This window comes from Cervus elaphus, chromosome 23, assembly GCF_910594005.1.
Source record: "Cervus elaphus chromosome 23, mCerEla1.1, whole genome shotgun sequence".
NCBI lineage: Eukaryota > Metazoa > Chordata > Mammalia > Artiodactyla > Cervidae > Cervus > Cervus elaphus.
The window spans coordinates 5508314-5580402 of record NC_057837.1 but is presented as its reverse complement, the minus strand read 5'-3'; positions in this window follow the sequence as shown (position 1 = coordinate 5580402).

Below are 72089 nucleotides of genomic sequence, written 5' to 3'. Positions count from 1 at the left end.
GCTCCTGATCACACACTTTGCTGCTTCCTCTCACCTTCTTATCTTTTATTTATTTACTTATTTTGAGAATAGAGGTAATTTTATTTATATTTTTTGAAATTTTATTTCTTCTAACACAAAACATTTTGTATTGAGGTATAGCCAATTAACAATGTTGTGAGTCCCTTTACTATTCAACCAAAACTTCTTACCTTTTAAAACAGATTATTTTCCAACATCAAGCTGAGGGATCTTTCCATTCCTCATATAAATGCAAGCAAGTCTTTCTCATTGTCGACTTCAAGAATAGTCACAACCTAAAAGTTGAGAGTTATGCTTTATTTGGTGGGAATTTTTAGAACTTCAAGCCTGGGAGGTAGCATCTCACAAAATCCTGAGAAAACTGTTCCAAAGAGACAGGGGGCAGCGACAGATTATACAGATGTTTACAGCAAATGGCAGGTAGTCCCAAACCTCAAAAAATTAAAGGAAAATCAGATGTCAAGTTGAGGTATTTAGAGCTTTTCCATATATGGGAAGATGCAAGAGTCTGGGCTCATGGAAATCATTCCTTTGACATACATCTCAGCTAAAGTCATGCACACTTATCTCACCTGAACTTTACTATATAATCTTCGAGACCTTTGCCCCTTCCCTCCCTCTCCTTCTCCTCTTTTGCCTTCCATGGAGTCATTCTTTCCAACTTCCTATGAGGGCTCCTCCTGTTCACCCGCCAGTTAATTAAATTTTTGTGTCCATTTTAGACCTAGTTTTGTCTCATTTTGGGTTAGGCTGAAGTATACAAAATGATGCTCTTCGCAACCACAAGTAGATAAATATAGGTCAATCATACAGTTTAAGCTAATGCCCTATCCCAGTGACATGTTAACCATACCACCCTGGCTTTAGCTCTTTCCTGTGCATATGCTTGCTACGCAGACCAGTTGCCAAAATATTGCAATATTTCCTGCCAATTGGTTCGTTGCCCACTGCCCTCCACCACAAGTGCCCTCCCACTAACCAGACTGCCCTGCCTCTTTCCTGAGACTCCTGATACCTCCCAATGATCCAATAACTAAAAGGAAAATGCTTGGCCTAACAGGGGACCCTGAGATTTTGCTTTAAGGCTATGGCAACAATCTGTCCTGATTGGATGGTGTCCATGTTGTACTGATTGTGGAATATTTTCATGTACCCCTATGTATTCATGATTTCCAAATATATCCATCCATTGGTAAGAAATTATCTTGTCTTAGCCTCAGACCCATATTGCCACCTGACTCTCCCAACTTTGACATCAAATGGACACATCAGAGCCAACACGACCAAGACGGAATGTCAAATCTCCCATTCGAGACAGACTTTAATTTTGGTGACCCCAATAAACTAAAAATCTCCAGCACCCATGCCCTAGTGTAGACCCCTCTCACACTGACTCTGGGTTGGGCCATGGACTTGCCTTGGTCAGTGGGATGCTATCAAATAGGGTGGAAGCAGAAGCTTAAGAAGTGCTTGTCCTCTTAGAAGACTCCCGGGCGGCACCTGGCAAGCTCTAAAGAAGCTCAGACTAGATTTTGGGTAATGAGGGCAGGTAGTGGGAGAGGCCATGGGGGCACTAAGGCCCCCGATGTTACTGAGAATTCCCCTGCATCCTGTCCAAATGTGTCACCTACAGAATCCTGAGATGTAACATTGCTGCTGTTTTAAGCTTCTGCATTCTTAGACAGGGTTCCCCAGACAAACAGAACCACCAACAGGATGCATGTGTATGTATAAAGTAATTTTTTCCTTACTTATTTACTAGTTCACTGTAAAAAATTAGCTCATGCAATGATGGAAACTGAAAAGCCCCAAGATTTACAAGGTGAGTCAGCCAGCGGCAGACACAGGAAAGGTGGTGGGTAGTTCCAGTCTGAGTCCAATGGCCAGAAAACCAGGAGTTCTACAGGGTAGTTCTAGTCCAAGGGCCAAGAAACTCAAGACTCAGAAAGATCAATGTTTCCATGTCAGTCTGAAGGTAAGAAAATGCCCAAGTCCAGTTTCAAGGTGGTTAGACAGAAGGAATTCCCTCTAACTCAGGGAAAGGCAGACTTTTTGTGCTACCCAGGCTTTCAGCTGAAAGGATGAAGTCAACACACATGAGGGAGGAAGTTTACTTTACTCAGGCTACCAATAAAATGTTAGTTTATCCAAAAACACCCTCACAGAAACACTCAGAAAAGCATTTGACTGAATACCTAGGCACACCCTGACTCAGTTCAGTTCATTTCACTCAGTCATGTTCAGCTCATTGTGAACCCATGGACCACAGCACGCCAGGCCTCCCTGTCCATCACCAACTCCCAGAGTTTACTCAAACTCATGTCCATTGAGTCGGTGATGCCATCCAACCATCTCATCCTCTGTCATCCACTTCTCCTGCCTTCAATCTTTCCCAGCATCTGGGTCTTTTCCAATGAGTCAGCTTTACACATCAGGTGGCCAAAGGATTGGAGGTTCAGCTTCAACATCAGTCCTTCCAATGAATGTTCAGGACTGATCTCCTTTAGGATGGACTGGTTGGATCTCCTTGCAGTCCAAGGGACTCTCAAGAGTCTTCTCCAACACCACACTTCAAAAGCATCAATTCTTCGGCACTCAGCTTTCCTTATAGTCCAACTCTTACATCCATACATGACTACTGGAGAAACCATAGCCTTAACTAGAAGGACATTTGTTGGCAAAGTAATGTCTCTGCTTTTTAATACGTTGTCTAGGTTGGTCATTACTTTCCTTCCAAGGAGTAAGCGTCTTTTAACTTCATGGCTGCAATCACCATCTGCAGTGATTTTGGAGCCCCCCAAAATAAAGTATGTCACTGTTTCCATTGTTTCCCCATCTATTTGCCCTGAAATGATATGACCGGATGCCATGATCTCAGTTTTCTGAATGTTAAGTTTTAAGCCAACTTATTCACTCACCTCTTTCACTTTCATCAAGAGATTCTTTAGTTCTTCTTCACTTTCTGCCATAAGGGTGTTGTCATCTGCATAGCTGAGGTTATTGATATTTCTCCCAGCAAGCTTGATTCCAGCTTGTGTTTCATCCAGCCCAGAATTTCTCATGATGTACTCTGCATATAAGTTAAATAAGCTGGGTGACATATACAAACTTGATATACTCCTGTCCCAATTTGGAACCAGTCTGTTGTTCCATGGCCAGTTCTAACTGTTGCTTCCTGACTTGCCTACATATTTCTCAAGAGGCAGGTTAGGTGGGCTAGTATTCCCATCTCTTTAAGAATTTTCCACAGTTTGTTGTGGTCCACATACTCAAAGGCTTTGGCATAGTCAATAAAGCAGAACTAGACATTTATCTGGAAGTCTCTTGCTTTTTCAATGATCCAACAGATGTTGGCAATTTGATCTCTGGTTCCCCTGCCTTTTCTAAATCCAGCTTGAACATCTGGAAGTTCATGGCTCACATACTGTTGAAGCCTGGCTTGGAGAATTTTGAGCATTACATTACTAGCTTGTGAGATGAGTGCAATTGTGTGGTAGTTTGAGCATTCTTTAGCATTGCCTTTCTTTGGGATTAGAATGAAAACTGACCTTTTCCAATCCTGTGGCCACTGCTGAGTTTTCCAAATTTGCTGGCATATTGAGTGTAGCACTTTCACAGCATCATCTCTTAGGATTTGAAATAGGTCAACTGGAATTGTATCACCTCCACTAGCTTTGCTCCTAGTGAGGCTTCCTAAGGCCCATTTGACTTAGCATTCAAGGGTGTCTGGCTCTAGGTGAGTGATCACATCATCGTGATTATCTGAGTCATGAAGATCTTTCTGTATAGTTCTTCTGTGTATTCTTGCCACCTCTTCTTAATATCTTCTGCTTCTGTTAGGTCCATACCGTTTCTGTCCTTTATTGTACCCATCTTTGCACAAAATGTTTATTTGGTTTCTCTCATTTTCTTGAAGAGATCTCTAGACTTTCCCATTCTATTGTTTCCCTCTATTTCTTTGCATTGATCACTGAGGAAGGCTTTCTCATCTCTCCTTGCTATTCTTTGGAACTTTGCATTCAAATGAGTATATCCTTTCTTTTCTCCTTTGCCTTTCACTTCTCTTCTATTCACAGCTATTTGTAAGGCCTAGTCAGACAACCACTTTGCCTTTTTGCATTTCTTTTCCTTGGGGATGGTCTTGATCCCTGCCTCTTGTACAACGTCACAAACCTCCATTCATAGTTCTTCAGGCACTCTCTCTGTCAGATCTAATCCCTTTAATCTATTTGTCACTTCCACTGTATAATTGTAAGGTTATACCTAAATGGTCTAATGGTTTTTACTACTTTCTTCAATTTAAGTCTGAATTTGGCAATAAGGAGTTCATGGTCTGTGCCACAGTCTGCTCCCGGTCTTGTTTTTGCTGACTGTGTAGAATTTCTCCATTGTTGGCTGCAAAGAATAAAATCAATCTGATTTCTGTATTGACCATTTGATGATGTCCATGTGTATAGTCTTCTCTTGTGTTGTTGGAAGAGGATCTTTGCTATGAGCAGTGCATTCTCTTGGCAAAACTCTAGTAGCCTTTGCCTTGCTTCATTCTGTACTCCAAGGCCAAATTTGCTTGTTACTCCAGGTGTTTCTTGACTCCCCACTTTTGCATTCCAGTCTCCTATAATGAAAAGGACAGCTTTTTGGGGTCTTAGTGCTAGAAGGTCTTGTAGGTCTTCATAGAACCATTCAGCTTCAGCTTCTTCAGCATTACTGGTCAGGACATAGACTTGGATTACCATGATACTGAATGGTTTGCCTTGATAACAAATATACTCACTCAAGTTGGTGCATAAAATTAACTATCACAACTTCTAATCTTTGAGTGGTTTGTTGGGCCTCAATAGATGACAGAAAAGCTGGTCCTCCTTCCCTGATATGATACAGGACTTATCTATATAATATAGACTCAAATAAACTCCTTATACTGTATGACCCACTTTAAGAAATGACATTACCATTAAGGGAAAGAATCCAAAAGCTAGGCTTATTTTAGAATAATATTTTCCCTCATTTACACTTGATTATTAATATGTGATCATTCTACCTCATCAATTTCACAAGGCTCTTTAAACTCACCGCCACAGCCCTTGGTAGCACAAAAGTGGCACATACATGGGACTATTCTGTCTCTGCTCCCTTCAAGGGCAAATCCATCAAGCCTCGGTGTTCAGCTCGCCCAGGAAAGTGGCCACATAATTCCCTTCAACATTCCACTGCAGGCATGTAAATCGGTCACATGGTGTGTAGCTTGTTTGCTATCCCTGTTCTAGACCCTCCTGATTTATCACCTGTATTAAAGCAAAAGCCATTTTGCAGGTTACACTAACCTCTCCTCCCACTACCCAAATCAATTTATCTTCTGCCTTTTAGAAAGATTTCCAAATTCATCTTCCTAACATGCATTTGAAGTTGTCTGGGTTGCCAACTGTGCTCACCCCAGAGCTCCCAGGTTTTCGGGTGTGTTAGATTGTTTGCAAAGATGGCTCCACTTCTCTGCACTTCCCAAATCCACGTCCCTTGTGACGTGATGTTTCAGCTCCTCCCATCAAGAAATAAAGTCTGTTTCTCCATCTGTGAATCTTAGGGGCCTGGTGACTTCCTCGGAACAGGAGAGGTGATGTGGTGGAGATTCTCAACCTTGGCCTCATGAGTTTTTTTGCATGTGCCCTCCCTTGGATCCCTGCCACTGGCCTGGGAGTGAACCTGGGCTAGCCTGCTGTGGAGGAAATAACATGGAATGGAGCCACATCCTCCAGCTAAGCAACCCCAGACATGTCAAAGAGCATAGCCAAGTCAGCTAAGCCACCTGACTACTCACAGCTGAGCAGAAGTAGATCGTTAGAGCAATAGTCCCCAATCATTTTGGTACCAGGGACCAGGTTTAATAGAAGAAAAGCTTTCCACGGACCAGGGGTAGGGGGATTGTTTCAGGATGATTCAAACACATCACATTTATTGTGCACTTTATTTCTAATTATTACATCAACTCTACCTTAGATCATCAGCCATTGGATCCTGGAGGTTGGGGAGCCCTGTTATAGAGTGAGCCACAGCCACTCATGTGACCCAAAGACTGGTGAGATTTTGTGGATTATTCTTATACAGCATCTCATGGCCATAGATCATTGATTCAAGATGTATATGAAGGACCTGTGAAGCAAGTCCATCACAGCCCTATTTGCATGATAAAACAGAAACTATGGTAAGGGAACTCATCCAACTTCATCAAAGAACCAACTATAAGAGCCAGCAAACCTGTTGGTGGCTATCGAAGGAGAAGCTTTATTAACAAGCCTACAAGAACACAAGGGGGCACCCGCCAAGCCAATGATGCTGGTGCTAGTACTTGCATCATGAGTTGGAGACAAAGCCTGCATCAGCACTGCAGTGTCTGCAGAATCTTCAAAGGCCATGTGGCAGCGTCAGAGGCCTCAGCAGCTGACATCCCTGCAGGGAACTGAAGCAGGCAAAACGGCAGACACCCCGTGGTAGCTCAGAGGACTGTGACTGTGAGAACATTGCAGACAAGGCTGGGAGACTGTCAGCAAAGAAAGAAGGCACCTGGAAAGGTCCTGCCAAAGAAAGAATGCTTTGAGATGATGTTTTTGACTCTATCTTACTCCACCACCTGGTGTGGACTTGAAAATAATGATTTATAAAAGTCAGAAATTGTTCAATAATTCTCCTTTGCTCTCTCAAAAAAAAAAAAAAAACTGGTTAACACTGAAGGACAAGTTCATTCATCTCTCGCCTCATATGGATACAAGACAATGCACTCACACACAAAATGCCCACCTGCATCCTCTCTACCTCCCCCTTACTCTCCCACACCTCTCAGAGCACGCGGTTTTTCATTCCCTGCCACGGCAACTGGAGAAGTGAATTTCTTTCTGAAAGATCATCTCATAAGCCTCATAGTTCCCCTCCTTCTGGGACACAGGATTTTATGCAAAGAGTAGAATCTAAAGCTTCTACTACAGCTTCAAGCTACAGTATAAGCAGGGGTATGGTGTTCCCTTCCCTTTAACAGCAGCAAAAATTAAACTTTTTGCTGCAAAAAGAAAAAATGGCCATAAATTCATTGGACTTCTCAGGAGGCGCTAGTGGTAAAGAACCCACCTGCCAATGCAGGAGACATAAGAGTCTGAGGTTCAATCCTTGGGTAAGGAAAGATCCCCTGGAAGAGGGCATGGCAACCCACTCCAGTATTCCTGCCTGGAGAATCCCGAGGACAGAGGAGCCTGGAAGCCTGTGGTTCACAAGGTCACAAGGAGCTGGACATGACTGAAGTGACTTAGTGCGCGTGCGTGCACACACACACACACACACACGCACACACACACACACACACACACACAGAGATGCACAAATTCACTGCAGACCCTACCATTAAAAGAGAAGTCTGTTTCTTCCCTCCTTGAAGCTGGGCTTGGTCATGTGACTTGTTTTGGCCAACAGGACATTAGCAAATGCCATGCAAAACAAATAGCAGGTTGAAGGAGCCCAAGCCAGCCTGCCAGAGAAGCCATGTTGGGGAAAACCAAAGCACCCAACTTTCAGTCCACCACCCTCCAGATACGTGAGTGAGGTCATCCTTACCCACCCAGTTGTCAGGGTCAGTTGCCACATGAATGAAGCTTAGGCAAGAAAGGCTGAAGAATGGCCCAATCTAGCCCAGTTCAAACTGCCAACACACAAAATTGTGAGCAAATAAATGACTGTTGGCATAAGCCACTAAGTTTTGGAACAGCTTATTTATGCAACAAACACTAATGGACACACCACTAAAAATAAGGTATCTAATGTCAGAGGTGAATGGTGAAGTGGGGAGCCATTACATCTCCTCATATAAGATGAGCTTCCCAAACCACAGAAAATCATAAAGGGGATAGGGTGGGAGGATTTATTTCTGTCTCTGTCATCAGAATCTTATTTTTTAAAAGCCTACAGGGAAAGGAAGATAAAACAAACAACAACAAAAAATACAAAGTGAAATCAAAATAATAGCTCCTCTCAAATCTTAGAAAATGAAACAGGTGTATTTTTCTGCAGAGTAGTTCTGCTTATGTAAATGATGTGGCTGGCCATGGTTTTTTTCCTCCTCTTTGGTTTAAAAAAAAAAATCAGAATCAAGTTTAAGTCCTACTTCTAAGAAATGACTAGGACTTCCCAGAATTCAATGTACTGGTCATTTACTTATTTGGGTGTGGGGCTTATTTTCCACACATGGTACTAACTTTTATTCCTATTCCACCTCATTTTCACCTTTTTCCAGAAAATATTTGCCTTTAAAACATTCCAAATGCCTTTTGAATGAAGACTTGACATATGTAACATTTACTTATTGAATTATTTCTATTTTGAATCAGAGGCACACCTTAAATTGAGGTGACCACAACATCCATTCTTTGTTTTCTCCTTCTACTTTTTCCCACGAGGTGATGGAACAAGTCATGGGAACGGAGGAGGAAGTGGGAAATAGAGGTGGTAAAACATTTTGCAATTTTCCAAGTGCTAGATGTAATCTAAGAGATGTGCATTTTCCATTGAAATAGTTTTCTCCATAACAGTGCACACTCTTATTAGAACCGTATTTTTGCTGACAGAGCCCAGAGTTGCTTCACTCAGCATCCTGCATGTAAGAGAATGCATGCGCGCGCACGCGCGCGCGCGCGCACACACACACACACACACACACCACATTCATCACTGTGCTTTGATTTGTCCAGTCTCTTATTTATTTATTTTTTCGAGATCGATGGCCTTCCTTGTGGCTATCAACATTTCCAAATGATTCTGGGACTGACTGCACTTGTGCAAAGTTATTTGAATTTTGCTCTGTATCTTTATTCAGGCACATTGCTTTGAATACATTCATTTGAGTATTGGAGTCAAAAGGCTATTGTTTTGTTTTTTTTTTCTGTAATGTGAGTAAAGAAATTAATAGGATTTAGGGATTAACTTGAATGTCTTCTTTTATGTGACCTAGATAATACAGTGTCTTATTATGACTGCATTCCTGACAATAAAGTATACAGTGTTTTCCAATGAGTTAAAACAATAGCTATATAAATAAAAAACATATTACTCATGTCTGTTGTGTATCTAGTCGTCCATTATTAATATTAATCATCTTTGTTTTCTTCCAGGGAGCTTAAAGTCCCATGTATTTTACAATCAAAACTGTCAAGAATTATAACACTACTCTGTGTGATCTCTATAAAATGAGATATAAATGCCAATCAAAGGGGCCATTGGTTGCTTCATTTATATTCAACGTGCTTCTGCCCATAAATTACATTAATAGTTTGTATTCTCCTTACCTTGTCTCAGACGGAGCTCAAGGCATGTTTGACCCTTTCATTCTTATAACCTTTGCTTGGGGAGAAAGCCACCCTGGCAGGCCCTGGGCTCCCCTTTGCCTCGTACACACCCAACAAGGAAAACAGGGTCCTCTCTGCCTCTTTCCTGTACATTCCCAGATTCCAGATCCTGATTCAAGAGGGAGTGATAGGGACCCTGTGTGACTCTGGGGACACATCTAGGTCACCACCACAATCCTCTCCACCAAATCAGAGCTATTTATTTATTGCTTCCCTTTTCTTTGGCAGAGAAGAAAAATTGATAAACACAATGTCCATTGAAATGTCATCATCAACCCATCTCTGAGCGGACTCCTTTTGAACTCCTGGAATAATATACCAGATGACGGAGTCCAGGGTATTCCAGTCTAATACCAACTTGTATTCTTTAGTGAATACTATTTGAGTGAAATTATTTGAATCAGTTCTAATGAGGTGGATGAAACTGGAGCCTATTATACATAGTGAAGTAAGCCAGAAAGAAAAACATCAATATAGTATTCAGTTCAGTTCAGTTCAGTCGCTCAGTTGTGTCCGACTCTCTGCAACCCCATGAACCACAGCACGCCAGGCCTTCCTGTCCAACTCCCGGAGTCTACCCAAACCCATGTCCATCGAGTTAGTGATGCCATCCAACCATCTCAACCTCTGTATTTCCCTTCTCCTCCTGCCCTCAATCTTTCCCAGCATCAGGGTCTTTTCAAATGAGTCAGCTCTTCACATCAGGTGGCCAAAGTATTGGAGTTTCAGCTTCAACATCAGTCCTATCAATGAACACTCAGGACTGATCTCCTTTAGGATGGACTGGCTGGATCTCCTTGCACTCCAAGGGACTCTCAAGAGTCTTCTCCAACACCACAGTTCAAAAGCATCAATTCTTTGGCACTAAGCTTTCTTCCCAGTCCAGCTCTCACATCCATACATGACCACTGGAAAAACCATAGCCTTGACTAGACGGACCTTTGTTGGCAAAGTAATGTCTCTGCTTTTTAATATGCTGTCTAGGTTGGTCATAACTTTCCTTCCAAGGAGTAAGCGCCTTTTAACTTCATGGCTGCAATCACCATCTGCAGTGATTTTGGAGCCCAGAAAAATAAAGTCAGCCATTGTTTCCACTGTCTCCCCATCTATTCCCCATGAAGTGATGGGACCAGATGCCATGATCTTAGTTTTCCGAATGTTGAGCTTTAAGCCAACTTTTTCACTGTCCTCTTTCACCTTCATCAAGAGGCTCTTTAGTTCTTCTTCACTTTCTGCCATAAGGGTGGTGTCATCTGCATATCTGAGGTTATTGCTATTTCTCCCAGCAATCTTGATTCCAGCTTGTGCTTACTAATGCATATATATGGAATTTAGAAAGATAGTAACGATAACCCGATATGCAAGACAGCAAAAGAGACACGGAAGTATAGAACAGTCTTTTGGACTCTATGGGAGAAGGCAAGGGTGGGATGGTTTGAGAGAATGGCATTGAAACATGTATATTATCATATGTGAAACAGATTGCCAGTCCAAGTTTGATGCATGAGACAAGTGCTCGGGGCTGGTGCACTGGGACGACCCTGAGGGATGGGATGGGGAGGAAGGTGGGAGGGGGGTTCAGGATGGGGAACACATGTACACCCGTGGCGAATTCACGTCAATGTATGGCAAAACCAATATAATATTGTAAAGTAATTAGCCCCCAATTAAAATAAATAAATTTATATATAAAAAAGAATATACTCAACTTAGAGCATCCTTTACTAATTCATTTTGAAACGTCACTACTCTAAGTACCTCCAGAGAATGCACTAACAAGCACAAGGCAGTGAAACAAGAGAGGTCATTCCTCAAAGACAGCAAAAGTGCCCAACTGACTGCCTGATCATACATGAAGTAAGTGTCTTCTTGCTTTTTTCCCATTTCCTAAGACATCTATTTTCTGAATTGTGAACACTGAACCACGTTGGGGGAAAGCCACCTTCCACCCGACCCTGTAGGTCAATCCCTACAGATGACAAACGACAGAGGGAAGATCAGGCCAACACTCAGAGGCTCACTGTCAGAGCCCTATCGATTCTCCTGGGCATACTCCTCCATTTCTCCTCTTTCTCTTCTGATAACTTCCTGGCTCTAATTGGAGGCAGGAGCAGCACTGTTAGTACAGAATTTAATATCAATACTGGCTGGCACTGTTCCTTTGTAGATGAGAAGAGGGGAGTAAATGACTATGTATGAAGGCTGCTGGTTTATTGTTGATTTTTTCAAATTGAGAAATACCATATTTATTTAATTTGTTCACTAATTAAATTATCATAAAGTGTCTATATTCCTGGCACTGCACTCGAGACCAAAGAAAATGAGAAGAAATAATTACTACTGCCTTGTCTTACATTTTATGAGGGTAGTTGCTCACTAATTTACTCAAACAAATATTTACTGAGTCCACACTATGTGCCAGGCGCTCTTCCAGTTTGGGAAAAAGAGCAATGAATAAAACAGACAGAAACCCTTCCTTTAATGGAAGTTTAAAATGTAAGGAGAGGAACAGTACAAAACAGAATACATAAGTAAAACATACATACAGTACGTAAATGGTGTTGTGTTCTGTTGAGAAAAAGAAAGCAGGGGATGGATTAGGACATGGGTTTTCATTGGCATAGGGCTCTCAGGGAAGACCATGCATTGGAGAAAATATTCGCGTCAAGCACCCAAGTTGCTGATGAAGTGAGGCATTGCTCATCCAGGGGAAGAGCATTATATTAATAAACAGAAAGCAAACGCCAAGCGCTGAGACTGAACACGTCTGGCGTGGTGCAGGAACAGCCCAGACTTGGTGGTCCTCAGTAAGGCAGGGACACCACCAAGCCTCTGAGGATGCAGGGCTGGCCATTTGTCCGGAGGGGCCACGATTAGGGATGTATATGACCCCACAGTCATCCGGGATGAACCACTCTGCCACCATGTTTTCAAATTCTTTCACGTTAAACTCAATAAACCCCCACTTCTTCAAAATGTGCCGTGATAGTCCCCTCCCGCAGGACCTTCCAGAGCCTGCCATTTCTGTCCTCTGTTAAGAGTCTGTGTCTCCTCCCCTTGAACCTGAATGAGCTTTTGTGATTGCCCTGACTTGTAGCTTACGGCTTGTCTGATAGAAGTGATGCTAGGTAACTTCCAGGCTTGGGCATAAAAGCCAGAACAGCTTCTGCTGGGCTCTCTTTCTTGGATGCTGGAAACAATTCCAGCCACCATGCTGTGAGGAAGCCCGGCCACCGGAAGCCCTGCCACCGGAAGCTGAGCGTCCAGCAGACAGCACGGCCGGATGAGGAGCGGAAGCAGCTGCTCCAGACCCAGGGCTGAGCCCCTCTCCTGACGCTGTGAACAGCAGCGCTGAACCTTCTCCAAGGACCCCAGAGCGAACTGCAGGGCTGTGAGCAAAATGAATGATTGCTGTTACTTTCAACCATTCTGTTTGGGGGTAGTCAGGGGGCTGGGTGATCAAAACAAGTGAAGTAGGCAGTGGATTAGTATGCAGTTAGGGGAGGGAATGGGCCAGTCTTTGGGGGCTTTATACACACCACGGCAAATTCTTTGCCTTTCACTCTAATGGCAACGCCACCAGGCTGACACACAGATGCTGGTCACTGTCTCTGTCCTCGATGTCATCAAGAAGACAACATCCAGTGGGTACACTGCTCCTTGCCTCAGATGGAGAGTCTTTCCAAGAAAAGGAGCCTTCCTTTTGCAGGCAATATTTTGCACTCACAGTGACAAACTCACTCAGAGATGGATCTGACCTTCTCGTTTCCTGTCACAAAATTGCAATAGTTGCCTCTATGGTAAGCACCAACCCTCCGTGTCACTGGGAGACTTCAACCTCAAAACCCATTTATGTTTTAGCCAACTTAGACCCATAGGTGTCCAAATGGACTGAGACAAAGGGTGCTTCCCACTGTGGCTTCTGGAGGTTGTTCTCCCTCTGGCTCAATAAGCCTCTCCGTAGGCTGACTTTGGGGGACTGCAGCATGGCCCACGTGGCATGGAGACATTTGCTTCATCATGTGGGAGGGCAGGTAAGTGCAGTCCCAGCAACAAAGTATTTTTCAATGCTGAAAGGCTCATAAAGATGAACACTGAAAGAAACCATCCTTCTTTTAAAAAACTGAAGTATAATTTATTTACAGTATTGTGTTAGTTTCATAAAAGAATCCATCCTTGCTGACATCTTTGACAAGTTAATGCACCCATGTGAGGTGCAGTATGTGCTGTCTTTGGGTCTGACTTTACAAGTTTTCTCAGTTTGGTAAGTTTGTAAAATTGACCAGCCTCCCCAAAATGGGGCAGGTGAAACCCCGGGATGATGCAGCCACAATGAGTCTGGAGGCAGAGTTCCTACTGTTCCTGAGTCACACAGGGGCTAGGATCCTGGCTGGCCCAGCCTGAGAAAATGCTGAGGATTCTTTATTGAGGTCCAGAATGAGCAAACATAAACTCTCTTCTACTGAGTTGTAGAGTTTGAGGCAACTGCTAAGAGTGTTCAATTTCCACAAATTACTTTCTGTTCCTGGGCAGATTCAAAGGGAACATTCGGGTAGGTGGATGAGCAACAAAATTCAACAAAAACACCCTTAAGATTAGGCTAGTCAGGAAGAAATAACTTCTGTTCTTGTCATTTTATTTTGTGTTAACCAGTTCATCCAATGGTAGCTTGTGAGATGCTGAATAGTATTTTGGATAAATGCCTTAGAGAGTTGCCTTGAGCACCTTAATATTCTCAACCACACTGACATGAAGGAAGGTTGTGCTGCCTCTGAAAGGCATGCCAGACAATTAGAAGAACGATGACACGTATTTCAGCTTGGGATTTGTTCCCATAAATTTGAGGTCATATCATTTCATCAGAGGGATGTTAAAGCCTTTCTTAAGACAATCATTCAAAGAAAGTGAGAACTAGAGGGTCCCTTCCAGATGTCCTCCTCATTTCACAGGTGAGAATCCTGAGTCCCAGAACAGATATATGCCTTAGTTAGGGTCCTTAGCTGTTTGGAGGTCAATACTCATACAGTTTAAGTCCTAGGGTTTGGGCCCTTTAACATTACTGCAGTTGCTGATAGCAGAAGCCAGTTACCCCAACATCATGCAGCATCAGCACCTGGTATACAAAAGGCAACACATAATGGTGCCCTCCCCACTTAAGGCTGTGAGATCTTTGATGGCAGAGTTAGGTCTTGTTTATGCTCAACTCCCCAGTGCCTTCCCACAGTAGGGGATCATTTGTAATAGAAAAGTGGACAGACATTGGATTCCTGACACACTCAAAATGTTAATTTTTTTGTTGTTTCTTATTGCTGGAATACCAATTTATTAGTATTTATTGACTGCCCATTCTTCCTCATTCATTCAGTAGATGTGGTTGAGCATCTTCTCTCTACTCAGTGAGGTGGATACAGGAATGAGCAAAGCAGATGGAACCCCTGGTCTTGTGGAGTTGACACTCCTATGACTGTGTCCAGGGATAGCTGAGCAGTCAAAATGGTCAGCCTGCCTTGACACACCAGATTCACAGCCAATCAGGCAGGCCAGCTTAGATACTTTAAAAAGCCAGACAGCTGTTCAAGACAGAATGGTGTCAGTGGGTTCAGATAATAAGTTTTATGGCTGTTCAAAGGATGGAAGTCTTGGTGTAGCCAAAACAGTTAAGACCCCCCAAGGACAGTTTAGAGTAGTTTCTTGAGAATATGGTAGGATTCAAAAGATCAGGGAGAAGAGGAAGTGGATGGAATGCCAGGGAGGTGAAAGAAGAGACAAGAACAACATGACTGTGATTAATGGGCCAAGGATGATTCTAGTCCAGCCAGATTCTAGATCAGAGAAAGTGAAACTAAGTGAAAAATGTCAGGCCAGATGGTGAAGGCACCAGTCTTAGAAAAACCCAAAGAGAAAACAATTTCTTTAATATGCACTTTGAAAACTGGCTGGGGAGTGAATGACAGGTTTTCTGCAGGTGTATAATCTACTTCACTGTGTTTCTATCCTGGTTGAAGGTATACAGGAAATTACTCTTCCATTATCTTTCCATCCTCTTCAGAGCAACACCTCTTCAGGTAAGGACACCCACAAAGCTATAGTAATTAGAATGGATTGTCAAAACATAAGAGATCAAATGTCCACTTTCTTAGAACATACCACAGATGTTCATACTTCATAATTAATACTCCACAGCTAATACTTTAGTAAATAGATTTCAAGTGTGTGCTTTCACTTGTCCACCTATTTGTGGATCTACTGTCTGCAATTCAAGTCCAGAGCACAAATATAATAGAAGTGAATTAGACATTTAAAAGTAGAGATAGGTACATATTTTATGTAAATATATGTATGCCATGGCTATAGGCCAAACTTCAAACACTATAATGAAGAGGTGTAGAATGAGGTGGGGTGTGGGTGGGTGGGGAATGGGCAGATCTGTGATGAAACATCAAACTCTTAAATTACCACTTTGACAAATCAGTTGTCCTCCCATAAAGTTATGGGTTCGATCTAATTAATAACATCCAGTGCACCCTTGGCCTCAATTATTGGCTTCCTTACAAGGAAGCATACATGGCCTTCGAACCTTTGAGTCTCCTCCTGCTCTGACTCCAGGCCAGCTCTGTGACTTGTGTTGGCCAACAGAATGTGTTAGCATGAAGTGCTATTAGTTCTGAGCCTGGAACTTGGGAGATTTGTGTTTCTGCTCTGTTTCTTGGATCTCTGCCAAGCCACGATCTGAACACACCAGAGTGGGAGAGACCCCATGGAGCAGAGCTCAACCATCCAGCCTTGGCTCCCTTAGATCCGTCAGCAGCCTGAGGACCCTCAGCCACGTGAGAATCTGGCCAAGATGATCAGAACCACCTCAAGACACAGCTGGGCCCCAGATGCATGAGTAAGCCCAGCCTGTATCAGAAATACCATCCAGCTGATCCTCAGACTCAGAAGGTCTAGTAACAAAAGTCTTGTTTTAGTCCACTGAACTTTAAGTGGACTGTTGAGTAGTAATAACTCTCTGATGAAGACTAGTTCCTGGCTGTACATTAGAGCCTCCCAAGAGTTTTAAAATATACCAATCACTTCTCTTTATGCTGAGATTCTGTTTAATCCACCTAGATATCCTTTTATTTTGTTCTATTTAAGTTTCTCGGGTTTCTAACATGCAGCCAGAGTCAAAACGACCTGGCTAGAAATTTGCTTCCTCTGACTTCTCCAAATATTAAAAATCTAGGTGAGTGGGTCTTTCTTGTCTTGGGTCTGGTTGATACTAGAGTGTCTTGCACATGGTATCACTGAGAACAAGGCAAACATGTCTTCCTACATGCAGAGCGGCCCTCTACATGTCCATCACTCTGTACAGGCAAGAAGACAGTGATTTTTGTCCAGTATCCAGTACTATCACTTATGGGATGGTTGAGAGAATTTACCCCCAAGAGGCAGCCCCTACCTTCCCTCTGGAAACTGCTTTAAACAGATATAAACATTTTTGCCATTGTACCTAATATTTAGATCAGACTGTGAATCTGGCAAAATGAGGTGCAAAGGGAAGGTAACAGCTGTAGATCAGTAGGGAGTATGGGAGGGACTGTTAGACAGTTTTTATGTTCTAATTAAGGATGCCTCAGAGAGTTGCTTTGTGACATTATGTGACCAACCGGGAGGAGGGAGCCTGATAGAGAGCATTTTATTTGAGTAAGATGGCATCATCGACTCAGTGGACACGAGTTTCTCAGAGCAAACTCTGAGAGATAGTGAAGGACAGGGGACCCTAGCATGCTGCAGTCTATGGGGTTGCAGAATCGGACAACACTGAGTGACTTAACAACAATGAGATCCACGTGGCAGATCCCTTGGTGCCTCTGTTCCCTGGGCGGGTGTGCCCCTCCCCAGCTGTGGCACTGCTGGCTGCCGGTGACTCACACCTGCCCCCTTTGGCAGAGAATGGCCTGCACCAGCCGGAAGCCGCCTGCCCGAAAATACCTGAGAGGTTGTACCTGCTCCCTTATGACCCTGGGACAACCCACCGCTGGCTAATGACATAGGGTCCAGAAGATTCTTCAGGCAGAACAGCCCTTGTGGGCCGTTCACTTTCTGGAACTCCCCTTGGGTCAGCTGAGGCTTGGTCTTCATGGAAAGCCTGTATCAATGACTTCTCTTGCCCTATCCTTCCTTTCTCCCGGTCCCTCAACAAGTCACCTGTCACATAATCCTTGTCTCAGCTCAGCTTCTAGGGATCCCAGCCAAAGAACATCTTGTTGTTGAGTGGCTCAGTCATGTCAGACTCTTTGTGACTCCATGGACTGCACTACGCCAGGCTTCCTGGTCCGTCACTGTCTCCCTGAGTTTGCTCAAACTCATGTCCATTAAGTCAGTGTTGTCATCCAACCATCTCATCCTCTGTCATCCCCTTCTCCTGTCTTCAATCTTTCCCAGCATCAGGGTCTTTTCCAGTGAGTCAATTCTTCACATCAAAGAGTTGAAAAAGACCACCATCAAAGGTGGTCAAAATATTGGAGCTCAGCTTCAGCATCAGTCCTTCCAATGAATATTCAGTTTGATTTCCTTTAGGATTGACTGGTTTGATCTCCTTGCAGTCCAAGGGACTCTCAAGAGTCTTCTCCAATGCCACAGTTCAAAAGTACATCTGCTTCCCTGAAAAGTCTCTAGCTGCCCATCAGAAGGGCTATCAATATCCATCTAGCCCTCTTCCCTCCCACTGGCTCCAAGTATCTACAGTCTAAACATCAGCTTCTGAAGTCACGTATCTCACTGTAAACACTAGCTTCTCAAGTCACAGGGATGGTGCTGCACGGCCATTTTCTTCAGCACCCTAAAATATCTCTTTTTCTACTATCCGTTCTCTGACTTCATACATCCCAGGGAACCTCCATCTCGGGCAGGACTCTGGTGAAACATCTCTGCCTTTTTTTTTTTTACATCTCTGCCTTATTGTTCCACATTTTTCTAGAAAGCACTCAAGGTTAAAATGGAGTTCTATTTCCTCCAGGAAAACTTCTCCCCAACTCCAGCCCACATGGATCTCTTTTTCATCTTTTTATCCACTTAAAGTCTGTGCAGGCCATTTCACTCCTGAAAGAACTCCTTATGTGCTGGCTTTAAGCACAAAATGTGCCTTCCTCATTTGTTATTTATTCATTTATTTATTTGTCATAAAATAACAAATTCCTCATTTATTCATTTGTCTTGTCTTTCCAGCAAAATGGAAGGTCCTCACTTACAGGTAATGTATCTTTCTTATAATTTCATATACCATAGTACCTTGTTTTGCAGATATATATTAACTGATTAGCTAAAAAGGAAAAATCTACAATTACACTTCTGTTCCATAGTGCAAGGTGTGCATCTAACCTTACTATCAGGGCATAGAAAAGCTTAACTACATAGTTGGGAGCTGCCATTTCAGAATGTCACATCTTTAACAATTATATTCTATACAGTAAGAGCCCAATAGTCGGAAATGCCAAAATGCCAATTTCCTAGTTAATTGTGAGGATAGATACATTTTTTTTTCTCCCTTGTGAAAGTTGCCGCTGTTTCACATAATGACTTTAACTGTAATGGAAATGAGGCTGGACAAATCAATTTTTAGCCCTTAGCAAGTTAAGTTTGTCAATACAGAATGTAAACAGCAATAAAGATTGGTAGTTAACACTATCATTTTAATCTAATTTATAATAACTCTCCTTTCTCTTTCCCAATTAAATTCAAAATCTTTTTTAATTAAGACGATTTATACCACTAGAGTAAAGGCCATTTTTAGACCATTTTAGAAGGTTTAGACTCTAAACCTTCATTATGCAAAATGATTTAAAATTTCAATTTAAATTTTGCAAGTAATAAAATATACAAATGGAGCCCACATATCAAATGGGAGCTTTAAATTCTTGCCCAAATTTTCATGCTATAGATTTTAAATCATGGCAATACATTACAGTGAGCATCTTAACCTTAAACATAAATGCATTTATTAGAAATGAAGACATGTTACAAGAGTGAAAGAGTAAAAATGTAACTGAGTTGTACTCATCTGAAGGTCAGTCTTCCACCTGAAATCTCAGCTATTTGGAAACCAGAAGGTACAGTGAGCAGCCCAAAGTCAGTTTACAAAAAGAGAAAAGTTGAGAGAGAGAGAGGAAAGGAGGAAAGCAGGGGAAGGTAGGATGGAGGCAGGGAAGAAGGGAGGGATGAAAGACGAAATGAAGTAAAGACAGAGAGGCAGGAAAGAGGGGAAAATAAGTAAAGATGGAGTCACTCTGGGTTGTTGAAACAACTATGATAAAGTACAAATACTGAAAGTCATGGTTTAATAGCTGGGTCCTCAGTTCACCCTGAGCCTACTGGCATATATTGCATAGGCTTGTTCCATCCTTGGTTATCTAATTTTCCATCCTCTGCAGATTAAAATCAGCACTTTATTAAGGGAAGAGAGCTGCAGGAGGCTAGCTACCTATAAAGTCATAACCAGAAACCAGAGAAAAGAGAAAAACACAGCAGGATATAGAAAGTGGTATTTGTTATGGCAGTTGTGAATCATCAAGAAAAAACAAGTTTAGTTCTGAATTTTTGTGTTGAAAGGCACAGAAATGAATAATATGTTTTTTGCAAGACTTTCAACAAACGTTTCAAAAATCTGTCATGCCCTATAAGGAAAGGCTGTGAAAATCTGAAATATTCATGAATGTTTAGAGCTACCTTGAATCTATGGGTCAGTTTCCAGTTCAGGTACTCTGACCTAAGTTTCTCATAAACTGAAAAAGTGTCCCCCAAATAGACTTCCTATTAGAGGTAAGGAAGTTTACTTGGGGACTTCTGTGGCAGTCCAGTGGTGAAGGCTTTGCCTTCCAATGCAGGCGGTGAGAGTTTCATCCCTGGTGGGGGAGCCAGGATCCCACATGCCTCAGGACCAAAAAACCAAAACATAAAGCAGAAGCAATATTGTTACAAATTCAGTAAAGACTAAAAATAGTCCACATCAGAAAATCTTTTTTAAAAAAGTTTTCTTTTTGCTTAGAAGATAGGGTGACCATAATTATTAAGAATAACACATTACTCAAGGTGGAAGGGGCAGCAAAAGGTACAATATGAGGAAAGCTCAGGTCACCAAGAGACGGAAATGGCACCCCACTCCAGTACTCTCGCCTGGAAAATTTCATGGATGGAGGAGCCTGGTAGGCTACAGTCCACAGGGTCGCAAAGAGTCAGACATGACTGAATGACTTCACTTTCACTTTTCACCCTTTCAAGGTCACCAAGAAAGATATGGTTGCATATCTTTCTTGGTTCGGTCAGTCAGTGTGGGTGATGTGAGGACCTCAGAAGCAGGTGGGTTGAGCTGAGAAAAATAGAAGAAGAAATAGATTCTTACCCCAAGAACTATCTATCTAAATTAAATTAGTTTGTCTTAGGTCTCCCTAATCTAAATGATCATCGTCTCTAAAATAATAGAACCCTGCTCTCCATCCATCCATGACCCGCCAACTGTAGCCATGCCACAGGTGGAAAAGAAGGAAGCAGTGGCTACAGCCTGAGCAGAAAGCACTTTTAAAGACACAGAGGCAGTGGAGTGCTCAGTAAGGGTGTAGCTAAATAGGGGAGTGCAAGCAGGGCAGGTGAGAGCTACAGGTGTGTGTGCTGTGGTGTGGCCACGAGGGTCACTAAGCAGATAGGTTCCACTGGATTTGGTACCCGATGGAACAGAAGCCAAAGGATGAGAGATGAGAGCAAGTGGCCACTGAGCCTCCAGCTTGGCTGCCTGGGATAAAAGCACTGTTAGTAGACACAGGAAGGGAAGAAGATGGGGTGGCAATGCTGAGAGCAGTCTACACAGGAGACTCGGGTAGGTGTATTCAGGAGAACCCTCCAGAAGGGAGTTTGAGAAATCAGTGTCAAGCTCTCGGGAAAGGCCTCGAACTGGGTATCATTGCCTAGATGTGATCAACTGAGTCCCAGTGCAGGGTGACTTCAAGAACGGCCAACAGACCAGAAGCAGCATCTGGAAGAATATAAGAAGTGTACTTTTTCTCTTTTTTATTGAAATATAGTTGATTTACAGTGTGGTGTTAGTTTTAGGTATATAGCAAAGTGATTCAGTTATATGTCCATGTATAAATATACATACATATACACACACACACACACACACAGGTCTCCTTTTTCAGACTGCTTTCCATTATAAGTTACAAGATACTGAGTATAGTTCCATGTGCTTTACAGTAGGTCCTTGTTGTTTATTTATTTTATCTTACATATACTAGTGTATATATGTTAGCCCCAAACTCGTAATTTATCTCTCGCCCCTCTCCAGAAATGCACTTTCTTAAGCTGTACTCAGGTCCACTGAGTCAGAATCTCTGAGACGTACTTTAGCAAACTTTGCAGATGATTTTGCATGCACTGAAATTTGAAAAGTGCTGGATGAGATCATGGAAGGAGAAAGTATGTGCCTGAAAGCAAAGAAGGTTTGCACACTGGACAGTTCCTTTAAGGGGCTGAAAAGCAGGAAAAAACAAACAGAAGACCACTCCCCCAAGAAAAACACCATAGAAAGAGTTTCAAAGGAACATGAGAAAAATTATGGTGCATTTCAATGTGAATATCAAGAAAAGATAAAATGATATGTGCACTTATTTTTGGCCCTCTGATAAACTGTTAAACTCTGAGTGATGGGACCAGTTAGGGGTAAGATCATATCTAGAGTCAGTAGCTCCTAGAATAATCTATTTATTGTTGACAAATCAAGCCTGTCCTATACTAAATAGGGCTGTGGTCACTTTTGGATAAAATACACTCACTATGGTATTTATAGCCCTACGAATGGTGATATTCTAGTGGGGTAGGAGATCTTTCAGCTGCATTTGGCTTTTCTGCCAAGAACATGTGTCTTTAATCCCACGCTCAAATAGACAAATCATTCATCTAAGAAGCTGTAGCACAGTAAACACAGGAAATTTGCAGTGGGTCCCCAGAGGAAGAAACAAAAGAGCTCACTGATCTTGCTCACCTGCAATTTATCAATTTTATGATTTCTCACACAAATATTGAATTAGAGTATTTTAATAACTTTCCTTGAGCAAATGAATTTCTCTCCAATGTTGACTCATAACAGGCACAGAACAAGTACTCTGTGGTCCCTGATGCCGAAAGAAAATTACTTCCAGCAATTATAGCTCAGTTAATGATAGCACTTAGCGGACACGCCATCATCCGAGCAATGACAAAGCCATCCAGAAAGTACTTGTTTCACAGAGCTCTGGGCTAGACTCAGCTCCTAACTCTGGAGTGAAGGTGTCTGGCTTTTGTACAAGTCTGTGGCTGGCATCCTTGAGGCCAACAATTGGCTTCCCTAAACTGATGTGGTTACAGGACATGTCAGTAGGGTGGGTGGCCAAGCCCAGTTTATTTTTACTTCACTAAGACATTTTTCATTGCCATTCAATGGCTGAAGAGGTCTTTGTTCACTGAATGAATCCTTTCTAGCAGTGCCTGTGCTCACTGGCCTCATGTCATAATTAGACATACTGTGGTTGGTAAAAGCCTCATTTAAGTAGATAGCATGCTCATGCTAATAATATACACAAAAAAAGAGAGAGATACTGATAGACAAATTCAAATTCAACACTCACTGTGTGACCTTGGCTAAGTCACTTATCTAGAGAAGCCTCAGTTTCTTGATCTGAAAAATGGGAATAAAAATTCCATCTCCAAACAAGAGTGTTTTATGGATTAAATGAGATGTATATATAATGTTTAGTATTCAATAAAGGATAGACTGATATTTCTAGTACAGAGTCCATATGTTACTATGCAAATGGCATAATTGGAAATATAGCTCTGGATCCAAATTCTGTCTCTTCCACTTATGGGTCAGGATTTCTTGGTTAAGTTTCTTGACTCTCTGGTTTCCCTCCTATTCACTGGCAAAATGAAGGGGATGAGTTGTAATATTTTAAAATTCCTTTTATCTCACAAATTTCATACACCCAGGCCCTGGTGGCTCAGATTGTAAAGAATCTGCCTGCAAAGCAAGAGACTGGGGTTCAACCCCTGGGTCAGGAAGATCACCTGGAGAAGGAAATGGCAGCCCACTCCAGTACTCTTGCCTGGAGAATCCCATGGATGGAGGAGCCTGGCAGGCTACAGTCCATGGGGTTGCAGAGTCGGACACGACTGAGTGACTTCACTTTCACTTTTAGGCACTTTTACCAATTGCCCTGAGACATTCCTACATTCAAAATTAATAATAAAATGGGCTCTAATGTACAAAGCACATAAAAGAGAGTTTATAGATATGCCTCCATTTTTCCAAATTTCCAAAGTAAGCTATTTGAGTGAAATAATACATTCAAACAGAAAAATGGCAAATTAAAAATTTCACAGAATGTAACCTGTGTTATCACCAACCAAATCAAGGACTAGAACTTGACCTGCACCCCACAGCCTCAGACCAGTATAATCTGTGAAAGAATATCTATGAACTACATACAAGGAACAGTATGTAGCCTAACAGAGGTTAGGCTTCTAATGAAAACAATAACAATGCCAACCACCATCAAAATTCAGTTTAAAAAAGAGTCAGGTGGATATATAAAGCATTTGGGATGAGAATAATTAAAAGATGAATCAAGATAAGTAATCTCACATGAAAATCTAACACTAACTTCTAGAATCTTAATTATGTCCATATGAACTTGGTCAGTAAAAAACAATCCAAATGGAATATACTATTCAGAAGAAGCCAGATTTCTTTAGATGATCATTCCCAGCCCTGGTTTCTGAGGTCTCTCCCATGAGCCTTCTGGGGCTCTAGCCAACTGCTTGAATTTTTACAGTTTGCTTCTCAGATTTGCAGTGCTTTTCCCTGGCTGTTGGTGGAGAGAGTTTCAATACAGGCAGACCTGTGTACATTTGGAAATGGCAGTCAGCATGCTGAAATGTAGCTTCCCTCTGGCTGCACCATTAAACATGCCTGTCTGCTGAGTTCCAGAGAATAATTCTCAATGCATGCACACTTTTCCTACTATCATATACTAACTTTAAACATCAATAGGCTCCATTAAAGCCACAATAATATTCTCCCAAGCTTGACATCTAAAGCCATGTGTAACAGAAATTATTTCGTAGGAAGTGCAAACTCCCTTGCTTTTTACTTTTGCTTTAGCTTAAATTTTTTTTTTTTTTTAAGAGAGAGAAACTTGCAGATGCTATTGACAATTTGGAAATGATTATGGGTTCTCTGAGAATTGCCATTTCTTTGAATTTTGGACAGAAAAGATGAAATACTTTTGATTTTATTTATTGTGCTCAATCACATTGGTCCTGCTGCCAGAGCTATAATAACTCAAGGAACTCAGAACAGAGGGAGAGGAAGGAAGAGGAGAAAGGGGAGAAAGGGGAGGAAGAATTCAAATAGGGATGTTTGCAGGGGCTAGTGCAGGCCTTCATGGGCCCAGGGAGTGCTCTGGCACCATCATTTGAATTATTATCCAATATATTTTCATTCCCAGTGACTCTCACGCCCCCTCCTGCAAACTTCCCTCCCACTGATGCTCTGAGGCTTTCATTGCTTGGGGTGGAATGGAGTCCAGGGAAGAATAAAGAACTCAGTCCTCAGGTTCAGATGTCAAAGCTGGCTCAGAAAGCCCATTTCAGAGAGAAAAAAAGATTAGTTATTAAAACCAAAGCTTTCATTTGCAAACCCAGAGAAGTTGTGTGTGTGTGTGTGTGTACATGAAAGCTTGGCAGGCTCAAGGAGAAAAAGGAGTATTTTTACTTTTATTTGTTTTGCTAACCAAAAGCTAGAGAATTAGGAGGATTCAGAATTGGGTGTGACTTGGGGCATTTCCTGGACCACAAGGACTGAAAGGAGCCTTCCTGGGCTGGGGGAGCGGGGACCCAGTGGCAGCCTGTCAGCAGAGAAAGGTGCCCCCATCTCCATCTGCCTGGGATGAGGCTTTCTTTGGGGCCCCACAATTTGCAGGGCAGCCTCAGGGATGACAGGCAAGCCCTGTTCAGGCAGAAAGATCAAGAGAGTCCCTTGGACTGCAAGGAAATCCAACCAGTCCATCCTAAAGGAGATCAGTCCTAATATTCATTGGAAGGACTGATGCTGAAACTGAAACTCCAATACTTTTGCCACCTGATGTGAAGAATTGACTCATTCGAAAAGACCCTGATGCTGGGAAAGATTGAAGGCGGGAGAAGAAGGGGATGACAGAGGATGAGATGGTTGGATGGCATCACCAACTCGATGGACATGAGTTTGAGTAAGCTCCGGGAGTTGGTGATGGACAGGGAGACCTGGCATGCTGCAGTTCATGGGGTCGCAAAGAGTTGGACATGACTGAGTAACTGAACTGAACTGAACCACGCTTGTAATTCTAAATTCTCTGTGTGTGGCCCCAAACCTCACTGCTATGGCTTAATAATAAGAGGACATAGAGGAGGCAAAATTTGTGAGCCATTTCAATGCAACCCACTGCCTAAACTTTCAGTCTAGATAAGAGGTCACCTGCCAGAGCTCAGGAACATTGTCCAGCTGCCCCTGCTTTAATGCAAAAATATTCCTGTCCACAAGGTAATCTTATCTTGAAGTTCTTCTTGTTTCTTGGGCCAGCTGTGGCCCAGACTAAATATTAGAATAACCTGAGAATCTATTGCAAAAGAACTAGTATGCCACAGAGATCCTTATTTAACTCATCTGGGGTGAGTCCTGGGCTCAGTATTTTTCTAAATTTGCCCAGTGATTCTAATATGTAGCTTGAGCTGCACCTAGGGTCTTGGCTAAACCAACAGACCCAGAAATGTCAAGTCTCCCTGGTTGAAACTTTGTAGATTGTTTAAAGGTATAAAGGAGGAGGAAAGGCAGATGGATGTGTCAGGCACATTACAAATATTAGCTCATTGGACTTTACAAATAACACTGAGAAGGTGTTGTCAGTAGACTCTTAACTAATGATGGAAACTAAGCAAGTGTGGAGCCAGAATTTAAAGGTCTTAGTTGAAAACCTGTATCTTATTTGCTAAATGCAGAAACTAAGTGATACAAAATGACTATATATATATATATATATATATATATATATATATATATATATATATATATACAGTGGAATATTGTGAGCTAAACCAAGATGTTTAGCTTGAGACATCACAGTACACAGATTCCATATTGGCTCATACTGTAATCAACACACAAAATACCAGACTAAAGGGGATTCCTTGGGCTCTTCTTACCAGCTTTGCAAGATGTACATTTTTCTCCCCAACCCATCTTCTCTGGGGGTGCCTACCCAGTGCTGTGTGTGTCAACCTGCAGTACCACTGTAGAGCAATCTCGTGAAATGAAAACTGAGGGGTAGGGTAGAGCACTTCTCTATGCAGCTGGGTGATGTGACACCCATGTCAAGTTCTTCAACCCTGGGTGTCTCCCTGGGACAATGAGAAGGCAGTACTGTTCTCAAAAAGAACATACACTCTCCGTCAGCCTGCCTGGTGTCCCAAGCCAGGGACTTTGGACAGACACTTAACTTCCCCATGCCTCAGATAAAGTGAAAGTGAAAGTGTTAGTTGTTCAGTTGTGTCTGACTCTTTGTGGCCCCATGGACTGTAGTCCACCAGGTTCCTCTGTCCATAGAATTCTCCAGGCAAGGATACTGGGGTAAGTGGTCATTTCTTTCTCCTGGGGTCTTCCCAAGTCAGGGATTGAACCTGGGTCTCCTTCATTGCAGCCAGATTCTTTACCGTCTAAGCCACCAGGGAAGTCTCACGGCTGAGATAACCAATCTGTAAAGTGGGGAAAGCTCCTTGAGATGCCACCTCCTTGCTTGGCTGTTATCAAGACTGTAATGATGTACACGAAGCATAGAACACAATGCTGATGGTATAACTTACTATTGTTTCATGACTTAAAACAGTCTTCTGTCCTCTTCCTCCTTTACTAACATTGAAACCTACATCCATCACCATACACGCTTCCTGATAACCCCTCTTCCACGCAAAGATCCAGGAGCCATGCTCAGCACTAGTATAACATGGAACATGTTACTGAAACAGCCCAATAAACTGAAGCGAGCAAAGTTGTCACAGAGCTGCCTTAGTCACTTTGAATACGAGCTCCCTGAGGACAGGGACTATCTTGGCACCCATTAAATTCTCAGCATCTCGCCCAATGTCTGCTCAAAAAAGCTTCTCAATGAATATTTGTACAATCAATGAACAAAGCATAAATATCCAGGCATGGCCACTCTAGAAATGGTTGGTGTTTTCCTCAAACCCCCACAATCTCGCTGTTGGGTCTCTGGCTGGAATAGAGGTATCACTGCTCTTCATTTTCTCTGCAGCTCCTTATCCATCCTGGACTCATCAATTTGGACCCCTGTATGGATGTTTCCTACTCATAACTAAGATAAGGCAAACTCTCAGCTCCTATAACCCACCAAGTTCAGTTCAGTCTCTCAGTCATGTCTGACTCTTTGCCACCCCATGGACTGCAGCATGCCAGGCTTCCCTGTCCATCACCAACTCCCAGAGCTTGCTCAAACTCAGGGCCATTGAGTCAGTGATGGCATCCAGCCATCTCATCCTCTGTCATCTCCTTCTCCCCCTGCCTTCAATCTTGACCAACATCAGGGTCTTTTCCAGTGAGTCGGTTCTTCACATTAGGTGGTCAAAGTATTGGAGCTTCAACTTCAATATCAGTCCTTCCAATCAATATTCAGGACTGATTTTCTTTAGGACTGACTGGTTTGATCCCCTTGCAGTCCAAGGGACTCTCAAGAGTCTTCTGCAACACCACAGTTCAAAAGCATTAATTCTCCAGCTCTCAGCTTTCTTTATGGTCCAACTCTCACATTCATACATGACTACTAGAAAAACTATAGCTTTTGACTAGATGGACCTTTGTCAGTAAAGTAACGTCTCTGTTTTTTTAATATGCTGTCTAGGTTTGTCATAGATTTTCTTCCAAGGAAAAAGTGTCTTTTAATTTCATGGCTACAGTCACAAGCTGCAGTGATTTTGGAGCCCAAGAAAATAAAGTCTCTCACAGTTTCTATTTCCCCCCCCCCCCCATCAATTTGCCATGAAGTCATGGGACTGGATGCCATGATCTTCATTTTTTTAATGTTGAGTTTTACGCCAACTCTTTCACTCTCCTCTTTCACTTTCATCAAGAGGCTCTTTAGTTCCTTCTCACTTTCTGCCATTAGGGTAGTGTCTATCTAGAGTGCATATCTGAGGTTATTGATATTTCTCCTGGCAATCTTGATTCAAGCTTGTGCTTCATACAGTCTGGCATTTCACATGATGTACTCTGCACATAAGTTAAATAAGCAGGGTGACAATATACAGCCTTGACATACTCGTTTCCCAATTTGCAACGAGTCTGTTGTTCCATGTCCAGTTCTAACTGTTGCTTCTTGACCTGCATACAGATTTTTCAGGCAGCAGGTAACATGGTCTGGTATTTTCATCTCTTTCAGAATTTTTCACAGTTTGTTGTGATCCACACAAAGTCTTTAGTGTAGTCAATGAAGCAGTAGTAGATGTTTTTCTGGAACTCTCTTGCTTTTTTGATGATCCAACAGATGTTGGCAATTTGATCTCTGACTCCTCTGCCTTTTCTAAATCCAGCTTGAACATATGGAAGTTCACAGTTCACATATTGTTGAAGCCTAGCCTGGAGAATTTTGAGCATTACTTTACTAGCATGTGAGATGAGTGCAATTGTGCAATAGCTTGAGCATTCTTTAGCATTGCTTTTCTTTGGGATTGGAATGAAAACTGACCTTTTCCAGTCCTGTGCCCACTGCTGAGTTTTCCAAATTTGCTGGCATATTGAACACGGCGCTTTTAGAGCATCATCTTTCAGGATTTGAAATAGTTCAGCTGAAATTCCACCACCTCCACTAGCTTTGTTTGTAGTGATGCTTCCTAAGGCCCACTTGACTTTGCATTCCAGGATGTCTGGCTCTAGGTGAGTAATCACATCATTGTGGTTATCTAGGTCATGAAGATCATTTTTGTACAGTTCTTCTGTGTATTCTTGCCACCTCTTAATATCTTTTGCTTCTTTTAGGTCCATTCCTTTTCTGTCCTTTATTGTGCCCATCTTTGCATGAAATGTTCCCTTGGTATCTCTAATTTTCTTGAAGCGATCTGTCAGGAGGCATTTAACAAGAGGCTTCCCATGTGCTATTATGGATCTGTCAGGAAACCTTTGGCCCTTATTAATTCCTGAATAGTCAGGAATTAAGAGGAAAGGCATGCCTTTCCCGGGACTGAGGAATCCAGGCATTTCCTGTGTTAGTTTCTCATTATGGTGATAAGTACCCTCTTCTCTCTTTAATAGGGATCACCTTGTGTTTTGTAAATCTGGAATTTTAATCTTTATCTTTGCTGAGAGTATACTACAGTATATATGCCCACGCCATGTTGATTAAAACACCTTTGCTCCATCAGAGCTTTGGTCCCTGTGTCTTTCTTTCTTTCTTTCTCTTCCTCTCTTTCTCTTTACCTCTCTATTTCTGACTGACTCCCTGGAACGTGGAAGCCGGCTGTGTAACCCAGGGAATATTAGCCTCTTTCCTTCTTTCACTTTCTCATAGTCAACTCCAGACCACCAGGTTCCGGTCCATTAAAGGACCAACAGAGATCTCTAGTCTTTCCCATTCTATTGTTTTCCTCTATTTCTTTGCATTGATCACTGAGGAAGACTTTCTTATCTCTCCTTGCTATTCTTTGAAACTCTGCATTCAGATGGATTTATCTTCCTTTTCTGCTTTGCTTTTCACTTCTCTTCTTTTCTCAGCTATTTGTAAGACCTCTTCAGACAACCATTTTGCCTTTTTGCATTTCTTTCTCTTGAGGATGGTTTTGATCACAGCCTCCTGTAAAATGTTACAAACCTTTGTCCACAGTTCCTTATGCACTCTGTCAGATGTAATCCCTTGAATCTATCTGTTACTTCCACTTTATAATCATAAGGGGTTTGATTTAGGTCATACCTGAATGTTCTAGTGGTTTTTCCCTACTTTCTTCAATTTAAGTCTGAATTTGGTAATAAAGAGTTCATGATCTGAGCCACAGTCAGCTCCTGGTCTTGTTTTTGCTGACTGTATTGAGCTTCTCCATCTTAAGCTGCAAAGAATATAACCCCCCAAACTCCCCTGCAAAGACCTTGGGCAAGGTAATTCCCACATAATGCAATGGAAGAACATCTAGGAGAGGGATTAGAAATAGTGAAGACTTTTTCACCTCAATAAAAAGAGCTGCAAGGAAGAAACACTATTTTTCTTCACTATTTTTTTTCTGTTGGATATGGTCATGGCTACATGTGATGCCTGGAACAGCAGCAGCCATCTTGCAACCATGAAGAGAGAGAGCTAATGAACCAGTCTAATATGGCGAAAGTGGGAAGCAGAAAGAAAGATTCTTGATGAAACCACTGAGCCACTGTTCCAACCCTTGAACCCCCTTTTGTTATGCTTTTTGCTATGTGGGATAATAAACATTGTTCAAGTTACTTTTAGGTGGGTGTTAAATGTTACTTGTAGCTGAACTGTCCTATTTGACACACCAGGAAATAAGATGTGAGAAGCTAATTACCGAAAAGAACACATTGCAATTAGCAAAAGAAAGGAACTAATAGTAGATGCAAGTAACATTATTAACCCATCATGAGCAACACACTCTATTAATAGCATTATATGAAATATACCACTTAAACCTCACTAAAACTTTATGAGAATATTATGGATAGCCTATTTCATAAAAGAAAACTCAAAAGAGGTTAAGTAATTTAAGGTCAAGTGGAAAGTGACAATTTTGGAATCTCAACCCAATTGTCATGACTCCAGTGACAGGAAGGGTCTGCCATGCCATATGCATGAAGAATTAGTTACAATTAGCTCATCCTTTTGTATGACTGTGTTCCTCAGGTCTATCCCTGTGAAATTATTTTGATAGGGAAAATGTGAGGCATCAGGCTAGGTTATGTTGCTGTCAGCAAGATATGGAGAGTGTGGAGTGAAGGGGTGAGAGTAGGCCACAGAAAGCTCCCTGGGACGACCTCACATTGCACACAGAGCAGCCCCAGAGGAACACTGCTCTCTGGCTGAAAAAACACACGTATGTACAGACACATTCCAGTATTTTGCAGGGGATTCCCAGGTGGCAGGCAGCCTCTATTAAATATAAATCATTTAATATATTTATGGCATTATTAAGGAAAATGTTCACAAATGAATTGGCTCTGTTTTCAGCTGGATAACAGTATATCTATTTACTTTTGTTAGACTTCGGAAATTTCAATACACTGTAATTGTATTTCTAATGATAGAAGATTCATCTCAGCTCATAGTGTATACATCTCATTATTCACCACACACTTATATTCTAGTAAATGAACTTGTTCATTATATACTGTAATCTTTTTGTTGCATGATGTTTCTATTTTTGAAAGCCATGTAATCACTTCATTGTGGTGTTGGCAATTGTCATTATATAATATATATAATTTCAAAAGGATGCAATTTAAGGATTTTGATCTTGCAGCATAAATATATGCATGACACGTAGTACAAATAAACTTACTCCAGATGGTTGCTTAAAACAGATAAATCAAATTTCCCAGTAGTCACAAACTAAATTTTCAACCAAATATAGTTTTTCCACTGATTAAAATGGTTAAACATTCAAGTCACTCCAAACATAATAAATATGACAATGTTACGTAGGTTGTGATACAGCAAAATTAGATTTTCTGGCTATTTTAAGAGTTCTTTGGGGACTACTCAAAATGAGGATCCACTCACCTGAAAAAGTCCAGGTTTTCAGTTCAGTTCTGCCATATTTCAAAAGACAATCAAGGTCAGCATGCTTGGGTTTCAGGGGAAAAGAAGTGAATGTAGCACATTTAATCCACCAGGATGAATTTGGCAATACCTTGTCCTTCCATAGCACCTTCAAGCTGTATTTACAAGCTTTTCAAACTAAGGCAAAAACAGAACACTACAGAAAATGTTAACTAGAAAAAACATATTGGTGCAGTAAAACAAATAACCCTTAAAGGCAGAGAACAGCGTGTGGATGGTCTCCCCCACAGAGCAGGTAGCCCAGCCTTGCATTGTTACAACATGGCCCCTGGGCGTTAACAAACCGCTTAGCTCTCTGTGCTGTTGCTAGCAACCTTTCTGCTTTCAGCAGCTAGTAAAATGAAACCTCTTCCAAATAAGTCTCATGTGCGCAGACTGTACAGTACATGTAAATTAAAGTAATACATTACCCCAAACTTCAGCTTCTTTAGACAGCTGCCCGCTAGCCCCACCTTTACAAATATTCTTCCCTGGCTCTGTAGGTGAACCCCTAGTTGGGGTTCACAGAAACCCACCTTTTCATCCCATCACCCATTACACAACGGGCTTATCTGGCCACGCAGTTTGTGCACAGTCCTGAGTTCCCTCCATGCCCATGTTCATTGACATGGTTCAAGGCTCAATAAACTTGATATATAAAATCTTTCTGATCAATGAGAAAGAATGACAAAAATACCAATGGATTAAAAAAAAAATTAATGTTCATAAATAGACCAGAAAGGGAGAGAAAGAAGTGGGTACCCAATAAACATAAGAAAAAAAAATATTTCACCAGTGATTAAATAAATGCAAATAAAAATAAATAGTTGTGATTTTTAAGAGGTATGAGATGGACCGAGGTTTGGTTTTTTTGTTTTCTTTTTTTTTTTTTTATTTTAATACTGTTCCACTTTGGAAACGATGCAGAGAAATGGATGAACGTCTTCAACTATGGCTGCTTATGCTAGTGTGAATTGGTATCACAATAAAAAATGAGGCACTCACCAACTAAGCCAAGAGCTCCCCTTCTACAACTAACCCTCTGCAACTAACGCATGATGGAATTACATGCCATGAACACCCACCCTCAGTCACAGGGCCCCATTAGTGCAAAAGCCCTGGCTAAATTTTGATCATTAATCAATTAGTCCAAACCAGAAACACTGGGGACATTAAAAATTCTCAGTTTACCAGTAACTTTAGTCAATGCCAAATTACACCATCTGGTACTTAATATATTCATTAATCCTCATATAGGATTCTAGTACAAGGAGCATATTCAATCAATTTCTCACATCATACCTAATAGGTATTGTAATAGCATGAATATTCTGCATAGGAGGGGTTTATTCCCCCCACTGATGCCTGACAAATGTTTGCCCATGACTTTCATTCATGCCTAACAAGGTCACTTTTCATCTCCAACACACGAGGAAAGAAGACTAGAATCCTCTGACTTTCTGTGCAGATAGCTAAAGCAAATTCACAGTGTACCCATCACTAAGGTAGGATATAAATACTCATTAGGTAATCCCCACTAACAAGCCCAGAAGTAAATATGATCAGTGTATCACATCCAAAACACCTGCAGAGGTCCACCAACCTCGGCCCAGGTCCACTAAGGAAACACCATCATCTGCAATATATTATTCCCTTTCACTGGCGTCTCTGTCTAGGTGAGTCCTTTAAATTGAATAGAAGCAGGATGTGTGAGTTGCTTGGTTACAGGAAATCAGACTGCACAGAGCCCCACCTGACGTCTGGCTGGGACTCATCACCACCTTTTAGGAAACTTGTCATTTTTCAAGAAAACGGAGCTGCGATTGCTGGGCAGCCATGACTGTTATCTGCACTGCAGGTCGCTGGCTGAACTGAGTTTCTGCTAATTAAATTCACTGTGGGAGATGCCTAACATGTGTCTCCATGGGAAATGGATCTGAAAATCTGGATGATGCCCCTAATTGCTTCGGGTAACAAGGTTATGAGAAGTGGGTGTCATAGCGAGAGAAAGCAGAGTGTGGAGAAGTGGGGCTCCTCTCACAGACCATACGGGCTTCTTCAACCTACAGCTGGAAAAGCTAAAATCCAGCTCAGCTGTGATCGGGCCCTTCCTGAACAGGGCCTGTCACTTTGCACTTTTCAATTATTTACCTGGAAATGCAGCAAGCAGACAATTGTGAAGCAGCTCTGTGAGAAAGGAGCAGATGCTGTTTGCCAGCCGTGTGCTGGGATCAGCTCTGGCCTGGTCAACGGCAGGGCTACTGAAAGTGGCGTCCTGATCAGTAGCATCAACGTCACCTGGGAGCTCATTAGAACGCAAACTCTCAGCCCTGCTGAATCAGAACACTTGAGGGTGAAGCGCCGGAATCTAACTAAGCCTTAGCAGGTTCACCAAACTACCATTCGTGAAGCCCTGGTCTCAGACCCACTAGACTGAATCAGTTGAGGAACATGGCTATCCTCCAGCCTCTGTCCCATGCTGTGCTTGTCCTTGGGGAGCTCACTCAGCCTCTGTGACCCCAGTTTCTTCGCTGTTCTGATTGTCAATGGCAGTGTGACTCACCACTCCAAAACCTAGAGGTTCAAAGCAACAATGATTCTGTGAGTTGGCTGGAAAGTGAAAGTGTCAGTCGCTCATTTGTGTCCAACTCTTTGTGACCGCATCGACGATAGTCCACCAGTCTCCTCTGTCCAAGGAATTCTCCAGGCAAGAACACTGGAGTGGATAGTCCTTCCCTTCTCCAGGGGATCTTCCCAACCCAGGGATCTAACCCACATCTCCTGTATTGCAGGTGGATTCTTTACCATCTGGGCCACCAGGGAAGCCCATGAGTTGGCCAGACTCCCTGCCAAATTTTCACCTGGGGTCTCTTGTGTGGTTTGGAGGCTTCCCCCAGAGTGTGTGTTCTAAGAAAACCAAAGCAGAAGCTGCCAGGTTTAATTTGCTGCTGGCTCACTGTGACATCTGCCACATTCTCTGAGCTAAAACCAGGTTAGTGGGCCAGCCCAGACTCAAGGAGAGAGAGGATCTTACGTAAGAGTGGGGTTAGGATTCTATAAGATCTGAAAGCGGGGCATCTTTAAAGAAGACTTGCCACTCACTTGTTAAATGAAGGAGGTGGCCCGCATCCCGAAAGATCTTTGTGGTTTTTACAGCCCACAATGCTCTATACCCATATTTCTTAGCTTTCATTACATCTATCTCAAGGAGGCCAATTTCTCCAAAATATCACTGCCACTCATTTAGCACTGAGCACATGCAGTCTTGCAGTATGATTTACCTTATAGATGTAGTTACTCTGACCTCCCAACTCGATTATAAGATCCTCAAGGCCTTTATACCTCCTCAAAACTCCATTACCCAGTGTCGTGACCTATCCATCATATTAGCTTTCAATGAAGATGTGATAATGATGATGATGGCGGTGGTGGTGACACTGATAGAATCACTGCTGCTAAATGATCCTGTCCACTTGAATGAGTACAAAGCAACTATTTCCACAGTTGAAAAATAATGCCACGTGCCTTTTGTAATTTTTTACAGGTCTTTTTAAGGTAGACGTAGAGCTGTGAATATTATTTCCATTAAGCTATAGCTTATTTTAAATGCATAGTCTCTCTCTTTCCAATTTTCCAGGGCAAAAAGAACAATCTTCCGTGGTTATGAAAACACATCATTTCCCTCTTAGCCTTAAAGGAAGGCCACATTTCTTAGCCCCCTGGAACTTCAGAAGGGTCATGAAACTGAGTTATGGTTTATAATCCTAATCAGCCACACCCCAGAAAAGGAGACAGAAAGAGTTTCCTATGGGGACTATCCTGCTCTCTGGCCTCTGCCTGCTGCTAGCAATCTTGAAGCTATAAGGTGGTACAGTCACAAGATAGAAACAATTTGGCCCCTAATTCACTGCCTGGAACAAAGCCACTCAGCCAAGAATATCCTCATTTCATTAAGCATGAACAACACTTAAACTTTTATTGGGTCAAGACACTAGATTTGAGAGGTATTTGTTACAGCTATGCTGACAAATACATCTAGTTCATTCCCAGAATAAACCCTGTGAGATTTTGTCCTACATCAATACTTGTAATTGATGTTGACCACTTCTATCAACAAATACATTTCTACAACACCATTTTTAATGGAAACCTATTCATGCACTTGTTTAGATAGCTGACATTTTGTCCTATCAAATTCACAATGTTGTACATTTAGAGAAATTTTACTACAAAAATAAAGATTTTTTACTACAAAAATAAACTTTTCAATCTATGTATGCAATGTATTCTCCACCATCTCCCCAACAAGATCTCACAAGCAAGCTGTGTGTATTTGACTCTCTGCATTTGTTACTCTTGCTCAGTCCATCCTTCACCTCATGTGATCATTTATTCAAAAACTCTTTATGGGCACCTGCTACATGCCAGACATTACGTATCTCTCAAGGATGCCAAGATAAACAGAACGTGGTTGGGGGAGACAATCATAGCGACACAGTGAGCTCTAGAAGAGGGGGTGGACAACATTCACCAAGAATATAGAAGCTGGTTCTCTAATTACAGAGAAAGGACAGAGGCATCTTTACAAAGGTGGTGACTGTACGGCGAAAGCAGAGAAAAAGAGGGCAAGCCGGGCAGTCAGGCAAGAAAAGGTTTATTAGAGGGAAAAGAGAGGGTAACTGGCCCTTAAGGAGAACCAGCATCCTCCCTTTCTGACGGAGTCCTTCTTATTCCCCACCAATGAAAAACTCTCTGAAAGGATGGTCACTTAGCTGGAGATCTGGAATCTGGTGGTCTTGCAGCTTTGAGAAGGTAAGCGCCAGTGAGATAACAACTGTGGGCAACCCACTCCAGTATTGTTTCCTGAAAAATCCCCATGGGCAGAGGAGCCCAGCGGGCTACAGTACCTGGGATCGCAAAGAGTCGGACATGACTGAGTACATGATAAAAAGAGATTCAGAAAAACAAATCTTTCTGACACTAAAGGCAAATGTTATAAGGTAACCCAACTAGAACTCTTGCAAAAATGTGCACAGATACTTGACTAAAGGCAGGGGTATAACATTCTAAGATATTGAGTGAGTAGCAGAAATTTTTGATTATTTTAAGTTTAGAGAGGGGGGAATCTGGGTTGAACTCAGGGTTTATTTTCATGATGCATCACATTAGCCAAAATTAGGATTAAAACCTGGAAAAAAGGAAAAAGGTGGGAGTGAGGAAGGTGATGAGTTTAAGTTCAGTATGTTAAGTATGAGCATCCTCTAGGACTTAAAAGGTGAAAATTGTTGCCAGTTGTAAATGTGGGCTAGAATTCAAAAGTCACATCTTGGTAGGAGAAATGCATTCAGGAATCATAAGCGTACAGATGGTAATCAAAAATTCTGAGCGTTGGTTGAACCAAGAGCTACCAAGCATGATGAGAAGTCATCCAAGTACAGAATCCTCAGGAAAAGGAGCATTAACGGATCAGTGGGGACTTCCCTGTGGTCCAGTGGTCCAGCCAATACAGGGGACGTGGGCTTGGTCCCAGGTCTAGGAAGTCCTACAAGCCATGGAGCAACTAAGCCAGAGTGCCTCAGCCACTGAAGCTGGTGTGCCCGAGAGCCCATGCTCCAGGACAAGAGAAGCCACAGCAATGAGAAGCAGGAGAAATGCAACAGAGAGTAACTGCTGCTCTCCACAACTAGAGAAAAGCCTACATGTGGCAACAAAGATCAGCACAACCAAGGATAAATAAATAAAACACATTTGTTTACAGTATCTATGGAGAGAGACGACATTGACCAGAGACTAGGGATGTGGAGTTGAAGAAGGAAAATACACTCACACCAGGGCCCTTTCTGGCACTCCAAATCCTCACCACCCTTCAAGATCTGACTGAAAGGCTGAATCCTCCTCGGTGTGAAGCCTTTACAGACCCTCCTCAGTCACAGGGAGGTCTCCTGTCAAACCTAGCCTGGCAGTGTTGTCTCCTCTCACCAGCTCTTGCAGGAGGGAGACATGTCTCACGGCTGATTCAGTGAAGAGAAGTGAAGTGAAGTCTCTCCATCGTGTCTGACTCTTTGCGACCCCATGGACTGTAGCCCACCAGGATCCTTCGTCCATGGACTTTTCCAGGCAACAATACTGGAGTGGGCTGCCATTTCCTTCTCCAGGAGATCTTCCCAACCCAGGGATTGAACTCGGGTCTCCCCATTGCAGGTAGACGCTTTACCGTCTGAGCCACCAGGGAAGTTGTCTCAGTAGTAATCAACAAACAACTCAAAATGGTTTAAAGAAAGTGAAGAATTGGCTAAGCGTGGATTCTTCCCTGAGACGCGGCAATCCAAGGGTTCAAAGTGCGCCTCTCTCCATCTCCTGACTCCGACTTTCCCTGAGGGAGCTCCATTCTGAGTCCACGGATGGACGCGCGCAGTTCCGGGCTTGCCGTTTCTTTCCTCAGCAGCCCGGGTGGGAAAGAGGGTGCTATCCACGGTCATTCTCAGCTCTGATTGGGTCTCATCAGACCACGTGACAATCTTCCGCCAATCACAGGGGCTGGGGGAGGCTAGGTTCCAATTGGCCAGGCTGGCTCACTTGATGAGGAAGGGAGAGCAGAATCGCTTTCAACCAGGGGAGGACACTGACAAGAACCAACTTACACGAAACACGAACAAAGAAGGATTACCGGAAAAAATGGAAAAGGATGCTCAGCAAGCAAATGAGAATTGTGTGTAGAGAGGATGCTGCGTGCAATGCCAGTCAACAAATGAGTCTTGACTGATTGGTCACAAGCCAAAATTGTCCACCTGCTCTCATCATTGGAAGACAGGAAATTGCGTGATTATCAAGAGAAGTGTTTTTTTTTTTTTTTTTTTTTAATGTATTCTTTTATGTTAAGGAGGAATCAGGAAGAAAAAGCAGCAGTTGTAACTACTGGCATCCTGACCAATGGAGTTAAAAATCACAGTAGGCAAGAAAGAGGCAGAAGCTGAACTGCTAAAAGGGAGGAAGACATGTCTCTTTAGGAGGCTGTGGGCATCTGAGGCCAGTGCTGAAACTTGGTTTGAAAGCTGCCCAAGGCTGAGACTTTTAGGTAGTGAGATTAACAAGCTTGGCTGTATAAATCAAACCTACATTATTAGAAAAGTTTGACATTTGCTAAATTACCTATGAAAACTTACCCGGGTTGTTAAGAAGAACCCAAAAAAGTGTATTCATTTCCAAGCTAAATGTCAAGCTCCCTTAAAGATCTAACGCCTACAGATGAGGGAAGGGGCAGGGGAGGAAATGCCATCAAATTAAAGGCAATAAACTTTCCAGACGTCTTCATCTCCATAACTGCTCAGAGATGTCTCCTGGCATTTCTTACTGGGTAATTCTGTCTTTGTATTATGTCTGTCTATGGGAAACTCATTTTTTAAAGGTATGCTCACAGAGCAGCATTTAAAAGTTAAATTCAAGCCCTGGAAGACAGACGTTACAAAAGTGACTCAGAGTTATTTTATTTACAGACGTAGCCCAGAGGTATGTTAGCAGGGAAGGCCACCAAAGCAATGATTCCAAAATACTAAACCAGCAGCTCTAGAACTGTGAGACTTGGGCAAATAGTCCAAACAACTTTTTACAAAACTAAAATGAAGAAGCCCTCACCCCTATATGCTTCAATGAATCAATTATTCATTACCAAACTGCACCATTTATTAGGACAAATATGGGAAAAGCAAACATACTTGAAATACATCACTGAATTACATCAGGCAATATTTCCAAGTCTTATGATAATCTGTAAGAAAATTTTGCCTGCTAAAGTACGTCAAATAAAAGTATATCAGTTTTACATAAGAATGATTATTCATGGACATTTATAAATGACAGCTATACTGTTTACACCCACAAAATGCATACATGTGTAATGATGTACATGCACATATACATACAGGAGTCTATTTTATGCAAATGTATGAAAAGATGCCTCAAAATACAACCAATTTTGGCACCAACCTTAGACTTACATGAGAGCCTCCACTTATTCCCTAATGTATGAGCTAAGGTAGTGAGAACCTTGGGTTGACTAGGGAGGGAGTGGAGATCCTGATCGCTCAGAAAAGGGAAGAGGAGACCGGGTGCCTCCAAGAAGTGACTCAGTGCCTCCAGATAACACTTTCTCAACTACATTATGTGTTAGATCCTTAATGGTTCTTGGGCACTGTTCAAAATTTTGTCTTTGAAATATTCATAACTTAGATTCTGGATAGGATAGAACCAATTGTACACACATCTATACCCACAAACATACCTACATCTCCTTTACAATTATACTCCTTCTTCTTGGAAACTATATTGTCCAAGAAGAGAATATGACTGCCTTCTATGGGGAGAGGTGTGGCACAGAGATATTTGCAGAAAACCCCGGGAAAAGGGTAGCATAGGAACCCCCGAGGGAAGGCCTCACCCACCATGGGGGCATCCAGAGTGATTGTGGGAGGAATTCACATGATTCCATTGCCTCTACTTAGATTCACCTGACTATCCAAGTTGTCTTTATTAAGATGGTGATTCTTAACAGCAGAGTGGGAGTGCCTTCCACCCCTCCCAACCAAAGGACGTTGGTTAAAGGGGAGAGAGAGAATGACACTAGGGTTCGGGGCAAGGTCTCCTGTCCACATGGTGATGTGGTTCTGGAGGCTTCCAGTGGGAACATGGGGGCTTCCTGCCCCCATGATCCATCTGCCCACACTCTCCGTCATATCCTTGCTACCTTCCTGGCATCTGAAGGGTCTAGGAGTCTGAATACCATTGGGTAAATGATCATCCCAGCCCCCAAAAACAATGGTCTCTGATAAACAACCAAGGCTCTATGAGAATCTTGATTGAGCCAACACAGTTAACAAAAGGCCAGAGAAGCTTGGAGAAGAGCTCACCTCCTTCCCTTTCCTAATCATTGTCTCTCTGGCTTTTACCTCCTAAGCTATCTCCACTGGGGGGATTCCAAAAATAGCTGGATGGTCATTGAATGTGATGACTTTTTCTCTAGGGGCATTGTGTGGAGGGCTAGAAAGACTGGGGAAAGAAATCCACTTTACTTTTTTACTTTTATGATTGATGAAACACTGACCCACTCCCTTAAGTCAGAGCACCGTGAGTCAGAGAAATACAGTCACAATAAAGTGGCTGTGTCATTTCGAAAGTAGACCACGCTCCAGTTCACGAATGATGGCCAATTAAAATAAGTTATTCCTGTCTGGTGGGGCTGTGTGAGATGAACTATCACCCGCAATGAATTCAAGCCCAGGTTTGGAAGACTTCCTATTGACTAACCTGCAGTATAATTTATAATTATTTCTGTTTACACACGAGGTGGGGCAGAGATGCCAAGAGGAAAACTGGCCTGGAGCTCACCTGAATGTGAGTAAGAGCAAAGAAAAGAGCACTGCTCATTAATGTTTTGATCCATAAATATTTTTTAGTCACCATACTGTCAGGCATCTATGTAGATACAGACATAGAAGGGAATCTCAGGGGAGAGCTCACAACCAAAACACCCCACACGTTGGCTTGCTTGGAAGTCCTGTCACCTGCACCCAGCAGGTGGGGAACTGGGCTCCTGGGAACTGGGGTCCATCATGATGCATTTTCTGTGTTTTTGAACTTAAATAATTGTATTATTTCATAATGACAGGACTCTCTTTTTTAAAGAGTACCTCTTCTCTATTTTGAAGATGATGGTCTTCTTTTTTAATCTTAACTTTTCTAAACCTTCTAAGATCTAACAGAAAATAGACTTAAAGAGTTTTCACTATAGATAAGAACCACCTCATCCTCAATCATGCCAACTATTGTAAATAATTGGGGAAAAGAAATTCCAACAGGCCTATCGTTGACTCTTTCTATTACCTTTGTTTCTCTTGCTCTCTTTCTGTGTCTATATATCTCGGTATCTCTGTATCACACTGTCTGTCCATATCTCTGTGTATCTCTAAGTGTAAGTGTTTCTCTGATGCCTCCTTCTATGTACTCAACCTCAAATTCTCTTTTAAAGGCACACACACACACATGCTCACATACCACTTAAGATTTGGAGGCACAAACTTCCACACCAGTGCTCCTTTTCTGTCTGCACCCTTAAACATGGCCCTGAAATGGGAGTTTTCCCAGAGTCAGTTGAATCAAGGAAAGTGGCTTCTATACCTTTCAGATCTATTTAGCTAAGACCTTTCATGACTACCTCCAAACCAGTCCCAGATCACAGCCCTGTGTCTGCCCAGTAGGAAAGTAAAGCCCATGGGCCTGAAGATGGACCTTTCAATATCAAACCATCCTAGCAGCAAATTCTTTATTGTTATTATTGTAAGAACACTTAACAAGAGATCTGTCCTCTTAACAAAATTTGATGTACACAATAGAGTATTGTGAACTGTGGACACAGAGAACTTATTCATCTTTTGTCATTGAAACTTTATATCCCTTGAACAGCAACTTCTCACTCCCCATGCCAGCCCCTAGCAACCACTGTGTGACTCTCTGTTTCCATGCACTTGACTATTTTAGATTCCTACTATAAGTGAGATCATACAGTGTTTGTTTTTATGTGTTTGGCTTATCTCATTTAGCATAATGTTCTCCAGATTCATCCACGTTTTTGCACATAGCAGGGTTTCCCTTTTCAAGGCTGAATAATATTTCATTGTAGGTATATGCCACATTTTCTTGACCCATTCATCTGTTGATGGCCATCTAGGTTATTTCCACATCTTGGCTGTTAGAAATTAAGTTTCAGTGAACATGGGGGTGCAGATATCTCGTTGAGATCCTGATTTCAATTCTTCTGGATAAATACCCAGAATCTCAACCCATTAGATTAGAACTCATGCCTGCTTCCAAAAACCTCCTTGCTTATGCGTGGAACCAGAAGTGATACAATGTCCCTGCTCTACTAGTAGCATCACTGTCTTATTCCCTGACCACCGCCCCCCCCCCCACATCCTAATTTATTGTGCAGTTCGTGCAGAACCTCATCCATTTATTCATTCATCCTATCAGTAAATATACATTGAGCATCAACTATGGGCTGGACTGTGGGCTAAGCTTGGAGGTGGTGTCAGGGAGTAAAACAGTAAAAGCATCCATTCTCCTTGAAGTTATCATCTAACTCAGGAACTCAGGTTCTACCTCCAGCCCAAACCACAGTCCCCGGGGATCCCTCCCTCCTCCCAGCCTCTCTGGTCCTACCTGGCTTTGACTCAGTTCACTGCTTCTTCTGATAGGGACCTTGATGACCCCTGTGACCATCCTATCCTCCAAGTCTGTCCAGTTCTCAGACCCATGCCCGCCTCACCTGGACCAGCTCTCCTTCAAAAGGACACTGACACATAACAGAGGCAGAGGGTTACATTTTCCCAGCATAAAGGTCGCTGCTTTCTCTTAGAAAACACAATTTTGCTTCCTGAATCTGATTATAAACGAGGAAACCCCATCACCATGGATGCACCACGGCGGCTCCCTCTACAGAGTGGAGAGCCCTGTAGCAGATTTTCTTCACATGTCATAACAGGGACAAAACGGCTCCAAGCTCAGCAGTGAAAAGAGATGCTGCCCTTAATCCCCAAAGTCTCATGAAAAACTGGGTGACAGTCTCAGAGTCCCAGCTCCCTGCTAGGCCTCCTGAATAACATTTCTTCTCATTCTGCCAAGATGGCAGCACTTATCTTACTGAAGTCCAGATAATGTGCCTGTGTGTGTTTAACCATTTGAAAACTGAAATCTTTACTTGTCTGATGTCATTTTATGTCCCTAATACAGGTCATTAGGAGCCTTGGGATTCACACCATTTCTCTCACCCTCTGCTGTGACACCTTGCCCATGAGCCTTTCTATAGCCGCCTTATAGAGCAATAGCAAAGGATTTCCAGCTCCCCTGGGAAGCTTGTGATGAAATCATATTCATAAATCTGTTCACTCTTTCCACCACTTTGCTTTTATCAGAATTTTTGCAAGTGTGCTCTCTTCATCTTATAGTTAATAAATTAAATGAAGAAGAAACAAAGGAAAAATGCTGGATCTCAGAGCACATCTCTTACGGGTGCAATAGTTGTAGAAGGGAACTTGAACCAGCCACCGCCAGAGTCTGGGGTCTGGCTGCAGCATCTCTGGGGGTGGATGAGGTGTCAGAAGGGGCTCTACCCACCCCAGAGGTCTTTAATCCCTGGGCAATGGCTTCCAGCAAAACAAGGGAACATTAAGTGTCAGTTACTAAGTCTGTGGTTAATGTTTCATACAGTCCAACTCAAGGCAAATAAATATTTCAGCAAAAAGAACAGCCCTGTGATATATGTGAGTGTCACTGATTTAAGAAAGCTACTAAATTCACTGCAGTTACAGAGAAGTGGGAGGAAAGGACAAACGGAAGAGGCTGATTCATTCCCTCCTCGGCTCTTCCGAAAGCTCTGCTCTCCTCTCCTTTTTTGCCTCTTGTGCTTCTCCACACCTCCCCGCTAATGTTTTCCTTGATTTCATTATTATTACTCTTATTTTCCTTACAGTCTCCTGAAACAGAAATAAGAGTAATGTGAGTATGAATCTGTGCACCTCTCTTTCCAGGGGAAAACCTGAGCACTGAACAAAAAACATTCATTTCTCCCCCCCTCTTTCAGATGCCCTTTCACCACCACCAGCCCCCCAACTCCCACCAATGGCGGGTTTCAAATGCTTCTGGGAATGCAGAAAGCCTCAGCTTATTTAAGCAGAGACAGTCAGGGCACTGTGACTAGAAATTGGTAGTAAATTCCACAATTAGGGAGCAGAGCTGCTAAAAGCTCTGCTTTCAGGGACCCAAAAGGACCCAAGATGATACTGTAAACAAATGAAATCACCTGCTGCTTCCACTGTCTCCAGGTGACTGGAGACATATGGTGACAAAAGATTGAGCAAATATATTCGGTCTAGTTCCTGGTTTAAAAAAAAAAAAAACAGTTAACTAAACTTAGAATCCAGTATCAAATTTTTTTTAAACTGCAGTTCCCATCAGTGGAGGAGGGGGAGTCTCTCTCTTTTTTTTCTTTTTAGCCTTGCCACATGGCATGCAGGATTTTAGTTCTTGGGCCAGGGTTTGAACCCATGCTCCCTGCAGTGAAAGAGCAGAGCCTTAACCACTGGACCACCAGCTAAGTCTCAGGGAGTCTTGACATCTAATACTTTCTCAGAACATGGAAACCTGTTCTTGGGTCATCTGCCCTGATCCAGCACTCCTGAAAGCAGAAAGTCATAGCCCTCTCACCTCCAAGTAACTAAAGCACGGATTAATCTCTCAAAATCTCCCCCAAGAGGCGACCTTCTTAACTGGCAGTATTTCATAAATGATCAAAAGTTTGAGTAAGAGGGCCAAGAGAACCACATTCATTCAAGGACCAGATGACAATGGGACACCAAAGGTGCTCTACTTGAAGATGCTCTCCAGACACTTTAATCATGTTGAATTGCCAACAAGGACTCAGGCCAAGAAACAAAATTCCCACATCATCAAATTAGGTGATCTTTATGCAGGAAATTCACAGGCTAAAAGGGAGCCTAGATTGAAATTCAACCATTTAATTAAGGAATTACATCACCTTTGCCTGGATAGCAGCAGCAAACTCCAGTATTACCCTTACCCAGCACAACTGCCCAAGGAAATCTGCCAAAACACAGTGTCACGTGGATTTGTCAAGGTCACACAATGACTTAGTTGGAATACAGCTGCACAGACTAACTGGACCAGCACAAGGCTTTAAGTTGGTCAATTCATAGTAATGGATGAAAATTTAACAGTAATTTAGCCTCTAGGCACTGAAGGATACCTCCCTCCATCAGCCTACAGACCACAAATTCCTAAGGTCACAGAGGCTGGTTCCCTTTCTGTTACAATCTACTCTGCCCCATAGGATGTCTTTCCAGGGCCCAGCATGAAAGATGGTTTCTCCAGAAGACTCCTACTCTCACCCTATCAAGAATCTTATGTACTTAGCTTCTGATAAATTGCCGCAGAGAAAACAGGGAGGGCACCACAGCAGATTAAATAATGAACAATGTCTAGTTTTAAAATCCTGTCACCCTTGTCTCTAAAGCAATGCTGACTCCCTCCTTAGTTGCTCTTCCAAAAGATTCTTTGACTTCTCATTCCCCTTTGCTATTTACAAGGTCTTTGACCAGCATCCCTTCACACACATCTTTTGTGGGCAATCATAGCAGTCATCACTTTTTCTGGCTCCAACAGGACCCGGTCCCAAGAGTGCCTCTTCCAGGGAAAAGGCTGAATATGCAATCAAGACATCAAAATAAGGATTCATTGATGTCCTGGGCTCCTCTCTTGCCCAAGGGTGTAATCCTATTGGGGTGAGGTCACGGGCTGAATATACTCCTTAAAATGGCCTCTGGATGACATCCTCACATGCCAAAAAAGCAAAATATACCTCGGGTTACTGAACAACATGTTGGTTTGAGACAGAAATGGCTGGGATACTATATGTAGGTTAAATTCACTGTAAAATTTAGGAGTGCTTTTTGGAAATTATTACATTTCATCATGAAACCTTAAGGAAAAAGTCCTAAATCATAAAAATGATGTGAATTTACACATAGAACTTTTCTATGAACCAGCAATTTCACTCTGAGGTTTTATTCAATAGGAATGAAAACATATGTCCACAAAAGTCTTGTACAGGAATATTTATAGCAGCCTTATTCATACTAGCCAAAAATTGGAAATAATCCAAATATCCATCAACAGGAGATTTGAGAAAGACCTTATTGTATATTCATACAATAGAACTCTATTCAGCAATAAAAAGAAGCAAACTTGATTTATACAACTATGAAGATGAATTTCAAAAACCAAACATAAGATGAAAGAAACTAGATACCAAGAAGTGCATCCTATATGATTCTAGTTACATGAAATTCAAGAACAAGCAAAACTGTTCTATACTGATAGGAAGCTTCAAGTGTGATTGAAGGTGGGGGAGCTGATTGCAAACAGTTACAAGGAAGTTTCTGGGGTGATGAAGATGTTCAGTGTCTTGACTGGGGTGTATGTTACATGAGTATATGCACTCACTGATCCATGCATTTAATAGCTATACATTTCACCCTATGGAAAGTATGCCTCAATTATCAAAAAGATTTAATTAAAATATAATACTGGCATATCTGGAAAACATAACACAAATGGAATATATATTCAATATAAATGTCTGCCTTGTTAAACACTAAATTCATCACTAACTCAGTGACCTTGATTGCCCCTGTCACCTCTAGTTAAACTCACATCCCAACATCTTGGCAGTAGATACTATAATCAGGAGCCAGGCCAACTTAGGTGATACCTCAGGCCCCTCCCAGCTATGCACACAGGCAGAAAACACAACCAATCAAATCAACGGCTGGGAAGAGGAAGGGTGGGGCTTTGTTTCTGGACCTACCAAATATCTCCGTAGCATGGAGTGCGTTTGATACATTCCCCAAATTCACCATCTAAAATCTGAAAGCAAGAAAGAGCTGGAGTTGGCAGCATTGAAAAATCATTAAATACTATCAGCATAGTTTTCTGCTTGAGATGAGCATGAAACCTTGATTGAAATTTCTTCAATAAATCAAATGGAGCAAGGTGATTCTGTAATTACCCATAAATAACACTTCTGCCCTTACATCTTAGACAGAAAACTAGGATTTAAGACCTGCTGGCAATGAGACAAGCCTCAGATGGCATTGTGACACGCATGTGCCAGCCTTAATAGTAAAAGAGCAAGTCTAGATTTGAAGAAAATCATCAAATTTTAAAAAGAGAGAGAGAGAAAAGTATGTCATTGTAAGGGAATATTCTGACACAAAGCAGAACTAGATTGATTTTACTGCCTCCATTCTTGGGTCTAGCCCCTAGAAAGTAAGAAGCACAGAGAAAGGAAGAGAGAAAAATCTAGAGAAGCACATACCCAAGAGAGTTTTTCTGACCCCCGGCCAGATTTTGTGAGCATGATAACTATGGTGGTTTTCAGTCCCAATGCAAAGGCACTGAACATTTTAATGTATATGTCTCTGTCAGCTCTAATTGCTCATCAGTTTAAAAAATGAATGTTTCTGGGAGCCTCATTGCCTGTTAATGAGATTGTAGGGGCTTAAATGTCACAATTGGAGTGAACTGCATGGATCTTTAGCTTCTAGGTCAGGACCCAGCCACTCCCAATACAGGTAATAGCAAAAAAAAGATTTAGAATCTTAATTTAAAAATATAGTTTTCCTTTATATCAGAGCAAAAAACTCAAATGCCCATTAGTGAATGAATTTACTGTTTGCACTTTCCCTAAGAATATAGACTAAATTATCTTTATAAGGCCAAGTTAGAAGCCCTAACCTATTTATGAAATAAAGTTGTTGAAAATTAAGATGTGAACTCTCTTTCAAGGTCATTGTAGCAGAAGGGTTAGTGCTCAAGTAAAGATGGCCCGCTGCACACAGCTGCCAGCTCCCTGTCTGAAGACTTGCTCTCTGCTCCCCCTACAGGGCTGGTCACATGAGCTGGGGAATCAACCCCCTGAAGCTGGCCTCAGCCAATGAGCGGATGAGAGGTGAGAGATGGTGGGTAACTACCCTTGCCTCTGGCCATGTAGTCAGGACAACTCTTGGAGTGGGTTCTACACTGCCCCTATTGGCCCCAAGTGGTATTGAGCTACTATTGCCCTGTCCTAATCTCTCATTAACACGTGTCATTAACACACACCATGTTTCTTTCCATTCCCTATCTCAACTTCACTACCCTGTGAGTTCAGTTCAGTTCAGTTCATTTCAATCATTCACTTGTGTCCGACTCCTTTCAATCCCATGAACTGCAGCACACCAGGCCTCCCTGTCCATCACCAACTCCTGAAGTCCACCCAAACCCATGTCCATTGTGTCGGTGATGCCATCCAACCACCTCATCCTCTGTCATTCCCTTCTTCTCCTGCCCTCAATCTTTCCCAGCATCAGGGTCTTTTCAGATGAGTCAGCTCTTCACATCAGGTGGCCAAAGTATTGGAGTTTCAGCTTCAACGTCAGTCCTTCCAATGAACACCCAGGACTGATCTCCTTTAGGATGGACTGGTTGGATCTCCTTGCAGTCCAAGGGACTCTCAAGAGTCTTCTTAACACCACAGTTCAAAAGCATCAATTCTTCGGCGCTCAGCTTTCTTCACCGTCCAACTCTCACATCCATACGTGACCACTGGAAAAACCATAGCCTTGACTAGACTGACCTTTGTTGACAAAGTAACGTCTCTGCTTTTTAGTATGCTATCTAGGTTGGTCATAACTTTCCTTCCAAGGAGTAAGCATCTTTTAATTTCATGGCTGCAATCACCATATGCAGTGAATTTGGAGCCCAGAAAAATAAAGTCAGCCACTGTTTCCACTGTTTCCCCATCTATTTGCCATGAAGTGATAGGACCAGATGCCACGATCTTAGTTTCCTGAATGTTGAGCTTTAAGCCAACTTTTTCACTCTCTTCTTTCACTTTCATCAAGAGGCTCTTTAGTTCTTCTTCACTTTCTGCCGTAAGAGTAGTGTCATCTGCATATCTGAGGTTATTGATATTTCTCTTGACAATCTTGATTCCAGCTTGTGCTTCCTCCAGCCCAGCATTTCGCATGATGTACTCTGCATATAAGTTCAATAAAGCAGGGTGACAATATAAGCATTGATGTACTTCTTTACCTATTTGGAACCAGTCTGTTGTTCCATGTCCAGTTCTAACTATTGCTTCCTGACCTGCATACAGGTTTCTCAAGAGGCAGGTCAGGTGGTCTGGTATTCCCATTTCTTTCAAAATTTTCCACAGTTTATTGTGATCCACACAGTCAAAGGCTTTGGCATAATCAGTAAAGTAGAAATAGATGTTTTTCTGGAACTCTCTGGCTTTTTCAATGATCCAGCGGATGTTGGCAATTTCATCTCTAGTTCCTCTGCCTTTTCTAAAACCAGCTTGAACATCTGGAAGTTCACAGTTCACGTATTGCTGAGGCCTGGCTTGGAGAATTTTGAGTACCTTCTGCACAACCCACATGACTTGCACCCCAACCCTAGCCTCAGGTGTCCACAGAAAGGGAAAGACATCTACTGGCAATCTGGTTAGAGTGGGAGATGGTCTGGTTGTCTGATATTAAGTTCAGAACGATTACAGAGACTATTTTCCCTCTACTGTGTGTACAAAGAAAAATGTCCCCACAGTGGTAACCCTACTTAGGAACAGGTGTATGGCATGCCAGTATGAACTCAGTTATTTGTCCCATCTCTCTTGGGATATACTCTCCCCTTCCTGTCCCTGTTAGCCTGCCTATCAGGTCTCTGTGCCCGTTTAATCATCCATCAGTGTAGTCCGTGGATTCCTACCTAAGGTCTTTTATTGGCATTTGGGAGTATTTGCAACTCTTTGTGGTCCATGGAATTCAGACTGAAAAGAATCACAGTAGGGTGTTGGAGGTGGATAATGCAGTTCTCGTCACCTTCAGAGAAGAAAAGAGTAACCATTCAAGACCCCAAGAGGTAGGGACAATAGACCATTTGGGGGAACCCTTCCTCACAGTCTTTGGGCAGGGCTGGGTGTGGGCAGAGGACACTGGGCTGGGAGTTTAGAGATGTTTGTGTTATCCCACCTGATCTATGTGACACTGGAAGGTCAATTGGATCATTCCTTGGCATTGGTTCCTTCTTCTCTGAGATGAGAGTAAGTAAACTAAAGAATTCCTCAACTCTTTAATTCCATTCTCTAATTTTCAGTCGTGTCCAACTCTTTGCAACTCCATGACTGTAGCCTACCAGGAATCCCCTGGAGAAGGGAATGGCAACCCATTACAGTATTCTGGGTTGCCATTCCCTTCTCCAGGGGATTTTCCAGACCCAGGGATCGAACTGGGGTCTCCTGCATTGCAGGCAGATTCTTTATTATCTGAACCACCAGGGAAGCCCCTATTCTCTCAGAGTGATGGTAATTTATTATTCAAGTGTGTGTGTGATTAGTCACTCAGTCATGTCCAACTCTTTGCAACCCCATGGACTGTACCCTGCCAGGCTTCTCTGTTCATGGGATTCTCCAAGCAAGAATACTGGAGTGAGTAGCCATTCTCTTCTCCAGGGCCTCTTCCTGACTCAGGGATCAAATCCAGGTCTCCTGTGGATTCTTTACCATCTGAGCCAAAAGTGATGGCACTTGTTAAAAAAATAATAAAATAAAATAAAAAAATAAAAACAGGAGGTTGTGGTTTAGTCGCTATGTTATGTCTAGCTCTCGCAACCCCGTGGACCATTGCCTGCCAGGCTACTCTAGCCATGGGATTTCCCAGGCAAACATACCGGAGTGGATTATTTCCTTCTCCAGGGGATACAGCTGACCCAGGGATTGAACCAGGGTCTCCTTTATTGCAGGCAGATTCTTTACCCAGTGAACCACCAGGGAAGTGGGAAGTGATAATCTCGTAGATTTGAATGTGTCCTAACTGATGATGCATATTGATTTGCAAAAATGTGATTTTTGTAATTCAAAGGCCTCTTAACCTAACTAAACACTTAAAAAATTCCCACAATAGTTTTACTGATGTAACTCAAAAAAAATACCTCTTTAAGCAAGATAAATCCAGAAACTAGGAACATAAATGTAAAGAAAAAAAAAAAAGTTCAAGACTTTAGAAAAGATTGGAGGTTAAATGATAAAGTTAGTTTTTTATTTTGAAAGAAAGCATGTTCTCATCATCGTGTCAGTTGAGAATAGATGTAACTAATGATTTTTGTTTGGGGTAGATCCTTATTCTTTGCTCCCCACCCCAACTCCCCTCCCCCATTCTCTAATGTGGATACAAACATTCTCAGATCTCTTAATTGTTAAGTAAATTGATTTTCAAGTCAGCTATAAAAAATACACCATAGCCTTTACCACTACGCCATTCACATATTTGGTATACTTGGGACTTATTTTTATATGGTAATGAAATAGGGATCTCATTTTATTTTTATCTATAGATATCCAATCATCAAATAAAGTATCTTTTGCAGTGACTTGAAACATCCTACCCTTTGCCCTATGTATCACTCCCCTTTGTACATGGTTCTACTTCTTGACCATTCTGTCCATCGGTCTGTTGGTGTCTTCTCACAGCGTAGGTTTTGATTTGAATGAATATGGTAGCTTGGAAAATGGCTTTCCAAAAGATAGCCATGACTTAATCCCTGAAACTTGTCAATGTTACCTGTTTTGGGGAAAGGGGTCTTTGCTAGCGTGATTCAGGTAAGAATTCTGAGAGGAGGAAATCACCTTGGATTGTCAGGATGAACCCTACGTGCCATCACTGGTGTCCCTAGAAGGCAAAAGAGGAGGCCACGTGACCGCGGAGACGGAGACGTGGAGGCGCTGTCAGGAGTGGGCGTGCGGCCGCCACCAGACGCGGAGATCGGCTTCCCCTGGGGCTGCGCGGGGCAGGGTCCTGGGCCACCGGGACTTCAGACTCGGAGCTGTGACCGGATACACGTCTGTCGTTTGAGGCTGCCAAGTGTGGAGTAATGTGTTATGGCACCAGTAAGACACTAACAGAGTAACTTTGTATATTTATATGGTAAGTTGGCTCCCTAATTATTACTCTTTTTCCAAAATTTCCTGGCTTTTTCTAAATCATTTAGTTTTCCAATGGAATTTTAATTAGTCTGACCAGATTCAACTCAGATTGAAATTTCATTAAATGAGAATGAATCAGTGTTTTTATGAAGTGCATCCTCCTACCCAGGAGTACGATCATTTTCTCAATTATTTTGAAAGATTTCATAGTTTTCTTCATTTCTAATGTATATTTTCTCATTTATTCCTGAATATGTTTTTTCATTATTACACATAATAATTTCTAAGTTGATATTTCAATATGGAGAAAGGCTATATATTGATTTTGTGCATTTATCCAATCCCTCTCCCACCCAAATTTCATGTTCTCTTAAAGAATTTAATAGTTATTTTAGTGGAGTCTCTTTGAATTTTGTAAGGACACAATAATTGATTATTTTATTTACCAGTTTTATTGCATCAATTAGCATTTGCTAAACAGTGTTCAGTTATAATAGTAATAGAAGTTATCCATAACTTTTCTGTATTTTAATGGGATTCATTTCAGGGTTTTACTATCTTTTCTCACTTTTTTTGGCTAGACTGTGCAGCTTGTGGGTTATTAATTCCTGGAACAGGAATTGAACCTTGGTCCCCTGCAGTGAAAATGCTGAGTCCTAACCACAGGACTGCCAGGAAATTTTCAACTGTTCATTTTCATGTTTTTTATTAAGTATATCTTTATCCTGCTTCCTTCTATTTAAATTTTACCTAGAATTTTTAAGGAGAATGAATGCTGAATTTATAAAGTACTTCAGTTTCTTATGGTATAATCATATGGCTTTTCCTCTCTTTAATTTATTGAGGTAAGGAAGTAGGTTGATATATTTCAAAATTTGAAATTTCCTTGAATTCTTTGAATAAGATTTCTTTGAATGCCACATTTGAGTGTGGCATTGTTATTCTACTTGACTGAAATTTTTGGCTGACACTTTAGAAAATTGACTCAGAGCTTTATTTTTTGTATAAGCCTTATTAGATGTTGTATTGAGTTTATGTAATTTTAATAAAACAAATATATATCTATCTGTCATTTAAATGCCATCTCCAATCACTTCAATTGCTGAGAAATTCCTATATTTTTAAAAGTTAGATTAAATTGACTATCAAACTATCTGAGCTTAGTGATTTTTTAAAATGGTAGATATGTAATTATTTTAACATCAACTTACTGGTTATTGCCTAACCAGATATTTTAATTCTTGTTGAGCCCATTTTACTTGATTATACTTATCAAAGTAATAAAATTTTTATACTATATCTATATATGCGATTTTCAAATAAAAATTTAAGTCTCTCATGGTTCTGCAGTTTTTCTTCTTCATGCAACACACTGAACATTTCTTCCTTTTTTTCACCAGTCATGCTTGTCACTCAATCTCATTCATCTCTTCAGTGAAACTGCTTTTGTTTGATGTTTCCTTCCTATTGTGCTTTTTCTATTCTATTTTTTTTTTTTTGAGAATTTACAATTGCATCTTTCCTTATTTTGATTTACCATGTTTGTCCTAATATCTTCATTTGAAAAATTAAGTTCATGTTTTATAGTCTTTTATACATAGTAAAGCAATAAAGACATATTTTTGCATAATATATTCTTAGCTACATCCCATAATTTTTGTACAAAGTGTTCTTTTTATTTCACTCTCTCCCCAGTACTTTAAGTCCTGTGTGAATTCAGCTGAATCTTCTCACAGATGTGATAATTATTAGAAGAATGCTTTGAGCTTTCCTGTAGTTAATGTCCTTTCTGGCCTTCTTATTGCTGATTTCTAGCTTAACCGAGTCAAATCAGAGAATGTGGTCTATAACAATTTCTCCTTGTATTATTTTAATACAATTTTCAACATGGCTAAGTACATGATCAATACTATTAGTTGCTCCATCAAAACAGGGAAGAATGTATACTTTCTAGTTTACAAAGAGAAAGGCCTTATCCATTTGGTAACATGTTTCTAGTAAGTTGAGTTTAATGATCCTGTTCTTCAGTAAATTGTTTATTTGTTATTTATTTGATATTTGGAATTCAGAAAGCTACTTATCAATTATCAACAGCTATATTAGTACTTTTCCAAAGTTTCTTTAAACTTATAGTGTGCTTTTTGTTTTCATTTATTTTTTTATTTGTATATGGCAGATGAGATATTTAATTCATACAATTTTGTAACTATTATATCTTCTTTGTTGAATAAAACTTTAACCATTATTTATTCTTCCTTTACCTGTTTGATATTTTGCTCTTGTATGTCATTTTGTCTGGGGTTAATAGTCTCAATTTTGCTTCATTTTGATTTGATTCCCTGGTATATGTTTGATAAACTCTTTATGATGCATATTTTACCATCACTTCAATCTGATCATCTACTCTGAAAGAAGAATTCAGCTGATTTATGTTTATTTTGATAACTGATGTATGGTTTGTGTCCAGACTACTTTATGTTTGCTCTCTGTTATGCTGTTTTCCTTTTTCCTTGTGATTATAAATATGGAAAAGCAAGAGCCATTACTGGTCTTGCACTTCTGTACTTTGCACATTCCCTATCTTGAGATCCATGTTGTGAATCAATTCTAATTTGTTAAACTGTGTCCTTGAATACTTTCCTCAAGGTTCAGAAAGCTTTATTCTCTAGATATACTCTCTGAGTCTTTGGAACTCTGAAAATTGATGCTATTTCCAGTCCTGGAATATGATATTACAGCTGGGTATAGGGTTAGAGAACCCTCCAAATTGCTTATTAATGAGACGTGCAGTGCTGACCTATCCAAGTAGCATCCCAGCCCACTGGTGCTTCTTTTCTAGGCTTACAAGGGTCACAAGTTCAAAGAATCCCTCTAAGAGGCACAGTCCCAGATAAGTAGGTGCATCCTTCTCCAAGGCCCTCATGGATGAGTCTACCGGGGTTGCAGCAAAACCTATAGACTTCAGTCTAGGCCTCCGGAAGAAGCCAGCCAGTTCTGTGTGGGTCCCTTAGCTTCTGCTGCCACTGGCTCCCCTGTAAAGCTCAGAAACAATGTGTCCTCAGGGATTTTCCTCTGACTCTCAGCCTATTTTGTTTTTACAAAAAGGAAGCAGAAGGGGTGGAAGTACAGAGAGGCAGTCTGGCACGTGGCCCCAGGATACCATATTGCCTATGTATTGGGTTGGCCAGAAAATTTGTTTGGATTTTGCTGTAAGATGATGTTGCAGAAAAACCCAAACAAACTTTTTGGCCAGTCCAATACTTCATATTTCTATGACTTGTACACATTTTCTCATTTTATCTTCCCAACAACCTGCAATATAGAGAGGGGGTGGACTGCGATCCCGATTTACAGAGGAGAGCACAGAGGCTCAGGAAGTGGTCTACTTCTCCAAGGTCACATGGCTAGTGAGTTACTAGGACAAAATAGAACAAGGGTTCAAGCGTTCTGACATCTACTCCAGTAATTTTCTTACCCTAAGAGTTTTTCAAAAATGCAGCTTGCTTTTGCTTGGTTCCAAAATGCATTAAACAGGATATACCACCTGACATGGGGGGGGCGGGGGCGGATCTCTCTCCTGTTACCTTAGCAGCCAAAAAGCTAAAAGTATTCTCAGGTATTCAACAGTTGTTCCTCTTTTTAGTCCTCTTTTTACATTTTTTCTTCATATTCTATGTTCCTACTCAGACAGGTGTTCAGTTATGGGTGCAAACCAGTGAAGGGTTTGAGAGTCCACAGGATTCTCTTTGAATCATGGCTGATTTCTGGATCAAAGAGGATTATGGACAATGATCTCCTGGCACCAGTGGTAAAGAAAGAACCTGCCTACCAATGCAGGAGACGCAAGAGATGCAGGTTCTATCCCTGGACCAGGAAGATTCCCTGGAGAAGGAATGGCCACCCACTCCAGTATTCTTGCCTGAAAAATTCCATGGACAGAGGAGCTTGGCGGGCTATAGTCCATGGGGTTGCAAAGAGTTGGACACGACTGAGCATGCACCTTTTTGTCACTCACAGTTATCATTCACAAGATTTGTCTCAAAACTTACTCTTTCTTAAGAATCACAAGGAAGGGGAACATCGCAGCACATGAGAGAGAGCTGGCCTTACTTCACAATCTAAGCTTTCAGCACAAACATCGTAAGGATGTTGAGGAATAGGTACACACTCACTAAATTCTCCTTATGGCAGAGGACATCTAATATTTTATAAAATCCAAATTCTTGATACTTATGTAGAAAAGTTAAAGAAAAGTGGGTCTGAATCAGTGCAAGTGTGCTAAGTCGCTTGAGTCATGTCCAACTCTTGCGACCCTATGGACTGTAGCCCACCAGCCTCCTCTGTCCATGGGCTTCTCCAGGAAAGCATACTGGGGTGGGTTGCCATGCCCTCCTCCAGGGGATCTTTCCTATTCAAGGATTGAACCTGCCTCTCCTTCAGCTCCTGCCCTGCTGTCAGATTCCTTACCACTGAGCCACCAGGAAAGAGCTCAAATCAGTGGGTTAGAGCTTCTCAGACTTGCCTGTGTATCAGGATTCCCTGGGGGCTTGCTGACACACAGATTTCTGGACCCCATTCCCAGAGATTAAACCCCTCTGGAGCTGCTTGAGGTTCTGCACTTTGGGTGAAAATCCCAAGTGGTGTTCATGCTGCCACTAGACTGACCATCCTGTGAGGACCACTGGCCAGCCTGGAGTGGGGTGTGAATGACTGAAGTTCATCTTCCAAGGCCATTCTTTCATAGCCCTGTTCTGTCCCATCTCCCAGCCCTGAAATATTTCTAGTGTTTTCTAGCCCTTAACAATTCCTGGCTGAAGTCAGAGTTGCTAAATGTAACTCCATTTTTTCAAAGCGATTTCTTTTAATAGGGTATAGGAATTCCAAAAACCTCATAAACCAACACAAGAGACTCTAGAGAAACATTGGCATACATGGTCGTTTGCAAATGTTGGTCACTCATGCTCAGGGCAACCCAAATTGCTTGGTGAAGATAGCTATACAGCTCTAACTGAGTCCTGTTTGTTTCAGGAGGCCTCAGCATACTTGGGGACAGCAAGCGGGGTGTGTGTGTGCGTGTGTGTGTGTGTGTGTGTGTGTGTGTGTGTGTGCGCTCAGCCACTCAGTTGTGTCTGACTCTTTGCAACCCCATGGACTGCCAGACTCCTCTGTCCATGGAATTGTCCAGGCAAGAATACTGGAGTGGGTTGCCATTTCCTTCTCCAGGGAATCTTCCCATCCCAGGGATTGCATCCATGTCTCTTGTGCCTTCTGCATTGGCAGGTGGATTCTTTACCACTGAGCCGCCTAGGAAGCCCAGAAAGGCAGATGGAGGGGGATAATTTTTTTTTCTTAAAGCTGGATCTTCTTGGAAGCACACTTTCAGGTGTTGTCAGTGATAGAATTGATCATGCATGTTTCATAAAAATAGAAGAGAAACTATTTCGGTGTGGGGATGGGGATAAGGGTTGGAGAGGAAAATAGGAAAGTACAAATATTAGAAAGAACACTCAATGCATTGCCCACAAAATGCCGCAAAAAAAATCCAAACACTCTACGAAGCATCTGTGAAAACCTCAGCAGGATATCTCTTTTTTTCCATAGAGTGAAGGGGCTGAAAAAGTTGAGATATGTGGCATCATTGAGAGGATGGGAGTAACAAAAATAACCAAAATCACAACAACCCTGAGGGAGTCAAACATTGGCTTGATCTTTTAGCAGGCAGATATCAAGTCTTAAAATGCAAAGCTCTGTAAAAGCCAGCTGCATCATTTACATTGAATGACCCAGAGAAAAGCTACAGAGCCCAGATCCCTTGGGATACACCTGGGTTTGATTTCAACAGTCAAGAACTCCCAAAAGAGGTCAAGGGTCAGAGGTCATTTAGGACATATGTGGCCCCATTTATTCATAATCAGAACTCTTTTTTGTTTATGTTTACTTGTATCATTTCTTTTTAGATTTCAGCCATTATTTAAAAATCTAATTCTAGAAACTAAATCATACTAATAGAAACAAAAGTAATATACTCAAAACTCATCTACTTCTTTAAGGACATTTTCAAATCTCTACCTTCTTGAGGTTATTGGCAGCAATGGGATCTGTGTGGTGGATCTTAGCTCTCGGCTCCTTGACCTCAGGCTGGTAGCTTGAAATCAGTCATGGGGGGAGTATTTATACCAGGATATTCAGCAAATGCTACAAATCAAGGCCTTTCCCCCCAGAGAGCCAGTTGTTAAACACTGACCAGCACAGCATTGGGATAAAGTTTTTCTTCCAGATAATTGCAAGCAGTGTAATTTTAACCACAGGCCCAAAGCAAACACAGGCCTGGACACAGCTGGGAAAAACCTTGCAGAGCAGACAGATCAGCCAAGACAACTTGAGGATGACGACAAGGCCAGCAGGGCTGGACGTCACTCGGAGCAACCTCCTCACCCACGCTGGCCAGACGGCCCGCAGGCCCTGTGGCTGATCCCTTTGAAGGGGAGGGATTCGGTCCTCAGAGCTTGCTCGGCCTCCCAAAGACACACAACCCAGAGCAGCCTGCAGCAGCCCCTCAGCACTGGTCACTAGGGGAGAAAGAAGTCCAGATGATCATTAAGGGAAATAAACCAGCATTAAATTTCTGTTAGATTTCTGAAAAACCCTGTCTCCTCACAACCTCACCACCGCAGTCAGCATCTGGAGAAACTGGCCTCCTGAGGTGGGCTGGGAGGCAACTGAGAGGGCTCGTCTCTCCTAGCATCTGTCAGGAGTTTCTCAGCCCCTGGAGGCATCTGGTCTCACCCATGAGTCCGTCTTGACCAACACAGGCAGAAAACCACATCCTTCAGCTGGTCTAATCACACACTCTCTCCGGGACTTGCTCAGATGCATCTCCACCTGGTCCCTGCCGCGTTTACTCTGACTTGACATCAAGTGCTCCTAATTCCCTTGGCTTTCACTCTGTCTCTGCATCTCTGTTGGGTCTGGAGCATTGAGCAGTGGCCTGCCATGTGTGGCCCTGATGATGTATCATTCTCAGCTTCCAGCTGGTCCTCCATCCAACTGTACAGACATAACACCCGGAGATTTGCAGCAGCACGGCCCGCTCACTAGATGCAAACCCCTTGGATTCTGAGGCCACCCAGCCTGTATTTGGTATCCCCATTTGGACAAGATAAATTGGACCTTGGGTCACCCTTCCAGAAGAAGAGAGGCAGCTCCTTGCAGGGCTTTTCTTGGCCAGGGTGATAGAGCTGGCTCCAGAGAGACTGTCTGCATATTTATCCTGGAGAGAACCTCCATGTTAGACTTAAATTTCTGAGACTAAGTGAAGTTTATTTCTAAGCGTAAAAACCAGACTCCCAGAACAAAGAAGGCTATATTCATTTTAATTCAGTTATGAGAGTTGGCAATTTTGGTTGGTTTGGAACTTATTTTTTTGAAGACCTGGTCTCTTTGTGTCTTTGTTTATTTCTCTGCAGTCACCTATATTAAGGTGTAAATTACATACAATAAAATTTACCTTTTTGGCATACAGTTCTATGAGTATTAACAAATACATACAATCCTGTAACTACCACCAAAATCAAGACATAGAGCAGCTTCATCTCAACAAACATGTCCCCATGTCCCTTGTAATCAAGCCCTACACTACTCACAGGAAATCATCAATCCAGTTTCTATCCTTATGGTTCTGCCTTTTCCAGAATATCATATAAATGGAAACATATAGTACCTTTCCTTCTTAGTCTGACATCTTTCACTTGCAATAATGCATGTAAGAGTGAAATTTTCCATTTCACTTTTTCATAGTCTAGCTAACAACTCCAGGGCACTGTGTCAAGGCTATTCTAAGGTATGTTCCGGAAATGATGGGGACAAGCACAAACATTGCCAACAGGTCACAGGAGTCTTCTCAGAGGAAGAAAACTGCGACTCAGGACAACAAAGAAGTCAAACACAGGCTCCTGAGGTAAAGAATGAACATTCAGGCAAAGGAATCAATTCCCAAGGCGGAGGAGACATTAAAGCAGAGCTTCCAGACCTCCCTGGTGGTCCAGTGGCTAAGACTTTGCTTTCCAATGCAGGGAGTGCAGGTTCAATCCCTGCTCAGGGAGCTGAGATCCGACATGCCTTGTGGCCAAAAAGCCAAAAAACATAAAGCAGAAGCAATATGCTAACAAATTCAATAAAGACTTTTAAAATGATCCACATCAAAAAAAAAAAAAAAAAATCTCTGATAAGCAAAAATACAAAGAGCTTCCTCCCTAAAAAGAGAAGCTATTGAACAGCAAAGGGTCCCATACTAGACCAGGGAAAACATAAGTCTGCAACTCTAAGACAGAAGTGAAAAGGATGCACGCTTCTAACCGGCCAGGACTCCAACTTGGTTCCCACAAACATCCCTCCATTGCTAGGACAGCGACAAAGGAGCAGAAACTTTGCGAATTGGAAATCCATCAGCTGAAGAAACAAATTCTACAGCAAACCTCACCTTGAGTTGAGAGTTTGAAGAAGTAAGACAGGGGAACAGAGAAGAGCTCTGAGTTCCAGTTCTGAAATTTTCCCTGACACGTAAATGTGAGAAAATCAAGTATCTTGTAAGGGGACTGTACATCCATTAGCTTTCCCATAGCAATGTTAACATGACAAAATTGAAAAAAATAATCTGCAGAGTTTTGACCAAGTGTCTCTGCGTAGCAGATCAGCTCCATGGCCAACCAATGGCTTTATCCTGGGCGAGTCTCTTGACTTTTCTGGTCCTTTCCTCGTTTCTGTTACCAAAAAAGAGAGGAAAGGAATGAAGCTGGATCAAACCATTTCATAAATTCCTCCCAGCTCTTCTATTTTCTAATTGTGTAAATGACGTCAAAAACATCGGGCTTAAGGAAACTTGCCGCCCTCTCAGAAACGGGCCTGGAATAAAGGCGCCATTCATGGTCCCAGAGGTCAGGGAACACAACGAGGCTTTTTGTGCAGTGGTGGGTGGAAGGGTAGAGAGAGAGTCTGGGAGCACTGGTGTTCTCTCTGTCCACTGATCAGGGAGTCACTAAAACTATGGTAGCAATAGTGAAAGTAGAAAAGAAAAGAGAAAATAGAGCACCCGCGGAGTCCAGTAATCTCCTTGTAACTCTACGAGGTACAACAGAACGAGCTCCGGAGGCCACTGTCCTGACCGAACTGTCTTTAGTAGAGGGCAGACTCCAGGCCGCATTCTCAGCAGCTCAGACATTGTTGTAGCCAGCTGCCATGGTCTTGGACTACTGGAAACACTATCATAAATGAGGCTGGAACCACGGGTCTTGGGCTCCAGAAGAAACAGGACTGCTCCCAAAGGGAAGATCATTTCCCAATTCCCTCCTTTTATCACTGCCTCTCTGCAAGCCTTCCCCCTCCAGCCCCTGCCCTGTGTCTGTCCCCACCCTACAGTTACAGCACAATCCCAGGAGGACCCCTCCCTCCCTGAGGGTGGAACAGGGCCTCTTTCCAGCTCCCTTTGTGTAGAGGCGGTGCCCTGATGCATCAGGAAGTCCAGGCTGTGGTCCTACCATGAGCCCTGGATTCCTAGAATGCCAGGGCCACAGGGACCCAGAACAAACTACGCCCACTGGTGTTCAACCTGTTTTTAAAGTAGAGCAAAGCCTCTTGTCATGTAAACCTTGCAAGGAAAACCAAAGTGAAAAATTGACAAAAGCAGCAGAAATGGGGCCTTGTGAGGGTGGGGGGATTCCTAATATGCTCAGTCCCTTACCTGCAACACACATACATGTGTGCTTGACTGTACACACACACCCACAGAGACTCAAGCGCTGCTAGGGAAACAATTTTTTAAAAAGTCTTCTCCCAATCCGGAAATCCTCCCCGCAAAGTCAGTTATTACTGTAAAAACTCCACGACAAGACAAAGGGGCGCCGGAGTATCAAAAGGTTTTATTGGACAATCGCTCCCGGGCAGAGCTCCCACGCGGAGCGAGGAAAAAACGGGAGTCTGCAATCTGCAAGGAGGCTTGGCAACACCTATATACTCCAGCAGATAAGGAAGTGGTGGGACCGAGGTGCTGATTGGCCCTCTAGGTCCCGCGTCTGTTTTTTGATTGGCCGACGTCTTGGCGCCTTCGCATCCATCAGTCTGCCTGGTAACGGGCTGTTGATTGGTGGATATCTGTCCCTGTCAGTCTGCCTGGCAACGGGCTGTTGATTGGTGGATGTCTGTCCCTGTCAGTCTGCCTGGCAGCGGGCTTGTCTGAGACCTTTCCGCGGGGGGCGGTTTTTCTGTCAGCATTTTCTTGGTTGCGCCTTTCCGCCTGCGATCAGCGTGACCTTTCATCCCGGCCTTTTTGGTATAGGACAAGGGGCGACGTTTGTCTCCTGGCTACTTCCTGCTGGACAGGGGCGACGTGGGGGTCAGGGCCGGTCGGGACGAAAGGTCAGCTTATGTGGGATTGTGAGGTAGGTCTATGTCTTCTTGATTGAGTTGAGTGTAAGCTGTTAGTATCATGGCCCATCCGGTCGCGACCTGTGCTTTTTCGTGGACTCTGCGAAAAATAAATTGGAGGAGGCAGGGGCCTATGGTGAGGCTCATGACCAGCAGGAGTGTAGGGCCTAGAAAGGGCAAGAGGTATGGGAGTAAACCATTGAGTCCAGTCCAGAAGGGGCTTTCCTGGAGCTGTCTGCGCCTTTGTTCCAGGTCGTCCTGTAGTTCTTTAATCTTAGTCCGGACTGTTCCGGAGCGGTTGGCATAGAAACAGCATCTTTCCTGTAAGAAAAGGCATATGCCGCCCTCTCGGGCGGTGAGGAGGTCTAGCCCACGTCTATTTTGGAGGACAACTTCTGCTAGAGAATCTATTTGCCCCTGATGTTCTAACATGGTGTCAGCCACATGTTGGACATCTGATATGATCTGTTGGGAGAGCTTGGCGTATGTGTGCTGTGAGAGGCCGATCCCTGCTGCCCCTGCCGCTAAGCTGGTGGATAAGCCCAGTCCCACCAGCAGGGGTACCATTTGGATGGCTCGCTTCTTTTTCCCAGCCACATGGTCTAGTGTGGGTATGGGGACTGGTTCTTTTCCTGATATCAGGTCAATGTCTGGGAGCAGGACTGTGAGTACACAGGTTCCAGTCCAGTTTGTAGGGAGGAAAGTATAGGCCAGGTTTCCTCCACAGACAAAGACCAGGGGATGAGGGGCGCATATTGAGGTGGTGATGTTCTGTATTGTGGTGCAGCTGGCAAAGTCTCCCACCCCCACGTCTAGAGCTGTCTCGTTGTCTGTTATTTGGCCTCGTAGGCAGTATCCTATTGAGGCTTCTATCGGTTGTACCCGCAAGGGTGGTGTCACTTTACACGCTGCTGGGTCTACGGAGGTGTTGACCGGTTGGGAGAGGTTGACCGGCACAGCTAGCGGGCGAGGGGTACCTACGGCTAGGCATATCCAGCAATCTTGGGCCCATTCGGGGCTAGACTGATTTAGGGTGTTCCATGTTAGCTGTATTAAGTTTGTTGTTGCTGGGTCTAGTTGTAGACGGCCCCGCCGGTCAGGCAGGGCCAGGGGATGGTAACGGACTTTTGGGAAGTAGTGGTCTATTACTTCTTGGAGTTTTTGTTGGACTTGTTCCCTTCGTGTCATATCCTGGACCCCTCCTCCATCTGAGATGTGTATGGGTGCCTTTAGGTTCCAGCAGACCTCTTTACCTGCCTTATTTGGGCACGCAGGTGAGGAAGTGCCTGGGCCCGATGTACCTGGGAAGTGTCCTGTTTGTGTTGCAGTCCAATAAGTCTTATTTTTTGGGCCCCTGCATTGGTGTGCCTGTTCCTTAAGGTAGCATAGAGAGTGGAGAGTTTCCTGGTATTCTAAGCAAGAGCAGTTCTTGAGCTGACCTGGGGGCAGGGGTTCTGGGGTCTGGATGGCGTTAACGCATTGCCATGAATTGGCTTTTCCAATGCGTGAGTATCCATTTGAAGAGGGCTCATATCCCAACCCTATAAAGTTGTAAGCCATTTTATCCCCGCAGTTGACAGATTGGACGTGTCTGACCATTCCCTCGGGATATTGGGAGAGAGTCCCCCCGGCGCAGTCGCAAGGCTTTCCCATTTGCCTGGCCAGGATTTGCCTTGCCTTATCCGGGTCATCAAATCCCCCGTAGGTCTGACCAAGGAGAACAAGCAATAGGAGGGTGCCCGTCATTCTTTGGCCTCTGGTGGGAAGGGGGTCCGGGAGATTTTTAGCTTTGTGGGCCCCGTTAGAGAAGACTGGTATGTGTGTCCTGGCGAAGCCTCTGGACCCAAGTCTAAGCCTGGATCTCTTTCTGGAAGGCCGGCAGGGGGCTCGTTTGAGCCTGGTCACGTGGTACCAGGGTTCGAGGCCTGAGAGCTTGGCTACAGTGGGGGTGGTCAGGACTACTGTGTAAGGATCCATCCAACGAGGTTGGAGGGGCCCAGGAGACAGGGTCCTGAGTAGCACCTGGTGACCGGGCGACAGTGGTCTGATGGAGCCGTCACCGTCTCCAGGCTGTGGCAGGACCCGATCTGCGTGTTCCCTGAGTAAGGCGCACAGGCGGGTGAAGAGGGGCAGCTAATTGGCCAGGGGAGGTGGTTTTTCTGGGGGCAGATGGGTCAGCAGGTAGGGCCTGCCATACAGCAGTTCGAAGGGGGTCAAACCTGTCTTTGAGTGCGGTGTTGTGCGGATGTGGGTGAGAGCCAAGGGGAGGCAGTCGACCCAGGAGAGCCGCGCTTCTGAGGTGAGCTTGGCGAGGTGGGCCTTGAGGACCCCGTTGGCCCGTTCTACCTTACCCGATGACTGGGGTCGGTACGGGATGTGAAGATGCCAGGTGATGTTGAGGGCTGCAGCTACCTGCTGGGTTATCTGCGAAACAAAAGCAGGTCTGTTATCGGATTGGAGGGAGCTAGGGAGTCTGAACCGGGGGATGATGTATTTGACCAGCATTTCGGACACTATTGCGGCCGTTTTGCAGGAGGTGGGGAAGGCCTCGACCCATCCTGAGAATGTGTCCACGAGTACCAGCAGATAACGATAAGCCCGGTGTCTGGGCACGTGAGTGAAGTCCACCTGCCAATCTTGACCGGGCAGATGTCCTCTCAGCTGGTGGGTTTCCTGGAGGGGGGGGCCGGAGCCCTCCTTGAGGAAAGATCGTTGAGCAGGTCAGACAGGAGCGATATACGGTCTGGATGGCCTGTCTAAGGTGAAGAGGAGAGAAGAGCGGGCTAAGGAAAGTTAAGAGAGCTCGCAGTTCAATATGGAGGGTGTCATGGATCTGCTTTATGATGGTAACGGCTTGTTGTTCAGGGAGGACCAGTTTTTCGTGGAGGGTGATCCATCCGGAAGGATGAGTTTGTGTCCCCTCCTGGGCGAGTAGAGTTCTGGTTTCTGCCTTGGTGTATTTAGGGGTAAAGGAGGTTTCTAGGACCAGTAAAGGGGCCGCCTCTTGTTGCAGGGCGGTTCATCGGGCCACCTGGTCAGCCAAATTATTACCCTGGGCTATTTCATCGCGAGCTGCCTGGTGTCCCCGGCAATGTAAGATGGCCACTTCTTTTGGCAGGGGGATGGCCTCCAGTAGTTTGGTAATATGGGAGGCATTACATATTGGGGAGCCTTTAGTTGTGAGAAAGCCCCTCTCTTTCCAGATTGCCGCATGTGAGTGGGCGATTAGGAAAACGTACTTAGAGTCCGTGTAGATATTGGCCCTTTTGTGTTTTGCTAGGTGAAGGGCTCGGGTCAATGCAGTTAGTTCTGCCTTTTGGGAAGTTGTTCCTAGTGGGAGGGGTTGGGCCTCAAGGACTTCCTGTAGGGTGACTACAGCGTATGCCGCTGCCCGGCGCCCATCTGGGTCCTTTTTGGAACTCCTGTCGACAAACATGGTTATATTGGGATCCGGCAGTGGCTCTGCAAAGAGGTTTGGAGGTGGCTGTGTCAGAGAGTCCAAGATCTCGGTACACTGGTGAGCAGGGTCTCTTGAGGAAATCGGGAGAGAGGGAAGCGCAGGTAGCGGGTTCAGCTGGGAACTACGTCCCACAGTGACCTGCAGGTTGTTTAGGAATATTAAGTGGAACTGCTGTAGTCTGGAGTCGCTGAGGTCAGAGAGGAATCTGGAGGCCAGGAGGTCACTGAGGCGGTGAGGGGAGAAAATGGTTAGAGGTTGATTTTGAAGTAACTTTTTTGCGTCCATGTAAACTGCTGCTGCTGCTGCCAGTGCCCGCAGGCAGGGGAACCATCCCCTAGCAGTGGGGTCTAGTTGTTTGGAGATGAAGGCGACAGGCAGCAACTCAGAGCCCACCGGCTGTACCAGGGCCCCAAAGGCTATCCCCCCCTTTTCATCAGTATAGAGATGATAAGGGTAGTTTGGATTAGGCAGGGAAAGGGGAGCGGCAGATGTCAGAGCAGACTGTAACGTGAGAAAGGCTCGGGTGACCTCGTTTTGTGAGGAGAGTGGCCCCTTTGGGGTTTCTTTTGCTGCTGTATAGAGGGGTCTTGCCAGTGAGGCATAGTTGGGAACCCAATGGTGGAAGAATCCCGCCAGGCCCAGGAAAGACAGGATTTGGTCTCCGTTAGTTGGAGGCTGGATAGACCGGAGAAGTTGGCAACGGTCAATTGTGAGGGCCTTGGTGGTGGGGGTAATTTGTAATCCCAGGTAAGTAACTGAGGACTGGGTGAGTTGGGCCTTTGCCTGTGAGGCCCGGTATCCTCTGGAGGCCAGGAAGTTAAGGACAGCTGTGGTGTGTTGTTTTGAGAGATCTTCAGAAGGGCTACATAGTAAGAGGTCATCTACATATTGGAGTAGGGTACTAGGGCTAAGAGGGCAGAGGGCCAGGTCTCGGGCCAGGGCCTGGCCGAAGTAATGAGGGCTATCTCGAAACCCCTGAGGCAGGACCGTCCATGTGAGTTGAGTGGCCTGTCTGGTGTCAGGATCAGTCCAGGTGAAGGCGAACAGAAATTGACAGTCGGGGTGGATTGGGATGGAAAAGAATGCATCTTTGAGATCGATTACCATGAAGTGGGTGGTGCCCGTGGGTATTTGGGACAATAAAGTATAGGGATTGGGGACCAGTGGGTGTGTAGGGACAATGGCCTCATTGATAAGCCGGAGGTGTTGGACTAGTCGGTAGGCTCCTGAGGACTTATGGACCGGAAGGATGGGGGTATTACATGGGGACGAGGTGGGGACCAGTAGGCCCTGTCCCAGGAGGTGGTCAATGATTGGCTTAAGCCCTTGAAGGCTTGGCTGGGACAGGGGAAACTGGGCCTGAGCCGGAAAACAGGTGGGGTTTTTTAGGTGGATGAGGACTGGGGGTTGGTGTCGGGCAATTGTTGGGATCTCGGTGTCCCAAACCTGGGGATCTATTTGGGAGTTAGAGGACCCGGTGAGTAGCAGTAGGAATCTGCCTGTGGAAGGGAAAGGCCCAGGGGCTAGGTGAAGTGTGGCCTTGAGTTTTGTTAGAATATTTCTCCCTAGCAGAGGGGTCGGACAGGAGGGAATAACTAAAAAGGAGTGGGTGAATAGACAATTGTCTAACTGACAGTTTAAGGGCTTGGTCTCTAAAGGCTGTGACGGCTGGCCATCAATTCCCATTACTGAGACCTGGGAAGGACGCAAGGTGCCTCCGAAAGAGGGAAGGACTGAATAGGTAGCCCCCGTGTCAACCAAGAAGTCGATTGACTTACCCACTACCTGGAGCATTACCCTGGGCTCGGCTTGGGTTATCCGGGTTCCCAAGTCTGGGCAGCTTCAGTCTTCATCGAAGGTCAGCAGTTGCAGGGCAGGATCTGGGCTCAGAGTCATCTTGGGTCGCTCTGGTCCCTTACCCCCTGGGGTCAGGGCCCGAGAGGCCAAGGGACAGTCACTTGCCCAGTGTCTGCGTTGCCTGCACTTTGGGCAGGGCCTTGTGGGCGGTCTTAGGTTGAGACACATTTTGGCCCAGTGTCCCTCTTTGCAGCATTTGAAGCAGGCCCCCGGTGGGGGTTTTTGTGGGCCTGAGCCTGGTGCCGGCCGCAGGGCTGCTACCAGAGCCTGGGTTTGTTGGTTGAGGAGGCTGGCCTGGAGTTCGGCCTTTTGTCTCAGTCTGGCTTTACGACTAGCCTCTGCAGTCTCTTCCCGGGCACTGTAAACTTTAAAGGCCATTTTTACCAGGTCTCGTATGGGAGTGTGAGGGCCGTCCTCAGCCTTGGCCAGTTTTTTCGGATGTCGGGGGCTGATTGGGAGATAAAACAATTGGCCAGAGTGATTGCTCTGGCTGGGTAGTCTGGAGCCAGTCGGGTATATTCGATAAGGGCCTCTGTCAGCCTATTTAAGAACATAGCAGGGTTTTCATCAGGGCCCTGGGTGATCTCATCTAGCTTGAGGAAGTTGACCACTTTATTAGAAGCGGCTTCCATGCCATCCAGGAGGCACTCTATCATATACCTGACCCTGAATTCGCCTCCCCCAGTCTCCTGATAGTCCCAGTTAGGGTCTGTGTCGGGGACTGCCTGGGCCCCTGGGGCAGCGCTCGGGAGAGGGGTTAGCGCAGTGTCTCTGGTCGGCCTGGGCCCTAGCGGCCGTCCAGATGGCTTGTCGCTCTTCTGGGGTGGTGGTGGAACCTAAGACCACATAGATATCTTTCCAGGTTAAGGCATATGAGCGGGTCAGTTGGGTGAACTGTTTGATGTAATGGGTAGGGTCGGATGAGAATGACCCAAGCTTGGCCTCGATTTGAGACAGGTCTTGGAGGGAGAAGGGAACGTGGACCTGTGCCAAGCCCTCGGCTCCGGCTGCTTGTCTCAGAGGGAGTAGGGGGGCCAGGGCACTGGGAAAAGAGTCTCGGGACGGCTGTCCGTGGGACCATGTGTGTGAGCTGACCAGTGATGGGGAGGGTGTTGGGGGGGGTAGTGGAGGATAGAGAATGGGAGTAGGAGGGGGGTGTATAGTTTCCGCCGGTTGTGTATCGATTGAGGAGGTGTGGGGAGGTGTTGTTGGGGCAGCTAGGGGAGTGGGAGTGGGGGAGGGTGCCGCTGGAGTCAGAGAAGCGGGAGTGGGGGAGGAAACTGCTGGAGTCAGAGAAGGGGGAGTGGAGGATGGGACTGCTGGAGCCAGAGAAGTGGGAGTGGAGGATGGAACTGCTGGAGTCAGAGAAGGGGGAGTGGAGGATGGAACTGCTGGAGCCAGAGAAGTGGGAGTGGAGGATGGTACTGCTGGAGTCAGAGAAGGGGGAGTGGAGGATGGAACTGCTGGAGCCAGAGAAGTGAGAGTGGAGGATGGAACTGCTGGAGTCAGAGAAGGGGGAGTGGAGGATGGAACTGCTGGAGCCAGAGAAGTGGGAGTGGAGGACGGTACTGCTGGAGTCAGAGGAGCATAGGGCGGGGGGATGACCAGGTCTTCTAGGGGAATAGAGAAGGCAGAGGACTCAGGGCCTGGCGATTCTTTGGGAGGGGGGTCTGGATTTGGGCAGGCAGGCCGTTTTGGAGCCATGGTGAGCATAATTTGGGTCGGGGAGCAGGTTGTGCAAAGGGTAGGGCAGGAGCGCAGTGTCCAGAAAACCTGTACGTAGGGGACCATTTTCCCGTTCTCCGACAGTAATTATCCAGATCACGGAGGACATCAAAGTCTAGCGTCCCTGTGGGGGGCCAATGGGAATCATTGTCTAGGGGGTATTGAGGCCAAGCCTCTGAGCACAAAAAAGTGAGCTGTTTTGGCTTGATGTAGCCCGTTAACCTCAGATTTTTTAGGTTGGCTAGCAGGCATTCTAGCGGAGTAGACCAATTGGACTCGGGTTTGGAGGCCGTCGACCCCATGGTGACCACGGGGGGCTAGCCTCTATTGTCTGGGCGTCCCCTGGCAAACAGAGGGCAGCCGGAGGTCTCGAGAGAGACCGGGGATTACTTAGCCAATTAGGACGTCTCCGGCACGAGCTGAGAACCAGGAGGAGGCACAGCTGCCGGAGGAGGGCCCGATATGTGCGCACCGGTTATCTGGCCCTAGGAAGTGGTCGTCCAGGGTGGTGGGATCCAAAGCCGGAGGGACTTACCCCATCGTCTGCGGTCCGGGAGGTTGGTCTGTGGCTGGGGCGTGTATGGCTGCGGCGGTGGAGCTCGAGGGGGCCCGCACGGCGTGAGCCAGGGCCCTCACCTCGAGCCCCACGTTGGGCGCCAGATGGAAAAACAGGGCGACAAGACAACGGGCGCCGGGGTATCAAAAGGCTTTTATTGGACAATCGCTCCCGGGCAGAGCTCCCACGTGCTAGCGAGGAAAAAACGGGAGTCTACAATCTGCGAGGAGGCGTGGCAACACCTATATACTCTGGGATACGGAAGTGGTGGGACCAAGGTGCTGATTGGCCCTCTAGGTCCCGCATCGGTTTTTTGATTGGCCGGAGTCTTGGCGCCTTTGCGTCCATCAGTCTGCCTGGCAACGGGCTGTTGATTGGTGGATATCTGTCCCTGTCAGTCTGCCTGGCAGCAGGCTTATCTGAGACCTTTGGGCGGGGGGCGGTTTTTCTGTCAGCATTTTCTGGCTGCGCCTTTCCGCCTGCGATCAGCGTGATCTTTCAATTACCAGGTAAGCATTAAACCAGAGCGTGAAGCACATCACAGGCCACCTGCTGAGCAGGAAGCAGTCATGCTGGCCGTTCGCTCAGCCCAGAGACGCAACCGACGAAAAGTGTTTTCAAGATAAACAGTACCGAGCCCTCCGGGTGGAGGACTTGACGGGACCACTGCTCACACACAGTTCACCCTAGCTTTACCTGGGGATCGGGATGACTGTCTGTGTGTTGCTGTGAATGTGTGTGCTCAGTCGTGTCCAATTCTTTGCAACCCCTTGGACTGTAGCCCGCCAGGCTCCTCTGTCCGTGGGATTTCCCCATGCAAGAATACTGGAGTGGGTTGCTGTTTCCTTCTCTAGGAGATCTTCCCGACCCAGGGATTGAACCTGGGTCCCTTGCGTCTCCTGCTTTGGCAGGTGGATTCTTTACCACTGAACCACCAGGGACGCGCCTGTGTGCTGCTAATTATCCAGATAACAGGACTCTGTCTTGCACCTTGAAGGCACGTAGGCTCCTGTGCTTCCCCCGAGACCAGGAGATAGGGTGCTGTCTCCCTTGAGCTTGAGCATCAAAGATTTTGCTCTTGGGCCCTCAAAGAAGCCTTTCCTGGTCCTAAAGCTAGCAAAGACTTACTTCATTCCTAAAGTAAACATTCTGTCATTTTCTAAGGTAATGTTCTGACAAGGAGAGAAAAGTCCCCCCGGCCGCCTTATTTTCACCAGGG